The sequence below is a fragment of the Macaca mulatta genome, chromosome 4, assembly GCF_049350105.2.
Source record: "Macaca mulatta isolate MMU2019108-1 chromosome 4, T2T-MMU8v2.0, whole genome shotgun sequence".
NCBI classification, from domain to species: domain Eukaryota; kingdom Metazoa; phylum Chordata; class Mammalia; order Primates; family Cercopithecidae; genus Macaca; species Macaca mulatta.
In genome coordinates this window covers 37,696,308-37,757,255 of record NC_133409.1, presented here as the reverse complement: position 1 = coordinate 37,757,255, position 60,948 = coordinate 37,696,308, and the positions used below count along the sequence as shown (strand labels likewise).

At 39.5% G+C, this 60,948-nt stretch overlaps 2 protein-coding genes and 1 pseudogene across 2 annotated transcripts; 2 read left to right on the top strand and 1 right to left on the bottom strand.

The window, feature by feature from the left end:
- Window positions 1–822: 822 nt before the first annotated feature.
- VNN3 (vanin 3) lies at window positions 823–12,857 on the top strand. Its single transcript, XM_015137429.3, is given in 9 exon segments — window positions 823–1,035; window positions 1,132–1,262; window positions 6,847–7,039; window positions 8,760–9,054; window positions 10,830–11,079; window positions 11,081–11,219; window positions 11,879–12,035; window positions 12,038–12,051; window positions 12,729–12,857. Coding segments are annotated over 9 exon segments (1,521 nt in total).
- An 8,634-nt stretch (window positions 12,858–21,491) lies between these two features.
- On the top strand, window positions 21,492–55,868 carry VNN1 (vanin 1). The gene is made up of 7 exons (XM_001102153.5): window positions 21,492–21,938; window positions 23,924–24,054; window positions 42,217–42,409; window positions 43,091–43,382; window positions 43,818–44,179; window positions 52,188–52,358; window positions 53,383–55,868. Exons 1-7 carry the CDS (start codon window positions 21,729–21,731, stop codon window positions 53,563–53,565), a joined length of 1,542 nt encoding a protein of 513 aa, XP_001102153.3. The 5' UTR covers window positions 21,492–21,728; the 3' UTR covers window positions 53,566–55,868.
- Window positions 36,650–37,791, bottom strand: LOC114677491 (cyclin-G1 pseudogene; annotated as a pseudogene).
- Window positions 55,869–60,948: the final 5,080 nt, after the last annotated feature.

The following is a 60,948-nucleotide window of genomic DNA, read 5'->3' as shown; positions in this document are numbered from 1 at the left end:
TTTGGGAGTACTCTAGGGGGAGTTGGAACTTAGACAGATGGAGAACAAGGGCCTTTCAAATGGAAATGGCCATATAAATATATAAGTAGAGTGCTCAACAAATTGTTGCTATGATGACTACCTTCTGGAACAGTCCAATATTGGCCCTTTTAATAGAAATATTGGCTTACCAGGAAAACCTTTTTTTTTTTTTTTTTTTTTTTTTTGAGACGGAGTCTCGCGCTGTCGCCCAGGCTGGAGTGCAGTGGCCGGATCTCAGCTCAATGCAAGCTCCGCCTCCCGGGTTCACGCCATTCTCCTGCCTCAGCCTCCCGAGTAGCTGGGACTACAGGCGCCAGCCACCTCGCCCGGCTAGTTTTTTGTATTTTTTAGTAGAGACGGGGTTTCACCGTGTTAGCCAGGATGGTCTCGATCTCCTGACCTCGTGATCCGCCCGTCTCGGCCTCCCAAAGTGCTGGGATTACAGGCTTGAGCCACCGCGCCCGGCCGAAAACCTTTTTTTATTAAAAAAAAAAAAAAACCAAAAAGACTTCAACTGCCAGTGTGTTTTGGACTGGGGTGAATTCATCTGGTTGGCTCACTCTTTTAGTGTTCAGTTCACTCTGAACAATGTCAACAACTGCACTGTACACTTGGGTCAATCCGATTATGTCCTGGCTCTCATTTTTCTTGCACAGCATCCTTTCTCAATGCTGTGTTGTGTAATGTATGTGTAAGAAAATATAAACAGTCAATGTTGGAAGGGATTTAATGTAGTTTTTCCAGTGAAACAAAACTTTTAAGAATCTGAGTTTGTTTTTCAAAGATCACTAAATTTTAGTTATGATTAGATCATATTTTCCAAAATGTGTGGCAGTTGTTGCCCTCCTTGCCCTGAGTGTTGGTGTGCTGGACACTTTTAGTGCTGCAGTATATGAGTATACAGTGATAATACCAAACAGAACAGAAACACCTGTTTCAAAAGAAGAAGGTTTGCTCCTGATGAACAAGAACATAGATGTTTTGGAGAAAGCAGTTAAGCTGGCAGCGAAGCAGGTATTACCCTTTTATACTTGTAAAGGAGACTTGCAGTTTGATAAAAGAGTATTTGGAATTCATGAGAAACTTTTTTGCCCCACTTGTTTTGAGCAGGGTGCACATATCATTGTGACCCCAGAAGATGGAATCTATGGTTGGGTCTTCACCAGGGAGAGCATTTACCCCTATTTGGAGGATATACCAGACCCTGGAGTGAACTGGATTCCATGTAGAGAACCCTGGAGGTGATGTCATATAATTAATTTCTAAACAAAACTTGTGACGTTGTAAAACACCAACAGTAAACTCACTGAACTTGACTGGTACTTGTGTTGATAAATAGTCAATCTGTGGCATAGGATGTAGATGCTTCCTTTTTTTTTCTGTAATTTCAACTTTTATTTTAGATTGAGGGAGTACATGTGCAGGTTTGTTACATGGGTAAATTGCATGACGCTGAGGATTGGAGTACGATGATCGTGCCACCCAGCATAGTATCCAATAGAAAGGTTTTCAGTCCTTGCCTTCCTCCCTCTGTCCCCGCTCTATTAGTTCCCAGTGTCTATTGTTCCCATCTTTATGGTCATGAGTTCCCAATGCTTAGCTCCCACTTATAAGTGAGAACATGCAGTATTTGGTTTTCTGCTTCTGTGTTAACTCGCTGAGGATAATGTCCTTTGTTGATGCAAAAGACATGATTTTGTTCTTTCTTGGGCACCTAGGTTAATTCCATATCTTTGCTGTTGTGAAAAGTGCTGCGATGAACATACAAGTGCATCAGTCTTTTTGGTAGCATGATTTCCTTTCCTTTCGGCATATACCTAGTAATGGGATTGTGAGTCAAATGGCCACTCTGTTTTAAGTTCTCTGAGAAATCTCCAAACTGCTTTCCACAATGGCTGAACTAATTTACATTTCCACCAGCAGTGTATAAGCATTCCCTTTTCTCCATAGCATCTTTTATTATTTGACTTTTTGTTAATAGTCATTCTGACTGGCATGAGAGATATCTCATTGTAGTTTTGCTTGGCATTTCTCTGATGATAAGTGTTGAGTGTTTGTTCATGTGTTCATCAGCCGCTTGTATGTCCTTTTTTGAGAAGTGTCTGTTCATGTCTTTTGCCTACTTTTCAATCGAGTTATTTGTTTTGTTTTTGCTTATTGATTTAAGTTCCTTATGGATTCTGGATATTAGACCTTTGTTAGATGCCTAGTTTGCAAATGTTTTCTCCCATTCTGTAGGTTGTCTATTACTCTGTTGATAGTTGGCTTTTGCTGTACAGAATGCTTTAGTTAAATTAGGTCCTATGTGTAAATTTTTGTTTTTGTTGCAATTGCTTTTGAGGACTTAGTCATAAATTATTTTCCAAGGTTGATGTCTAGAATGGTGTTTCTTAGATTTCTTCTAGGATTCTTATAGTTTGAGGTGATAAATTTAAATCTTTCATCCATTTTGAGTTAATTTTTGTATATGGTGAAAGATAGGGGTCCAGTTTCAATCTTCTGCATGTGGCTAGCCAGATATTCCAGCACCTTTTGTTGAATAAGGAGTCCTTTCCCCATGCTTACTTTTGTGAACTTTGTTTGAGCTACAGATGGTTGTAGGTATGCAGCTTTGTTTCTAGGTTCTCTATTCTGTTCTATGGTCTGTGTGTCTGTTTTTCTAACAGTACCATGTTGTTTTGGTTACTTTAGCCTTGGGTAATGTGATGCCTCAGGCTTTGTTCTTTTTGCTTACTAGCACTTTGGGAGGCTGAGGTGGGCGGATCACTTGAGATCAGGAGTTTGAGACCAGCCTGGACAACATGGTAAAACCCCATCTCTACTAAAATACAAAAATTAGCCGGGTGTGGTGGTGTTTGCCTGTAATCCCAGCTACTCGGGAGGCTGAGGCAGGAGAATTGCTTGAATGACAGAGTGAGACTCTCTCAAAAAAAAAAAAAAAAAAAAAAAACCCAGAAAAGAAATAGTGTTGAATCTGCAGATACTGCTTACATTTCATAATGTATATCATCTGGCATATCTCCTGTTTGGTAAGTGACTTGAGATACTGATGACTGGTTGGTTATTTGTTGCAATTGTCTTTCAAGAACAGTAGGTGTGAGGCCGGGCGCGGTGGCTCACGACTGTAATCCCAACACTTTGGGAGGCTGAGATGGGCAGATCACGAGGTCGGGAGATGGAGACCATCCTGGCTAACACGGTGAAACCCTGTCTCTACTAAAAATACAAAAACATTAGATGGGCGTAGTGGTGGGCGCCTGTAGTCCCAGCTACTTGGGAGGCTGAGGCAGGAGAATGGCGTGAACCCCGGAGGCAGAGGCAGGAGAATGTCGTGAACCCAGGAGGCAGAGCTTGCAGTGAGCCGAGATCGTGCCACTGCACTACAGCCTGGGCGATGGAGCGAGACTCCATCTCCAAAAAAAAGAAAAGAAAAGAAAAGAAAAGAAAAGAAAAGAAAAGTGGCTGTTACCAGGCGTGGTGGCTCAAACTTGTAATCCCATCACTGTGGGAAGCCAAAGCAAGAGGATTGCTTGAAGCCAGAACTTTGAGATCAGCCTGCGCAGCAAAGCCAGATCCTGTATCTGCAAATAAAAATAAAAATTAAAAAATTACCCAGGTGTGGTGGCACACACCTATAATCCCAGCTACTCCAGAGGCTGAGGCAGGAGGATCACTGGAGCCCAGGAGTTTGAGGCTGCAGTGAGCTATGATTGCATCACTGCACTCCAGCCTGGGTGACAGTAAGACCTTGTCTTAAAACAAATAGTAGGTATAGGCCAGGTGCGGTGGCTTACGCCTGTAACCCCAGCACTTTGGGAAGTGGAGTCAGACAAATCACCTGAGGCCAGGAGTTCAAGACCAGCCTGGCCAACATGAGGAAACCCCGTCTCTACTAAAAAATACAAACATTAGCCGGGTGTGGTTGTGCATGCCTATAATCCCAGCTACTTGGGAGGCTGAGGCAGGAGAATTGCTTGAACCCAGGAGGCAGAGGTTACAGTGAGCCGAGATCATGCCACTGCACTCCAGCCTGGGTGACAGAATGAGACTCGGTCTCAAAAAAAAAAAAAAATATATATATATATATATATATAGAGAGAGAGAGAGAGAGAGAGAGAGAGTAGGTATACACACAATTGTTATAGTAAATGTGTTTAACTGGGTTTGAACAAAGTGAAAGAGTTGTAATATCTAGAACCTGTGTCCCAAATACAAGTAAGTTGGTTCATCCACAGACACCTGCCTTCTTCATAGGAAGAGTAAAAAGATGAATGAGCCTGTTTCCAAAGAGCTTTGCTATCACTATCATTTACAATGCAATCAATATGGCAAATGGAAATTGTACAGGACTTCTGCAACCACATTTTACGACCACCTAGCTGAGTGATGTAACCTAAATGCCTAACATTTCCATTTCTTTATCTGTAAAACAGGGATAATAGAGTCCTTGTCTTAATTCTCTTACAGAGTAGACAAGAGTAATGAAGTAATACACATGGAATTTGTACATTGTAATGCACTGTCCAAGGCTAGCTGTTACTATTCCTTTTTTTAGCAGAAGGGACTGAGTCTGAACTTCTTTGTGTTCTTGTCCTTTGAGAAACTTTAGTAATTATTAGTAGATGTAATTTAAGCATAACTTTCTTAAAGAAAATATGCATAATTAATATGATATTTATGAAATAGATTATTTTAGTTGTATTAATGGTTTAAAATAGATTAAGATTATTTCTTTAAATAGCAAAATTGATGGGTTAAGAAGTTATTTAACTTGCTAATTTTAAATTTGCATGCACCTGTTTAGAACTACATCTATTGTGCAAAAAGAGAAACTTCTTTGATAATTTTACCTATGTAAAATTAAGTGAAAAGTCATGCTTAATGGTACAACATTCAGGCTCAGCTATGTGAGTCAAGCCTCACTCTGGGATTTTTACCTTTGGAAAAATATTCTCTAAACATTGCGTGCTCTGTGTTTACAGAAACCATGTCACTGTGACTCAACATCTACTTGCTTATGAGGCATTTCCCAGAACAAGAAGGAATGAATCATTATTTGCTGCAATTCATGAGACTTACACTAAAATGTACTGTATTTGACTGGGCTAATGAAACTGACTTTTCCAGGGGAAAGAGACCCATAATTCTGATAATTAGCTATAGACAAATTATTTTAGGTGGGGAAAGTAAGTGACTGATGAAATTTCAACATTATGAACTCTTACACCTACTTATTCAAATGACAACCTTTCAGTTTTGTGTTACAAAAAGGAGAAATCCAGTATTTAATATAATGATAATATCGGAAAAGAAAGTCAGTTTTCTCCCTAGTGATATTTATCCCTAAAGAGAATAATAGAGAGTCATGCGGTCATCCTTGCGTGTTTAAATATTTAGAATGCTGACATGTCAAAGAGTTCCATGGGCTTTTTTCATGAGTAACTAGTGGGAAATATTAAATAACTCAAATTATTTAGTCAAGAAAAGAAAAATTAAACAAAGGACACGATAAACTTATTAAAGGTTTTAATGAATGTGAATATTAGTAATATTTCTCTGTTTTTTTTTTTAGAAGAAAATAAAACAAAAAGGTCTAAACCAGTAGGCCATTAAAGTGTCCTTTTTATTCAAAGGTTAGTTTAACCTCAATTGCAGAAGGGCTGTGAGATCACAGAGAGACATGGAATGGCCTCTAATCATACAATCCATAATAGCAATGTTCATTTACTGAGCACTTACTTGGTTCCAAGAACTGTACTTGGTGTACTATACACATTATTGCATTCAATTTATGCAGTTGGCATTACTATTTGCATTGCAAATATGTGAAAAAAGGAAGGCTTTTGATCTCATAACTGGTCATTAGATTGGCCGTAATTAAAACAGCTATGTCCTTTAAGCTGTGCTAACGGAATGGACTCTAAGGGCTTAGATGCACCATATTATAATAAGATTTTAGTGACTAGCAAATCCATTTATTTGACAGAGTGAGCTGGTTGCTAAACCTTTTTTTATCATATTTTCTGCTAAAATCTGCCTCTCTTTAACTTCCTTTCATTGTTTTCGTGCACTCTATGCTATGTTCACACATATGACCCATCTCCTATAAATTAAGCCTTTCAAATATTTGAAGCCAGCTATCACCATGCCACATTCCCTTCTTATATCAAGGATAAATATCTTTAATATGGATGGACTTGGTAAAACAATTTCATGTCTGTACTTATCTCAGGATTTCTCATGTGGATCCACTAAGGCAGAAAGGAAGCTATTATGTTACATTTGACAGATGAGGAAACTGAGCCAGCACAGTGAAGTGCTTTTTATTTTTTATTTTAATTTTTAACATTTCCACTACTTAATGCTATATTTGTTTTCTATAGAAGACAATCTGGAGGGTACAAACTATTTACTGTCACCTGGCATTTCTGTTTCCAACCACATCTCGTATCAGCAAACTTGTACAAATTATGGCTTGGATTATAGAAAAGGTCCTCTCCATTTGCAGAGTCTGCTAAATTTCAAGCGCTTCATTTATCTTCCTGGGAGCACTTCATAAAAGAATGTGCTGCTTCTTTTCATCCTCCTCTTCCTCTTCCATCTTTTCTTTCCTTCAGTCTTTTACTGTAATCTGGAGTTTGGCATAGTAAATTAGGTTAGCTTTCAGGAAGATAAACACTATGTCACATGAGAGTTTTAAAATATTTTCTGTTGCTTCTTGACCTAGAGCTGTTGTGTTATGGGTAATGGGCAAATAAAGTATCACTTTGGTATTTCAGAAATCACTAAAATATAGTAAGTTTGAGGAAATGTCTATTGAATTAGATTTGGCAACACACCAGTGCAACAAAGACTCAGCTGCCTGGCCAAGGACAACTCTATCTATGTTGTGGCTAATATTGGGGACATGAAGCCATGCAATGCCAGTGACCCTCAGTGTCCCCCTGATGGCTGTTACCAATACAACACTGATGTGATGTTTGATTCTTAGGGAAAACTGGTGGCACGCTACCATAAGGTGAGAATCACTTGTGCCTTAGCTCAACTTGTTACTTCTTTTGTGTGCTTGTGGTATGTATGTGTGTCTGCTTGTTGAATGCTGGGAAGAGAACTGTTGTAGATGCATCTTATAATTATTACATCATAGTTGAAAAGGAGATTTAATTCAGTTCCATATAAAGTTCTGGGTTTCCATTTATCATTAAACAGAATATGGTAGAGTATTTAAATGGATGTGACAATAACCACACAAAGCTTTTAATGTTCTCTGAAAAAGAAGTAAAAATTCTGTTTCATTCATGATTTAATATCAGGTTCATTTTTTAGCCCAATTTGTTAGCATTTCATACTAAGCTACCATATATTCCATTAGGACTTTTTTGGTTGCAATGAAAACAAAACCTCAACTGAAAATGGCTTTAACAATACGGACAATTTCTTGCTTATGCACATGTAAAAATTGTAGCATAGAAAGGATAGATCTCATTTCAGTGCGGTCTGACACTCAGAGGCTCCAAAATTATCGTCCATCCCTCTAGCTCTCCTAGCCCTTTGTTACAGCTTCTTTCTTGGGGCAACTCTCCTTTTAGAAGCCACATTGCTGGAGCAACACGCAGTTCACATCTTTATCAACAAAATCTACAGGAAGGGTATATTTCTCCCTCCTAGAACCCTGCAAAGGCTTTATCACTCCTTGATTCAATTAGTTGACATGCCTTTCCTGAGCCAACCACCAAAGGATGAAGGATGACTGCCACATGGGAGAAGAATGGAGGAGCAAGAGGCCTCCAGGGACCACAGAGATGGGAAGTAGCTCTCCCCAGAGCACACGCATGCATACAACAGGCCAAACAAAAACCTGAGCAAAACATAAGCTGTACTCCTGAGCCCAGGTTAAGTGGAGTTTTGGAAAAAGAACCAGGCTGAAAAATAAAATAAAGTTACTAATGGCTTACTAATTAATAATATGTAACAATTGCATTGTCTAAATTAATTTTCAATGGACTTCACTTCACTTCTAAAAACCTGGCAGTATCATTGGGACACATGACAAAGTTTGTTTTATTAACATGGTAGTGCTGTTGAAATTTAAAGAATACAGTGGAAAACAATCTGAGAAGTGTAGGATTCAAGATTTCAACCTGTGATTTTAAGATAGAAATTTTCACATTTTAAATATCATTTGTACATGTACATTGGTTGTAAAAAAGATAAAGTTTTTTGATTAATGTCACAGTAAGAAAATTTATAGATGGTGGTATAGTGGGCATGATTTTTACAAATGTATGAGTAACAGTTTTATTTTGTTGTTGTTGTTGTTGGAAATGGAATCTCGCTCTGTTGCACAGGCTGGAGTGCAGCGGCGTGATCTCGGCTCACTGCAACCTCTGCCTCCTGGATTCAGGGGCTCCTCCTGCCTCAGCCTCCGAGTAACTGGGATTACAGGCGCATGCCATTATGCCTGGTTAAATTTTTTTGATATTTGTAGTATAGACAGGGTTTCACCACACTGGCCAGGCTGGTCTCGAACTCCTGACCTCAAGTGATCCGCCCACCTCAGCCTCCTAAAGTGCTGGGATTACAGGCGTAAGCCACCACACCTGGCCTATGTGTAACAGTTTTAAACCTGCAAGTCAACATACATGGGAGGAAAGATTTAATGGGGAAAGACTTAATTGATCACATCTATTTGGCAGTTTTCTTATTAATTTTCTTCTTCTTTGCTTTTTTATTAACAGTACAACCTTTTTGCACCTGAAATTCAATTCGATTTCCCCAAGGATTCAGAACTTGTGACTTTTGACACTCCCTTTGGGAAGTCTGGCATTTTTACTTGCTTTGACACTTTTTCTCATGACCCAGCTGTGGTGGTGGTGGTGGATGAGTTTCAAGTTGACAGCATTCTCTACCCCATAGCATGGTACAACGTGCTGCCCCTCCTCTCGGCTGTTCCCTTCCATTCAGCATGTGCCAAGGCCATGGGAGTCAATCTACTTGCTGCAAATACCCACAACACCAGCATGCACATGACAGGTAACTCATGCGGGCATGTGCCAAGTGGGAGTGACAGTCTTAAAAAGGCTTCATTGATTTTCAAGCCACACACTTTTGTTTAATAACTTTATTACCAATTTTAAGATCACAAAATTAATAACAGCATTTGTTTCTACTTAAGGAAACTTCATTGTCCTTGTGAATAAAGGAGGCAAACATTATTATCTCAATTTTACTTGAAAGGAAATTGGGGCTGGAGGAAGTCACATAAAAAAATCAAAGCCAGTTCTAAGAAATTTCCTAGCCAATGTGCATTAGTAATATCGAAATAAATCTTGTTGTTTAAAGTAAACAGATAACCTACAGAGCAGAAGAAAATATTTGCAAACTATGCATTCCATAGAGATCTAATATCCAGAATCCATAAGGAACTTAAACAAATCAACAAACAGAAAACAAACTATCCCATTAAAAAATGGACAAAGGACGTGAACAGGCACTTCTCAAAAGAAGATATACACGTGGCCAGCAAGCATGTAAAAATGTTCAACATCACTAATCATTAGAGAAATGCAAATCAAAACCACAATGAGATACCACCTCACTCCAGTCAGAATGGCTATGATTAAAAAAATAAAAGACAAACAGATGCTGGCAAGGTTGTGAAGAAAAGGGAACGCTTGTACACTGCTGGTGAAAATGTAAATTAGTTCAGCCACAGTGTAAAGCAGTTTGGAGATTTCTCAGAGAACTTAAAACAGAACTGCCATTCGACCCAGCAATCCCATTAATAGATATATACCTAAAGGAATATAAAACATTCTACCATAAAGACACATGCACTTGTATGTTAATTGCAGCACTTTTTGCAATAGCAATAACATGGAATCCACCTAGGTGCTCATCAACAGTGAAGTGGATAAGGAAAATGTGATACATATACACCATGGAATACTACATAGCCATGAAAAAGAATGAAATAATGTTCTATGCAACAAGATGGATGCAACTGGAGGTCATTATCCTCAGCCAGTTAACACAGGAACGGAAAATCAAATACCACATGTTCTCACTTAAGAGTTGAAGTTAAACATTGAGTACACATGAACACAAAGAGGGAAACAATAGACACCAGGGCTTAGTTGACAACTAAGTTGACAATTACCAGGAGGGTAGGAGGAGGGTGATGATTGAAAAACTACCTATTGGATATTATGCTCACTACCTGGGTGACAAAATCATTTACACACCAAACCCCAGCAACATGCAATTTACCCATGTAACAAACCTTCACATATTTCCCTTCTATACTAAAACGAAAATTGGAAAAAAAAAATACAAATAAATACAAATATTTCAGGCATTAAAAAAAAAAAACTTGTCGAAGTGATAAAAATCACTTTTAACTTAATCAGGTTTTTAGAGTTTCTCCTTTATAATATCCATGTTCAAAGTAATGCAGGCTTCCTTCTTAACTGCTTTGTTATTTGTTGAATAACAAATCCCAAACACAAATAAACTAAATCGTCAGTGGAGAGATAAAATTATTCTTCACATTGGGGGATTTTCTAGTTTGTTGCTAAGTTGGCTTAAAACTATGCCCTCCATGTCAAATGATAATTTCAGTGCAAGTAGTACCTTATGGAGGACACACAGTCAAATTGGAACTTAGGCCAATGTAACAACTAACTCCTTATCTATCTTAAAAATATGCTTTAATAACTTTGTATTTAATTCCACATGGGAATATTCTATTAGTTGGTTACCATAACAAATCTGAAACCAATGTTTGTGTTTCTGTATGTTGCTTGTAGGGAGTGGAATCTACACCCCAGAAGCAGTCAAGGTGTACCACTATGACATGGAAACAGAGAGTGGTCAGCTGTTGCTATCAGACCTGAAGTCTCAGCCTCGCCGTGAGCCCACCTACCCTGAAGCTGTTGACTGGCATGCATATGCCAGCAGTGTCAAACCGTTTTCCTCTGAGCAGTCAGATTTTCTGGGGATGATTTATTTTGATGAGTTTACCTTCACTGAGCTTAAGAGAAATCCAGGAAATTACAGTTTGCCAGAAAGATCTGCGTTGTCACTTAACTTACAAGATGTCTAAAAAGCGAGCAGATGAGGTCTATGCCCTAGGTGCTTTTGATGGACTGCACACAGTAGAAGGCCAATATTACTTACAGCTAGAACTGCTTAAATATGTTAGAGTGGTCTCATTATTAGTTTTTATTCTAAGTCATCATTGCCTTTCTTTGAAAATTGGGCTGGATTTAGCTAATTTTATAATTAGTAATGTTATCACTGAATTTTGTCCCCAGAACACATTATTTGTTCAGTCTTAGCAAGAACAGAATTAGTTGTTTTAGTTGCAAGGCAAAAACATAAAGCAAATTGGTTATCAGCACGCCAGGTTCAGGTTTCAAAAGCTGCAACTTCTGTGTGTTCTCTTTTTCCATCAGTTTACTTTAGAGCAGTGTTTTTCAAATTGTCTTCAACTAAATCCAGAGAAAGAAGGATAATTTATATCATCACCCAGTGTAGCCAAGTAGATGTGTGACTGAATAAAAAAAAGATATTCAATTGAAGTAGCTTATGAAATAATTTAAAATAGGGTTATAAATAGCTATTATTATGTGCAATGGACTCTGATTTTTAAAATTCTATTTGACTTCAGTATAAAAAGTGCTAATCCTGACCCACTAAATTGATTTTAGGATTCACTAATAAGTTGTTACCTGCAGTTGGAAAAATACTTCTTATGAGGCAATTTAAATATTCCTTTATAGTTTGAAATTGCATTATTTAGCTGAGAAACTATTTGCAAGGTTTCTGACTCCTTCTCTTTTCTTTTCTTCCATAGATATGCACATTACTGAAGTGTCAAACCACTGACCTGGAAACGTATGGAGAAGCTGTGGGGTCAGCTTTTACCAGGTTTGAGGACTTCTCTCTCAGTGGCACATTCGGAATGCATTATGTTTTCCCACAGATCATTCTAAGTGGGAGTCAGCTTGCCCCTGAAGACATTATGAGGTAGGAGGTATGCAGGATGATGAATTTCTTCGAACAGAGCAGATGGGTAGAGCAGCATAAAGAAAATCTTTGCAATAATGAGAGTATAGCAATACCGTGGTTCACATTCCACAAGAAACACTTTAAAGACGTGGGAACTATGATATGGAATACAAGTTGTGGTTTTAGATTGCCATTAGGCTGTGATGGAGAATGTGGGGTTCATTTTTTTTAACAAAAATGTGATGTTGATATTCAAGGCAACAGTAAATTCACAGAGAAGCTAAAACAAAAATATTGATTGCTGATAATGGCAATAATGTTGTCATTTGCATGGTGTAGAAGGTGCAAATTAAATACATTAAATAATGCATCTACAACTTCTTTTCTGGGTATGCTATTTTGAGAAGTTGTTATAATTATACTAATAACTAATATTTTGGATAGTGTTTCATGAGTTTGAAGAACATATTTTTATACATGATCTTATTTGACCACCTGTGCAACAAATTTGTTTGCTGTACTTTAAGCAAAGCCCCTCTACTTTCAGACTTGAAACATGAACCTGGGTCTTCCAACACAAATCCTGTGTGATTTTTACCATTCTACACTGCTTTAGGAGTGATCTTGCCAGAGAAGGGATCTAGGCTGTAACCTAAACTCTGCACTGAAGTTAATCCTTTGTTTTCTTTGACCAGATTTCAAGAGATGGACGCTTGAGGAGCCAAAGTGGAGCCCCTTTGCCTGTCTTAGTTATGGCCCTGTATGGAAGAGTGTTAGAGAAGGACCCTCCATGCTTAGGGCAGGGACCTGGGAAGTTCCAGTGATCTCCTTTAGCAGAGCCTTTTTAGGATCAGCCTGGCTAAGGGAGGAAGAAATAAAATCGATCCGTTAGTGTCTGTTTAGAAGAGATGGCATGAACTTACGGAAACAAATAGAATAAACCTAAGCAGATTTGAAAAGCAACAAGTGTGTGTGCAAATTTCACATTTTACGTATTTGGTATAGCACAGGTTCATTCGTGGGAGCTGCATTCATCCTCCACGTATGTGAGTTTAAGTATATGTAAGTATGTATATGTATAGTGGAGCATATATTTAAATGGGAAGAGGGCCTAGAAAAATCCTTTTGCAGTAACTGCACTAAGGTATGCAAGTGTTGTTTTCATCATAAGATGGTTAATTTTATGTGTTGATTTGACTGGGTTGTGAGATGCCCAGATAGCTGGTTAACCATTGTTTCTGGGTGTGTCTGTGAGGGTGTTTCAAGGAAGAGAACAGCATTTGAATTGGTAAACTGAGTAAAGCAGACAGTCCTCCCCAATGTGGATAGGCGTCATCCAGTCCCTTGAGGGCCTGAAGAGAAAAACAAGAAGGAAGAGGTTTGAATTCTTTTTCTGCCAGACTACCTGAGATGGATAGAGATCTTCTCCTGCCTTCATGTGCTCCTGGTTCTCAGGCCTTCAGGCCTGGATTGGAATTGACACCATCAACTCTCTAGCTCTCAGGCCTTCGAACGACAGCCCTGGCTTTCCTGCATCTCCAGCTTGCAAATGGCAGACCAGACGGCGGGATTTCTCAGCCTTCATAACTGTCTGAGCCAATACCTTATCATAAATCTCTTTCTCTCTCTCTCCTGTTGGTTCTGTTTCTCTGGAGAACCCTGACTAATACTCTTCATTTGTAAATAACAGGATGAACTTTGAATACACAGAGGGTATTTGATTCTAGCCAATTAAGATACAGGAAGTTAAAGAATAAGGACATCTTTTAAAGTAACTATGAACAACTTTTTAGCTAGTATTGTCCCTTTAGTCATGACTTATTTGACTCTTGCATTCTATTTACATGGAAAATGGATACTTAAAATGGCTTTTTTTTTTTTTTTTTTTTGAGACGGAGTCTCACTCTGTTGCCCAGGCTGGAGTGCATGCAGTGGCACGATCTCGGCTCACTGCAACCTCCACCTCCCTGTGTAGGGAAAAGAAAGAGAGATCAGACTGTTACTGTGTCTGTGTAGAAAAGGAAGACATAAGAAACTCCATTTGATCTGTCCCCTGAACAATTGTTTTGCCTTGAGATGCTGTTAATCTGTAACTTTAGCCCCAACCTTGTGCTCACAGAAACATGCGTTGTATGGAATCAAGATTTAAAGGATCTAGGGCTGTGCAGGATGTGCCTTGTTAATAATATCTTTACAGGCAGTATGCAGGGCAAAAGTCATCGCCATTCTCCATTCTCGATTAACCAGGGGCACAATGCACTGTGGAAAGCCGCAGGGACCTCTACCCAGGAAAGCCGGGTATTGTCCAAGGTTTCTCCCCACTGAGATAGCCTGAGATATGGCCTCGTGGGATGGAAAAGACCCGACTGTCCCCCAGCCAGACACCCGTGAAGGGTATGTGCTGAGGAGGATTAGTAGAAGAGGAAGGCCTCTTGTAGTTGAGATAAGAGGAAGGCCTCTGTCTCCTGCATGCCCCTGGGAATGGAATGTCTCAGTATAAAACCCGATTGTACATTTGTTCTATTCTGAGATAGGAGAAAACCGCCCTGTGGCTGGAGGCGAGACATGCTGGTGGCAACGCTGCTCTGTTACTCTTTATTACACTCTGGCCTACGTGCACATCCAGGCATAGTACCTTCCCTTGAACTGATTTGTGACACAGTTTCCTTTGCTCACATGTTTTCTTGCTGACCTTCTCCCCACTATCACCCTGTTCTCCTGCCGCATTCCCCTTGCTGAGATAGTGAAAATAGTAATCAATAAATACTGGAGGAACTCAGAGATCAGTACCGGTGCAGGTCCTCCGTATGCTGAGCGCCGGTTCCCTGGGCCCAGTGTTCTTTCTCTATACTTTATCTCTGTGTCTTATTTCTTTTCTCAGTCTCTTGTCCCACCTGACAGGAAATACCCACAGGTGTGGAAGGGCTGGCCCTCTTCATCCCTGGTTCAAGTGATTCTCCTGCCTCAGCCTCCTAAGTAGCTGGGACTTCAGGCACACGCCCCCACACCTGGCTAATTTTTTATATTTTTGGTATAGACAGGGTTTCATCATGTTGGCCAGGCTGGTCTTGAACTCCTGACCTCAAGTGATTTGCTCTCCTTGGCCTCCCAAAGTGCCAAAATTACAGGTGTGAGCCACAGGGCCAGCTAAAATGGAAATTAAAAAAAAAAAAAAAAACTATGTCGGCCGGGTGTGGTGGCTCACACCTGTAATCCCAGCACTTTGGGAAGCTGAGGTGGACAGATCACCTGAGGTCAGGAGTTTGAGACCAGCCTGGCTGACATGGAAAAACCCCGTCTCTACTAAAAATACAAAAATTAGCTCATCGTGGTGGTGCGTGCCTGTAATCCCAGCTACTCGAGAGGCTGAGACAGGAGAATCACTTGAATCTGGGAAGTGGAGGTTGCAGTGAGCTGAGACCACATCTTTGCAGTCCAGCCTGGGGCAAGAAAAGCAAAACTCCTTCTCAATAAATAAATAAAATAAAATAAAATAAAATAAAATAAAATAAGTTATGTCATTCAGATCACATCTCATTTCCTTCTGAAATTATTCTGTTCTAAAATCTACCCAATCTTGGTTGAGCCCCTCTCAGTGCTCAGGCATTTATTGCAGGCTGTGCCAGGCTGGGAGCTTCCTAGACAGGACCACCGTGTCACCTTTTCCCCAGATACCTCTGGCCCACTGTCCTGGCTCTCTTAGTCATTTTTCTGGTTGGTCACTGATTAACTCTGGAAAGAGACATACTGAAGAGCAGCTGGGTTCTCTGGGTTATGTAGGAGACACCTCTTACGTCCACAGAATGTTTGGCAAATGCATTCCTGAACTCTTCCTAAGTGTTTATTTCTACCTGCTGTAATGCAGTCCAGGACCAGGAAGTCAGAGATATTCTGGGCAGCAGAAAACACACTCCGTTTCCCCCTCCCATCTTTCCTTGATTCTCCCTTCAGGGACTATCGCTCTCAGATCTTAGGTTTGTGCCCCAGATTCCTTTGTGTGCAGGAGGTGGCCATCTTCCCTCTTTATTGCCTCACGTTGGTTCCTTCTAGACTTCTTTCTTCTCTTTCCTAAGCCAGTTGTCTGGAGGCTGCATTACGCGCTCTGGTTGCCCCAGTTTCCTCGGCACCTCTCACCTCATGCATTTTTATGTAAGCTGACTCCTGCCCCCCTCTCTTTATTAAAAGGAACTTTAAAATCCAATCTCGGGGCAGGCTACCGTAACTCACACCTGTAATCTCAGCACTTTGGAAGGCCAAGGCAAGCAGATGGCTTGAGCCAAGGAGTTTGAGACCAGCCTGGACAATATGGCAAAACCCTGTCTCTACAAACAATAACAACAACAACAACAAATTAGCCGAGTATGCTGGTATGTCCCTATGGTGCCAGCTACTGGAGAGGCTGGGGTGGGAGGATCACTGGAGCCCAGGAGGTAGAGGCTGCAGTGAGCCAAGATTGTACCACTGCACTCCAGCCTAGGCAACAGAGTGAGAACTTGTCTGAAAAAAAAAAAGGCAAATCTCGTGGTCAGTTTTCAGCTCTTACTAAGCCTATACTTCTTGGAGTAATTTTCCCCCCACATTTTAATACCTTTTGCTTTTTATTTTCTTTGATCTTTTTGTCTCTTCTCCCTCCCCCAACCACACTTATTTTGTTTGTCATTGATAAAAACGATCGCTCTGCTAGACTCAGCTCTCACAGCTGTATCTTCCTCATCTGAAATCTTTCTACGGAGAGTGAAGCCACTCTTATGGCTTGACTTAATATTTCTGATACAGCAGAGTATAACTCACTGGTAAGCAAACAAATTTTTTCTTTCATGAGAGCAAGTTCAAGCTACATCATCATGTTTATAGGCTACATTAACAATGCAAAAATAGTTTTATTAAGTCCTATGCAACAATATGTATTCTTGTAACATTAACAACTTGTGATATTATAGTTCCCGGCTTATAAATCCCATATCCTTTGTTAGGGTTTTTTTGTTTGTTTGTTTGTTTGTTTTTTTAACATTAGGGGGTTTTAGGCCTCAGGAGCAGGCCTGATGAAACAGCATCTCCCTCTCTGACATTCCCCTGTCCTCCCTAAGGCAGGACTACAATCTGATTGTGGCTCAAAAGACCCTCATTTCAGAGAGGGTCCCACCCCATACCCTAGAGGAAGAAATGCTACAAAGAGATGTCAAGACAAACCTGAACAGACAAACTCTACTGGGTTTCCCCACTCAAACTGTTAGTATGGGATCATATCCTTTTTGTCCAATCGCATTTCTACACGGTTGTCAATCGTGACTATGTAATGAAGCTTCCATAAAAACCCAAAAGGACAGAGTGCAGAGTTTCCTTACAGCTGAACACGTGGAGGTTCCTGGAGGGTGGCATATCTAGGGGTGCGTGGAAGGCTCTCCAGTCTTTCCCCCATACCTCGCTCTCTGCACCTCTTCATTTGTATCCTTTGTAATATCCTTTACAATAAGCCACTAAAGGTAAGTGTTTCCGCGAGTTCTGTGAACCACTCTAGCAAATTAATTGAACCCAAAAAAAGGGGTCATGGAAACCCCAACCCAGAGCCATTTGGTCGGAAGATCTGGAGGCCCAGACTTGTTACTGGTGGGAAGGAGGGGGCGGTTTTGTGGGACTGAGCCCTTAGTATGCGGGATCTGATGCTATCTTTGGATAAATAGTGTTTGGATTGAACTGGAAGATAGCCAGCTGATGTCTGCTACAGTCAATTACTTGCTTTCTAGTGGGGAGAAATCCCCACCTACTTGGGGGTAACCAGTCTTTTGTGTTAATTGTTGAGGTGTGAGAGCAGAGGAAAAACGAATAGTTTTTCCTAAATATCAACAAAAGAATTGACATCGTGTTGTAGATACTAAATATGAAAATATGTGCATATATTTTGAGTGGCAATGCAGAGGCCGACTGCCAATCAATCTTTTATCGGACACATGTATGTGGACACACTTTTACACGCTGTGCACATGGCTTTTCAGAGTTCACCGGGTGAAGTGCCAGAGGCCGTGCTCACTCCACTCAGTCCTTGCTCTCTTCTCCTTTTCCCTTGTTTCTGATTCTCTCTGCATAAGCTGGGCAGGACTTTCTTCTGAGTTCCTCTGGGGGTCTGCTGCCTGGGTTGGGGTGATCACTGCTCTGCTAGCAAAATCCAGAACACTGTGGGTCTTGCTCTGTTCTGGACGGTGCGATGTTATGTTTTCCTTGCAAAAGGCAATCTGCTCCATCTATGCAAATTTGGTTGAAGGAGTCTGGAGGTACCAATTAGGGCTTTTGTCTACACTCAAAGTCGTTTCCTTGGAGACAATTCTCCCAGTTTCTACTCTGTGTGAGCAGAAGGGCTGCATTTGGGGACCTTGGCAGGCTGTAGCAGCAGGGTTAAGGATCCAGAGAACCACCCTAGGAGTTGTAGTAGAGGCTGTTGGTGCCTCCCAGGTCCATGTCCTGCTGATGATACTCTACTGCAAGAACTGCACTGTTTCTATTTCTATTTATTTTTCTCTCTTTTTTTTTTTTTCTTTGAGATGGAGTCTCACTCTGTCACCAAGCTGCAGTGCAATGGCACGATCTCGGCTCAAGACAAACTCCACCTCCCGGGTTCAAGCAATTCTCCTGTCTCAGCCTCCCGAGTAGCTGGGATTACAGGCGCCCCCCACCCCACTCCCTCCATGCCCAGCTAATTTTTGTATTTTTAGTAGAGACGGGGTTTCTCCATGTTGGTCAGGCTTGTCTCAAACTCCTGACCTTCGGTGATCCGCCCGCCTCAGCCTCCCAAAGTGCTGGGATTATAGGCGTGAGCCACCACACCTGGCCGAACTGCAGTATTTCATCTGAAGATTTGCTCTCAGCTAGTATATGCTAGGTAGGCCAGAAAGGCTAGATTCATGTGGCAGTGACATGCTGGAGGAGGGACAGGGTTATTGGTCCCATGATTCAGTCTCAGTCTTTTAGTGAGCCTGTACCCCTGGGTTTATGAACTTCACTTGGCTTTTTTCTTCTGCCATTAGTTGGCATAAAAACAAGACAGAGCTGAGATTTTCCCTTTCCCCATGTTAAAGATTAGAGTGGCTGGGGTTGGAGTTTTTCCTTCCCCTAGGTAGGTTAGGCTCTGGTAAAATACTTTACTTTGAGGGCAGGCTTTTATTTAGAAGAACAGACCAGAACTCTCAAGGTTGTCCACCCTGAGCCTCCAGCAATTCGTCAATTACAGTTCAAGTGACCCCATGGTACTGGCGCCAGCCATAGAGGACTCTGCTCCCAGTACACTCTTACCCTCTGTGTTTGCCTGTCTCTTCAATTTTGAGGACCGCAGTTTGTCCTGTGATCTCAGTTCTCTGATGCATCTTAGAAAAGTTGTTGATTTTCATTTGTTTAGCTTTTTTCTTGTTGTGAGCATGGGAAAAATGACTGCCAAGCTCTTTATGAGTTGGACTAGAAACTCCATGGGAGGTTCAATATTTTTAATCTAAGAAGGGCAAATAAGTAATTTTTTAACTTCTTGGCAACTCATCTCAGTTTTAACTTTTATTTCAGTGCTTCCTTTTATAAATTGTTACATAATAATGACATCTGTTTGTGAAATATGTGGTATTCCCACCCACCTGGGCATGAAAAGGCCCTAAGAGGTCAGCAAGCAGTCAGAGAAGCTGGTGTTTACCGGAGACTCAGGAGGACCAGCCAAACACAACCGCTGGGTTACCTTGGCAATTGCAGAATAAATGCATTATAGTTACTAAAGTAAAAAATTAGATATGCATGTTTGCATATTGAATTATAAAAATACCATTCAAAGACAAACAGATCTAAAAATAAAATGGAAAAACATAAACACTAATTCTGTAAATATTACCCTTAATGCACAACTGAAACAAAATTTGCCAACTTAGTATCAAAATCTACGAACAGTTTTTCTATTTGATATAATTTCCCTCTCCTCGCTCTGGATCTCCCTCCCCAGCTCCCAGTATTTTATTTTATTGTTTTTGCTCTCATTCTTCGTACACTTCTGTTGCCTCTGTGATAAGCAGCTTCAAAGTTGGTTCCTAATGTTTTATTGGATAGAATAGAGCAAAAGTGATGAAGTGTTGCTTCCCCGATTACATTACGAAGCATCCGTGGCTTCCTTCTCAAGTGGGTTCACTTGCTCTCTGGGAATCTCTCCTCTAAGGGAATCCAGATACCATACTGCTGGCTGCCCTGTGGTGAGGCTTGCATCACTAGGAACTCATGTCTCTGGGTAGCAGCCAATGAGGACCTGAGCTCTGCCGTCAGCCACATGAGGGAACTTGGAGCTTGGAAGTGAATCCTCCTGGAGTCAAGCCTTGGTGTAACTAGCCTTGGCGGCTGCTTGACTGCAGCCTTGTGAAAGAGACTTTGGGCCAGAGGCACCAGCTAAACTGCCCCTGGATTCCTGACCCACGGAAAGTGGGAGATAATGTATGTTTGCTTTTTGAAGTTGCTGAATTTGGGGATAATTTGTTATATAGCAATAGAAAATGTGTAACTCTTTTGTATTCCTCTTTGTCCTGGCTTCCCCATTTTGAGGAAACAAAAGCAAATCCAAGTGTAGAGCTGAAATATTCACATGAAAATAATAATAAAAGTTTTAAAATTATTTGAACGTCTATGTGCTGACATTCCAAAATATATGAATTCCAAAAATTTATAAGTTGAAGTCCTAACTGCCAGTATCTTAGAATGTAATCTTTTTTGGAAACAGGGTCATTTCAGATCTAGTTAATTAAGATGAAGTTATACTGGAGTACAGTGGGCACTAAATCTAATGGGTCCTATGACTCAGTCTCAGTCTTTTAGTGGCCTGTAGCCCTGGGTTTATGACCTTCACTTGACTTTTTTTTTCTGCCCTTAGTTGGTATAAAAACAAAGGAGGTGGATCACCTGAGGTCAGGAGTTTGAGACCAGCCTGCCCAACATGGCAAAACCCTATCTCAACTAAAAATACAAAAAATTAGCTGGGCATAGTGGCAGGCACCTGTAATCTCAGCTACTTGGGAGGCTGAGGCAGGAGAATCGCATGAACCCGAGAGGTGGAGGCTGCAGTGAGCTGAGATTGTGCCACTGCACTGCAGCTTGGGTGACAAGAGTGAAACTCTGTCTCAAAACAACAACAACAAAAAACAACCAACAACAACAACAACGATAAAAGAAGCTAGAGCTGGGATTTTCCTTTTCCTCATGTTAAAGATGAGAGTGGTGTCCTCACAAAAAGGGAAAACTTGGACACAGACACACACATGGGGAGAATATCATATGAAGAGACACAGGGAGAAGGCAGCCATCTATGGGTCAAGGAGAGAGGCCTGGAACACATCCTTCCCTCACCGCCCTCGGGAGGAACCAACTCTGCTGACACCTTCCTCTGGGACTTCCTCTAGCCTCCAGAACCGCGAAACAATAAATTTTTTTATATTTTACACCACCCAGTTTATTGTATTTTGTCAGGCAGCACTAGCGAAATAATGTACACACAGTTCTTGATTTACTCTTCACAAATTACTGCAATAAGGGAGGGTCCTTTGTTAACTAACCATGCTGTGAAATCATAGAGTTTTCTTAATCAACTTCCATAGTTTATTTTTAAGGTACTAACTCTGGACACCACGTGTCTTCTCTCTATAAATACCAGGACATGCTCTGTTTTTCAGCAGTCATTGGACTTCAGCATGACTACTCAGTTGCCGGCTTGTGTGGCAGTTTTGCTTTTCTATGTCTCAAGAACCAGCTGCCAGGACACTTTCACTGCAGCTGTTTATGAACATGCAGTGATATTGCCCAATGTCACCCTAACACCAGCGTCTCGTGAGGAGGCTTTGGCATTAATGAATCGTAATCTGGACATTTTGGAAGGAGCGATCACATCAGCAGCACAGCAGGTACCATCTCTCCACTGTACTGGATTCTATGAGAAAGGAGGGGTCCTAGGAGACAGGGCCAGTGTCAGGGTCCTTTATACTATTAGATGACATATGTATCAGAGTAGCCAAGAACCTTTATTTTACAGTTAGAATTCTAGTTTCCTCTCAAAATTAGAGCAAGGGCACTACCCTAACAGTAAGAACAATGTTAAGAAAAGAACAATTTGCTCATTATCAAGAAGCAGCAGACCTTTGAGGAACTGGCCATAAATTCAACAACTTTGTTCCCTTTTTCTGGTACAGATGGAGGATGGAGGATAAATGGATCAGGGACCAGGTGCTATTTTTAGAGTATTAGTGGCCTTCATGTACTCATGTGCTATTAAGGGTTTGCAGGTTTTGGAATAAATTTATAATCTGAAAACAAACAAGTTTTCAATTCCTTGCCAGCATGCATTATATACTTCATACTTCATTCTAATTACAAGATAAAAGTATATGTAATGCATTGTGAGTCCTTAAGTTGAGTGAAGGTTTCAGTTTCAAGTTAATCATACAGTATAAATTGTGGTTTATATGAATATTATTTTAAAAGCCATTAATCGATTAGGTGTAGACCAGGGATATATGAAGTGTGATAAAAGTCATGGATAAATGTGTATTACATATATCCATAAATACGTATTCTTTTGTGTTGTTGTTGAGACAGGGTTTCACTCTGTCACCCAGGATGGAGTGTAGTGGTGTGATCACGGCTCACTGCAGCCTTGACTTCTCGGGCTCAGGTGATTCTCCCACTATAGCCTCCAGAGTAGCTGGGACCACAGGTGCGTGCCACCGTGCCCAGCTAAGTTTTGTATTTTTTGTAGAGATGGCATTTTGCCATGTTGCCCAGGCTGGACTTGAACTCCTGACCTCAGGTGATCCACCCGCCTTGGGCTCCCATAGTGCTGGGATTACAGGCATGAGCTACTGTGCCTGCCCTATATTCTTATATATACTAATATTTAAAAGGTTATCAGGAGTTCTGATGTTCTTTTTCACCCTTAGTCCAACTATTTCCTTAAAGATCACAGAGCTTTTTAAGGTGACTCTCTAATCAGAAGGTGCCCAGGTTAGCTCAGGCAGTACTTGCAGGCATGGCACAGTTCAAGTAACCAGTTTGTGCCTCCTCTTTTTCTGAGAAGCAGGAATCATGTTTGCAGGGGAAGGCTGGGGCACAGGAGGAAACAAACAGACCATTTATTAGTCAGTCCTGACACAGGCACAATTATCAGCCAAAGTTCAAGGAGAGGCTTGGTTCCAGGACAAGCTAGGTTTATAGTTAACAACTGCCATAGGAAACAACAATGGCAGGATTAGAAAATTAAAATGCTTGACTAAGTCGGGCGCGGCGGCTCATGCCTGTGATTCCAGCACTTTGGGAGGCTAAGGCGGGCGGATCACCTGAGGTCGGGAGTTCAAGACCAGCCTGATCAATATGGAGAAACCCCATCTCTGCTAAAAATACAAAAATTAGCCAGGCGTGGTGGCAGGTGCCTGTGATCCTAGCTACTCATGAGGCTGAGGCAGGAGAATCGCTTGAACCCGGGAGGTGGAGGTTGCGGTGAGCCGAGATAGTGCCATTGCACTCCAGCCTGGGCAACAAGAGCAAAACTCCATCTCAAAAAAGAAAAGAGAGAGAGAGAGAGAGAGAGAAAATGCGCCACTAGAAGCCCAAACCTCACCATTATGTAACATATCCATGTAACAAACCCGCATATGTACCCTCTGAATCTAAAATTAGAAATAAAGAAAAGAAAAGAAAAATGAAAAGAAACAACACTGCACTGAAAAAAAAAGGAAATTAAAAACCTTTGGAAAAGAAAATAAATTATAAAAATATAGAAAACAAAATAAGATTTAAGGGGCGTGGGGGGAAGCCCAAATGGTTGTTACTCTGCCACTCAGTTCCTCAGCTCCTTTTGCAAGTCCCCCTTTTGATTAAGGTGCATTTTTAACAGGGTGCGCATATTATTGTGACTCCAGAAGATGGTATTTATGGCTGGAACTTCACCAGGGACTCTCTCTATCCATACCTGGAGGACATCCCAGACCCTGAAGTAAACTGGATCCCCTGTAATAATCCTAACAGGTAAAGAAACAACTTGTGAAAAATTCACTAGTGAATATCACCTTGATTTACCGGGGAAAACTTTGTTGATGATCATTGCATAGATCCACGATCAACTCTTAAGTTTCAGTATAGCTTATTTTTCATCTACTATGAGTATATTTACTGGGAGAGTAAATATGAATTATGAAGTCACAGAAATCAGAGCTAGAAGGTAGCTTAGAAATCATCACATGTGGGCCGGATGCGGTGGCTCACGCCTGTAAATCCAGCACTTTGGGAGACCGAGGCTGGTGGATCACGAGGTCAGGAGATCGAGACCATGCTGGCTAACATGGTGAAACCCTGTCTCTACTAAAAAAATACAAAAATTATCCGGGTGTGGTGGTGGGTGCCTGTAGTCCCAGCTATTCTGGAGGCTGAGGCAGGAGAATGGCTTGAACCCAGGAGGTGGAGCTTGCAGTGAGCCGAGATCGAGCCACCTCACTGCAGCCTGGGCGACAGAGCGGGACTCAGTCTCAAAAAAAATAATAATAAAATAAAGAAAATAAAGAAATAATCACATTCAATGTGAACATCTCTGGTCTCTGACTCCTCACCAGTGAACAGAAAAATATTTCCCTGTGTGGGTCTGTGATTTGAAAACTATATGAGTAAATGGCAAAATAGAGTCACATCGGTTTAAGATTAACAGTTTTCTTTTCTCATTGATAAGATAGCTGGTGAGATTAATGTAGTAAAGTCCTTAAAGTGTAAGCTGATTGTAACCTAAGAGGTGATATGTCAGGATTGTAAGTGGTTTAAGTCAGGTCTAGACTAAAGAGATATTAAGTATGATGAAAGCAGCACTATTAATTTTAATGTAAGGAAACCAACATCTTATACACCTAAGAAAATCATGTCGGTTCACATACTTCTTTCTGAATACACAAGGCTAAAATTGTTTTAGGAATTCCTCTTTTGGAACTATTCTCAAAACCACACAATGCCAGTTAGAATGGTGATCATTAAAAAGTCAGGAAACAACAGATGCTGGAGAGGATGTGGAGAAAGAGGAACGCTTTTACACTGTTGGTGGGAGTATAAATTGATTCAACCATTGTGGAAGACAGTGTGGTGATTCCTTAAGGATCTAGAACCACAAATACCATTTGACTCAGCAATCCCATTACTGGGTATATACCAAAGGATCATAAATCATTCTACTATAAAGACACATGCACATGTATGTTTACTGCGGCACTATTCACAATAGCAAAGACTTGGAACCAACCCAAATGCCCATCAATGGTAGACTGGATAAAGAAAACGTGGCACATAACACCATGGAACACTATGCAGCCATATAGAAGAATGAGTTCATGTGCTTTGCAGGGACATGGATGAAGCTGGAAACCATCATTCTCAGCAAACTAACACAGGAACAGAAAACCAAACACTGCATGTTCTCACTCATAGGTGGGAGTTGAACAATGAGAACACATGGACACAGGGAGGGGAACATCACACACCAGGGCCTATCAGGGTGTGGGGGGCTAAGGGAGGGATAACATTAGGAGAAATACCTAATGTAGATGATGGGTTAGTGGGTGCAGCAAACCACCATGGCACATATATACCTATGTAACAAACCTGCACGTTCTGCACATGTATCTCAGAACTTAAAGTATAATAATAATAATAATAATAATAGAAAAAAACCACAGAAACTGGCTGGGTGCGATGGCTCATGCCTGTAAGTCTAGTACTTTGGGAGGCCGAGGTGGGAGGATCACCTGAGGTCAGGAGTTCGAGACCAGCCTGGCCAATTTGGCAAAACCCCATCACTACTAAAAATACAAAAATTAGTGGGGCGCAGTGGTGGGCACCTATAATCTCAGCTACTTGGGAGGCTGAGGCAGGGAGAACTGCTTGAACCTGGGAGGCAGAGGTTGCAGTAAGCCAAGATAGTGGCACTGCACTCCAGCCTGGGTGACAGAGCTAGACTCTGTCTTAAACAAACAAACAAACCAACCCACAAAAACTACTTACAGAGACACCTTGATTTTGATAAGATGGATTTTGACAAATTCCAGTGTTATATATCATAATCTTGTACTCTATTCTTTTTTTTTTTTTTTTTTTTTTTTGAGACGAAGTCTCGCTCTGTCGCCCAGGCTGGAGTGCAGTGGCCGGATCTCAGCTCACTGCAAGCTCTGCCTCCCGGGTTCACGCCACTCTCCTGCCTCAGCCTTCCGAGTAGCTGGGACTACAGGCGCCCGCCACCTTGCCCGGCTAGTTTTTTGTATTTTTTTTAGTAAAGACGGGGTTTCACCGTGTTAGCCAGGATGGTCTCGATCTCCTGACCTCGTGATCCTCCCGTCTTGGCCTCCTAAAGTGCTGGGATTACAGGCTTGAGCCACCACGCCCAGCATACTCTATTCTTATTTAATTGTATCATAATTATTTATTATTTAATCATGTCATATGTCAGTGCTTTAGTTTCTAGAAGGCAAGCACTCTATTATTACTTCCACTATGAACTGAATTGACTTATTTCCAAATGGCCTTTCCCTACAACCTCATCTCCAAGGGCCTCCTGAACATCCCCACAAGGATGTCCCATTCACTTCATTTCAAGGAACCCAGTCGCCCCTTTATGTTTTCCATCAACTAATGATGTCTGAATTTCTTGCCTCCTAAATTCTCTCACTCTCTCCACTTTTTTTTTTTTTTTTTTTTTTCCGAGAGAGAGACTCTGTGTCACCCAGGCTGGAGTGCAGTGGCATGATCTCAGCTCACTGCAACCTCTATCCCCCAGGTCCAAGCAATTCTCATGCCTCAGCCTCCTGAGGATGACAAGTGTGAGCCACAACGCCCAGCTAGTTTTTCGTATTTTCAGTAGAGACAGGTTTCACCATGTTGGCCAGGCTGGTCTTGAACCCCCGGCCTCAAGTGATCCACCTGCTCGGCCTCCCAAAGTGCTGGGATTACAGGTATGAGCCATCACACCCAGCTGCCTTAATTTATTAACTCTGCAATTTTTTTTGACTACCTATTATGTCTAGACACTGTTCTTGGCAATGAAGTGAACAAAACAGATTAAAAATTCCTGTCCTCTTGAAATTTATATTCTAGTGTGGGGAGGTAATACATTTTTTTAAAAAGATAATTATCTATCTATCATATATCTATCTATCTTTATATAGATATCTTTCATCTGTCTACCTATCTACGATATGAGGTGGAAGTAAATGTTATGGAAAAAATAAGTGGGGAAGGTGAATAGGGTGGCAAGCATGGGGCTGAAATTTTTAAAAGGTCATCAGAGGGCATCGCAGTGAGATTTCAGTGAAGACCTGAAAGAAATGAGGCGACAGATCATATGAGTACCCAAGAAAAGTGCATTCCAGGCTGAGGGAATTCTAAATTCCAGGATCCTGTGGTGAGAGTATGTGTCTAACCTATGGAACAGAAAAAGGGTTAGTGTGGTTACAGTGATGTGACAGAAGAGGAGAAAAGCAGGAAATAGAGGCAGAAGGGCAGGAGGATTGCAATGTAGAGAATAGATTCCAGGGTATAGGTCACCAAAGAAGCAGAGGACAGTTAAAAAGCTGTTATGATAATTTTGGCAGAGAGATGATGGTGTCTGAGATCAAGAGACGGTAGACGTTTAGGTATTGAGAAGTGGACAGATTCCGAATAAAGTCTGAAAGTAGCACTGGCAGGTTTTGCTGAAAGACTGGATGTAGGATGTGAGAGAAAGGGAGGACTCAATATCCTTCCCTGCTCTCATAGAATCATATCTCATCCTATTGAGTATGTTTGAAGTATGCACAGAGTCGATTGCTTCCTCTTCTCATAGACACCAAACTTTTGGGACCACATCACCTCTTAGACTGAGTGTTAAAGGAACAGGCTGTCATCACTCTTCTTTTTTATTTAATTAATTTATTTAGCATTTATATGTCATATCATTCCAGAAGGATTTGAAGTTTCTAATTATATCTAATATAATTAAAAATAGGATAGTTTAGTCTTAACAACAAACTAGAAACCATATGAATAGAGGAAGCAGTTGTTATGAGGCATCATGGTTAAGAGCTGCTCATTACAATTGGACATTAAGTATAGTTCTAAGAGTTTCTGAGCAGTTAAGAGAAGTACAATTTTGTTCAGACATTTTCATTGCATCATAGAAGAAAGTTTGCATATTTCTTCAGTGACAAACTATGTCTAATAACCTAATTTAAAGATGAATTTACTTATTCAACTTTTTTTTGTTAATTATTTTATTCTTAACTTTCATGGGTACGTAGTAGATGTATATATTTACAGGGTACACGAGATGTTTTGATGTTTGTACACAGGCATGCAATGGTAATAATCACATCATGAAGAATGGGGTTTCCATCCCCTCTAGCATTTATCCTTTGTATTACTAACCATTCAATTATACTCTTCTAGGTCTTTTAAAATGTACAATTATTATTGATTATAGTCACCCTGTTGTGCTATCGAATACTAGACCTTATTCATTCATTTTATCTATTTTTTTTGTACCCATTAATCTCACTTTCTCCCCCACCCCTCCCCTAACTACCCTTCCCAGCCTCTGGTAACCATCTTTCTATTCTCTATCTCTATGGGTTCAATTGTTTGATTTTTAGATCCCACAAATAAGTGAGAACATGTGATGTTTGTCTTTCTGTGCCTAACTTATGTTATTTCACATAACCTAATTATCTCCAGTTCCATTCATATTGTTGCAAATAACTGAATCTCATTCTTTTTGTGGCTGCATAGTACTTTATTCTGTGCATGTACCACATGGTTGTTTCCAAATTTTGGCTATGTGAACAGAGTTGCAATGAACATGAAAGTGTAGATATCTTTTCTATATACTGATTTCCTTTTTGAGGGGCATATACCCAGCAGTGGGATTGCTGGATCATATGGTAGCTCCATTTTTAGTGTTTTGAGAAACCTCCAAACTGTTCTCCACAGTGACCGTACTAATTTACATTCCCACTAACAGCATACGAAGATTCCCTTTTCTCCACATCCTCACCAGCAATTTTAACCGGTGCGAGATGATATAATTGTAGTTTTGATTTGCTTTTTTACTTTCTTATTTTTTTTTTTTTTTTTTTTTGCAACAGAGCCTCACTCTTGCCACCCATGCTGGAGTGCAATTGGTGCGATCTCAGCTCACTGCAACCTCTGCCTCCTGGGTTCAAGTGATTCTTCTGCCTCAGCCTCCTGAGTAGCTGGGATTACAGGCGCCCGCCACTACACCCAGCTAATTTTTGTATTTTGAATAGAGACGAGGCTCCACCATGTTGGCCAGACTGGTCTCGAACTCTGAACTCAGGTGATCCGCCCGCCTAGGCCTCCCAGAGTGCTGGGATTACAGGCGTGAGCCACCGTGCCCTTGTTGATTTGCATTTTTCTGATGATCAGTGATGTTGAACACCTTTTCATATGCCTGTTTGCCGTTTGTATAACTTCTTTTGAGAAAAGTCTATTCAAATCGTTTGCCCATTTTTTAATTTGATTATTTGATTTTTTTCCTATAGAGTTGTTTTAGCTTCTTATATATTCCGGTTATTAATCCCTTGTCAGATGGGTAGTTTGCAAATATTTTATCCCATTCTGTGGGTTGTCTCTTAACTTTCTTGATAGTTTCCCCTGCTATGCAGAGACTTTTTACCTTCATGTGATTCCATTTGTCCATTTTTACTTTAGTTACCTGTGCCTGTGAGGTATTACTCAAGAAATCTTTGTTCAGACCAATGTCCTGGAGAGTTTCCCCAAAGTTTTCTTTTAGTAGTTTCATAGTTTGAGGTCAAATATTTAAATCTATAATTCATTTTTATTTATATGGTGAAGAGATAGGGGTCTACTTTCATTCTTCTGCCTGTGGATATCCAGTTTTCCCAGCACCATTTATTGAAGAGACTGTCCTTTTCCCAATATATGCTCTTGGCATCGTTGTTGAAAATGAGTTCACTATAGATGTTTAGATTTATTTATGGGTTCTCTATTCTGTTTCATTGGTCTATGTGTCCGTTTTTATGCCAGTACCATGCTGTTTTGGTTACTAGAGCTCTGTAGTATAATTTAAAGTCAGGTAATGTGATTTCTCCAGTTTTTTTCTTTTCGCTCAGGATGGCTTTGGCTATTCTGGATCTTCTGTGGTTCCACATAAATTTTAGAATTCCTTTTCTATTTCTGTGAAGAATGTCATTAGTATTTTGATGGCGATTGCACTGAATCTGTACAATGCTTTGGATAATATGGGCATTTTAACAATATTGATTCTTCCAATCCATGAACATGGAATATCTTTCCATGTTTTGTGTCCCCTTCAATTTCTTACATCAATGCTTTACATACTTCATTTTAGAGAGCTTTCACTTCTTTGGGTAAGTTAATTCTTAGGTATTGTATTTTATTGATAGCTATTATAAATGCTATTCCTTTCTTGATTTCTTTTTCAGATTGCTTGCTCTTGGCACATAGAAATGCTACTGATTTTTGTATGTTGATTTTGTTGTCTGCAACTTTACTGAATTTGTTTACCAGTTCTATTAGTTTTTTGGTGGAGTCTTTAGGTTTTTCCAAGTATAGGATAATAGCATCTGCAAACAAAAATAATTTTACTTCTTTCCTTCCAATTTGGATGTCTTTTATTTCCTTCTCTTGTCTGATTACTTTAGTGAGGACATCTACTACTACGTTGAATAATAGTGGTGAAAAGGGACATCCTTGTCTGTTCCAGATCTTAGAGGAAAGCTTTCAGTTTTTCCTCATTCAGTATGATACTAGCCATGGGTTTGTCATAAATGGCTATTATTGTGTTGAAGTATGTTCCTTCTATACCCAGTTATTGAGGGTTTTTATTATGAAGGAATGATGAATTTTATCAAATATTTTTTCAGTGTCAATTGAAATGATCATACGGTTTTTGTTCTTCATTCTGTTGATATGATGCATCACATCAACTGATTTGTGTATGTTGAGCCATCCTTGCACCCTTGGGATAAATCCGACTTGGTCATGATGAATAATTTTTTAATGTGTTTTTGCATTTGATTTGCTAGTATTTTGTTGAGGATCTTTGCATCAATGTTCATCAATAATTTTGGGCTGTAGTTTTCTTTTTTATGTGTCTTTGGTTTTGGTGTCAGGGCAATACTAGCCTCATTAAATGAGTTTGGAAGTATTCCCTTCTCTAATTTTTGGAATAGTTTGAATAGGATTGGGATTAGTTCTTTAACTGTTTGGTAAAATTCAACACCGAAGCCATTAAGTCCTGGGCTTTTCTTTGCCGGGAGAACTTTTATTACAGTTTCAATCTTATTATTTGTTATTGGTCTATTCAGGTTTTGGATTTCTTCATGGTTCAATCTTGGGAGGTTGTATGTGTCTAGGAATTTATTCATGTCTTCTAGGTTTTCCAATTTATTGGTATATAGTTGCTCATAGTAATCTCTAATGATCTTGAGAATTTCTGCAGTATTGGTTATAATGTCTAACTTTTCAACTCTGAGTTTATTTATCTTCTCTCTTTTTTCTTAATCTCACTAAAAGTCAATTTTGTTTATCTTTTCAAAAAACCAACTTTTTGTTTCACTGTTCTTTTGTATTTTTTTATTTCAATTTCATTTATTTCTGTTCTGATGTTTATTATTTTTCTTCTACTAATTTCAGATTTGGTTTGCTCTTCTTTTTATAGTTTTTAAATGCATCATTATGCTGTTTATTTGAAGGTTTTCTTCTTTGTTAATGTAGGTACTTATATCCACAAACTTTCCTCTTAGACTGATTTTGCTGTATCCTGTAGGTTTTGGTATGTTGCATTTCCATTTCCATTAGTTTCAATACAATTTTTAACGCTCTTCTTAATTTCTTCATTAACCCACTGGTAATTCAGGAGCACATTCTTTAATTTCCATATGTTTGTATAGTTTTCAAAATTCCTTTTGCTATCGATTTCTAGTATTATTTCATTGTGGTTAGAGAAGATACTTGATATGATCTCAATTTTTTAAAAATGTTTTAAGATTTGCTTTGTGACCGAGCATATGGTCTCTTCTTGAGAATGATCCATGTGTGGAGAAAATGTTTATTCTGTAGCCATTGGATGAAATTTTCTGTAACTATCTATTAGGTCAGTTGGTCTATAATGCAGATTAAGTCCAATGTTTCTTTATTGTTTTTCCCTCCAGATGATCTGTCCAGTGTTGAAAGTGGGATGTTGAAATCTCCAGCTATTGTTGCATTGGGGTCTATCACTCTCTTTAGCTCTAATAATATTTCCTTTATATATCTATGTGCTCAAGTGTTAGGTGCATATGTATTTACAATTGTTGTATCTTCTGACTGAATTGACCTCTTTATCATTATATAATTAATTTCTTTGTCTCTTTTTATGGTTTTTGTCCTAAAAACTATTCTGTCTGATAAAAATGTAGCCACTCCTGCTCCTTTGGTTTTCCACTTGCATGGAATATCTTTTGCTATCCCTTTATTTTCAGTCTATGCGTGTCTTTATAAGTGAAGTGTGTTTCTTGTACACAACAGGTCATTGCCTTTTATTTGTTTTTAATCCATTCAGCCACTCTATGTCTTTTGATTGGAGAGTTTAGTCCATTTACATTTAATGTTTTATTGTTAAGTAAGGAAATACTCCTGACATTTTGTTTTTTGTTTTCTGGTTGTTTTGTGGTATTGTCTTCCTTGCTTCCTTCCTGTCTTCCTTTTTGTGAAGGTGTTTTTTCTCTGATGGTATGTTTTAATTTTTGCTTTTTATTTTTTGTGTCTCTGTTGTAGGTTTTTTGATTTGATGTTATCATGCAGTTTGCAAATAACAACTTATAATTCTTATTTTAAACTGATGACAACTTAACATTGATCGCATAAACAAGCAAAAACTAATAAAAGCTCCATACTTTAACTTCATCCCCCATACTTTTTAATTTTTAAAATTTCTATTTATATCTTATTATGCTATCTATGCCTTAAAAAGCTTTTCTCGTTATTATTTTTGATTGGTTCATATTTTAGTTTTTCTACTCAAGATATGAGAAGTTTACGTCACAATTATAGGTTATAATACTCCATGTTTGCCTATGTACTTACTATTACCAGTGAGTTTTGTACCTTCAGATGCTTTCGTATTGGTTATTGACGCTCTTTTCTTTCAGTTTGAAGAAATTTCTTTAGCATTTCTTATAGGAAACGGCAGTGGGTTCTTTTCTGGCCCACAGTGGGTCTAGAAATGCCACCCAGGAACTAAGTCTTGGAATTGAGAACTTTAGGATTCTGCTTGGTGCTTTATGTTACTGTGGCTAAGTTGGTATCCAATTTGTAAGACAAAGTCCTTTTACTCTTCCCTCTCCTTTCGTGAAGCAGGAGTCTCACCCCATGGCCACCACAGCTGGGAAGGTGCTAGGTCACACCTGAAGCCAGCATGGTACTTGGACTCACCCAAGGCTTGTAGTGAGTACTGCCTGGCTATCACTGATGTTTATTCAAGGCCCAAGGACTCTTTAGTTAGCAGGTGATGAATCTTGCCAGGACTAGGACCTTCCATTCAAGGCAGAAAGTTCCCTTATAGCCCAGTGTATGTCTAGAAATGTCATCAGGGAGCTAGGACCTGGGTTGGGGGCTTCAGTACTCTGTTTGGTGCTTTATTTTACTGTGGGTGAGCTGTTATCCAAGTTGCAAGACAAAGTCCTTTCTATGCTCCTCTCTTCTTGTTTAAGGTAGAGAGATGGAGTTTCTCTCTCAAAGCTGTGAGCTGTGCTGCCTGGAATTGGAGGAGGGGTGATGCAAGCACTCCTTTGACCACTCCAGCTGGTGTCTCACTAGGTTATGGCACTCCAAGGCTACTGGTTCGGAGCTCAGTACAGCACTAGGACTTGCCTAGGAATTGTAGTCCTTGTGGCTTAAATCAGTGGTCCCCAACATTTTTGGCACCAGGGACTGGTTTTGTGGAAGACAATTTTTTAATGGGCAGGGTGGAGGATGGTTTCTGGGTAAAACTGTTCCATCTCAGATCGTCAGACATTAGTTAAATTCTCATAAGGAGCATACAACCTAGATTCCTCAGATGCACAGTTCGCAACAGGCTTCCACTCCTATGAGAATCTAATGCTGCAACTGATCTGACAGGAGGCGGAGCTCAGGCAGTAATGCCACTCACCTCCTGCTGTGCAGCCGGTTTCTAACAGGCCACCGACTGGTACTGCTGTGCAGCCCAATTCCTAATAGGTCACAGTCTGTGGCTTACGGATTGGGAACCCCTGGCCTAGACTGCCTTTCGAGTTTATTTAGAACCCCAGAGAACTTTAACCCACACTGGTGATGCTTGGTGGAACTCAGGTTCTGACTGCTGGGAAGGACAATTCCCCTCTGGCTAGAGCTGTTCTAAATGTGCCCTCTGTGGGCACTGGCTGAATTCTGTGCCATGTTGCTTTCTGCTGTTACACGGCATCACTGACTTCCAGTGCAAAGTCCCACAATCACTGTACTTTCCTTCTCCCAAGGGCACAAATTTTCCCTCCACACCATGTGGTGACCTGGAGGATGGGGGAGAGTGGTGTTGGCAATTAAAGACTTTCTTTCCTACCTTCTTCAGTGCCTCTTGTCTTGATATGATTTTAAAGCAAAGTATTGTGATTACTCTTCTGATTTTTGGTTCTTATGAAGGTGCTTTCTCGTGTGGATGGTTGTTCAGTTTGGTGATCCTGCAGGAAGACAATCGCTGGAAGGTTCTATTTGGCCATCTTGCTCTGCTTCCTCCTCATCCTTTATTTCTTTCTCTTGCCGATTGCTCTGGCTAGGACTTCCAGTACAATGTCAAATAGAAGTGGTGAAGGTGGGCTTCCTTGTCTTGTTACAGTTCTTAGAACAAAGGCTTTCAGCTTTTCCCCATTCCCTAGGATGTTAGCTGTGGGTGGTGACATAAATGCCATATATAGCCTTTATTATGGTGAGGTACGTTCCTTCTGTATAATAAAGTGCACATCTCTGAATTATGTATTACTTGCATGGTGGGTGCCAAGAAACTATTTATACTGCCTAGAATATTAACCTTTATTATGCCTAAAGAGTTCGTTAGTCAAATGTTGGTTTTGATGTAGACCTCATAATTTAAAATTCAACATTTAAATTAAATAGTTTAGCATTTTTTAATACCACCTAAATACAATATATTGATATAATCTAGAAAGTTAGATCAATGTTAGAAATGAAGTTTCACGGTGTACCTTTCCAGACTTATCATTAGCATTTCATATTTTTACTTTTAGCTTCGATTTGAATGTTTCACAGATGAATTTAAATCTATACATGGTTACACCATAGCATAATATTAATAGGCAGTTCCCCTAAATTTGGGAACATCGCCTTAATGTAGTTGTGATGTTTTGAGGCTTCATAGTTTAAGCCCATTATGCTATTATGGAGTCTATAGAGCAGAGTTATGGGGAAAGGCTTCAGAGAAGAGCTTTTTGTTGCTACTATAACCTTATTTACAGAAACAACAAAAAACCCAAACTTATTTGAAGTCTGCTTAAATATTACTGTTAAATGTGAAGTATTTATATCTAAGATTCATAATCATATGAATGTCAACATTTAGTTTTGAGTAGAAAAAGATAAATCATTACTGTGGGTTAAGAAATTTAAATGGCGATGCGTGAGGGAGCTCGTAGCATGTCCATTCCACCCTTTCCATCTCCACCCTCCCCAGAGTTTCTTCCCCAGGGTGCCCTGCTTGTTGCTTTATTTTGGTATCTCCAAGATGGTTGGAGATACCTGTCCGGCCTCTGGTGTTCTGCGTGGGGTCTTGTCTTCTTCCCATTCCACTCAGGCTCAACTCCAGACTGGAACATGGTTTGGGAAGCAGTGGGGATAGCCAAGATGGTTGTCAGTGGGTGGCCCAGCAGTTCCTATCCCAGGAGTGGCCACAGACCAGGAGTAGTGGTGGCTGTGCATGTGGCCAGCCTGCTGCCATTGTCTCATCCTTGTCAGGGCCCTCTCTTTCACCTTACAGCATCTGAGGGGCACAGAGAGGGTTGGGGCCGACAATGCCCCTGCAAATTTTTTTAAAATAAAATTTAGATGACAAGTATATATCATATATGCAGTGACCAAGCATATAACTACTTTACAGTCATCTAACTGCTGTAGCAATGATATGTAACTACAGTGTCAAAACACCCTGACAGTTTTCGGAAACCCAAAGTGGAGACCATCTGCCATATCTTACTTTTTCTTTAGGTACAATACCCACATTCATATTCATTTTGCTTACACATGAATAGTTTCAAATCTGTTCACATATGGTTTAAAGTTTTTGTCCCTATTGTCTTAACTCAGGCTTGTGTAACTTAAAATGAGCCTGAGTGTGGGTCTACATACAGCAAGATGTGCAATAAAAACACAATTTTAGTGCTACTTTCAAAATTCATGCTATTAAGAAGGATGCTGTTTTCAAAGCTGAAAAGATCATGAAATGGCTGACTTACATATCAGAGGTTGGATAATTCCTTACTATTGAGGTGTTATAGTTTCTATGTAGTAAATGTCTTCAAATATTAACTGAAAGATCAGTGAAGTATTTTCTCCTTTGTAATTCCAACTTCATTTTGTTTATTCTGAAGATAATTAATATTTTAATTGCAAAAGAAATTATAGCATTGGAAAATTTTCTCTATATGGAGAATAACAATGAACTAAATTTACCAATTAGGGAACCATTTCAGGAATTGTTGGTCAGTGAATTTTTCTGCAGTAACTATGTTTCAGTTGCAATGCAGTATGCCCAGAAACAATCCATTTCAACTTCCGAATGTTTGATTTGGAAAACTTGTTTGATGAGTATTCAGTTAAACACTTGGATACAAGCCCTTTCCAGAAGGTCACATCTCTACCATTTATCTTGGAATGTTTCTGAAGACATTCTACTCATTTTATTAACTCTACATACTTCTGCTTTTGGATCTCCAATATGATTATAGACAATATCAACACAGAAGGCTTTGATTTAGACTCTAAAGGTTAGAGCTTTTGATCTTGACATGCCCTAAGTTGGGCTTCCAGTCAAAATTGAGGTCACTTCTCCTTTCAAATGGCAAGTTCTCTTGAATGAGTGCATAGTGGAGTTGCAGAAATTGAAAGGCAGTAGCAGCTTTCACTTTACATTACACCTTCTCCAATACAATCTTTTCCATTCTCATCAAGTCTGAAACTGTGAACCTTTATTCACCTATTTGGAATACATCCGTTGCCAATGGGACATTCCCTTCCTCTTCTATTGATTTTACAGCCAAATAGAAGCAGCTCAGTCCAACACATCCAAGGTGCTTGGACTGTACTTTCATTTAACACAGGAATCTGTCCAGTAAATTCACAGAGAAAATGCCTTTATGTTAAAGTCAAAGAACTGAGTTAGACTAGCATCTTGTACTTCAAAGTCCTGTAGCCTTGCAATCATTCTGAGGCTATTGTCTATCATGTGCAAATTCAATTGTCTCAAGCCACAGATCTTTAACTGACATCCAGACTTCTGTTCCAACAGGGCATTCAGCTGGTGTAGCAGTTTCTGAGAGTCAGGTGTCAGTACCTCTATCATCTTGATAGTGACTGGGGCTCAGTGGTAACCACCCTTCTTGGGCCTGCCCTCATCTCACCTCACGAAATCCAATCTCAGAGGCCTAGGAAATAAAGCAAAGGGAGAGGCCCAGGGAGCGGGAGCCTTCCTGGGTGAATGTCTCTGCACAGCCACCAAGATCATATTGCCCTCATCAGGGTCAGCTTGGAGCTGAAGGGCTGAAAAGGCATTTTGATATTTGATTGCGTATGATTTCATACTGTTATTTCAGAGTTTTGTGTGCACATATTGTTTCTTCAGTAAGTCTAATGCTTTATAAGCATAGTAACCACATCTGACATTTCCATGTCTCGCACATTGTGTGCTTGGACAGCTCTGCCTGGAATATTCTTCCCCCGGTTGCCCACATGTCTAATATAGTGCTTTGTGTTGTGTCAAAACCTAATGCATATTTGTTGAATATTTAACACGTGCTGATTTTAGGTTAGTAAATGTCTTTTCGATAATTGATGATTTTTGTTATACCTAGAGATTGAACACTTTGAAAGCAGCCTTAGAAAATGCATTTCAATTATTCTTTTTCACCCCCTCCTTCTGTGCCCAGGACAAAACTCTGCATGGATTAAGAACTTGGTAAATATTACAGATGAAGCAACAGGCAGATTTCAGGCACACATAAGCAAATTGAATTTTTAAACCCTCAATCAGGACATGTGGTTTAATTTTGGAGCATTTTATGTATATGCCAAACAGCCTGAGAAATGTAGCTTGAATTGAAATATATTAGAATACATGAAGACGAATGGAGACAGTAGGAAAATATGTTTGTCATCAGAACTGTTTCAGAAATCCAAAACACCAACCTACCTATTCCACCACTTCAGGTGATCCAAAAAGACTGGGAGTAAACATGTTTCGAGTGGTTCAATGTGTTGTAATTTATATCTATGCATTTCAGATATTAATTGAAACAAAGGTGGGTTAAACTATTGAATGGTTGTTCTGTCTTATAAACACATTTAAATAATACTTTTCTACATGTATTATTATATCCTTTTCTGATCTTTTTCAAGGATCTATTTTATAGATGATTGCTATGGTCTTCCTTATATTAATTATACAAATTTGTTTGTAGATCTAATAACCAAGATTTGATGGCACCAAATTTTTCTTCATATAACAGTTATCTCAGCCTTCTCAGCTATGCTTCAATAACCTGGTGTAAACCATTTACCATTTCAGAGTTTTGCAATAGAGGATAAATATAGCAATATGTTATATATTATTTTCAAAATTGTATTTTAATTGCTTTACTGGGACAATTATTGGTAACTTTGAAAAAGAGTTAAAAAAATCAGACATTAACAAATGCTCCAGGATTTCCATAGTTTCATACTAGCTGGTACTGCCCTAGCCAATCCTTGTTACCTCTTATTTGAATTATGGCAACAGCTTCCTAATGAGTCCCTTGCATTTAGTCTCTCATTGTTCTAGTACATTCTATATTGCGTGTTCCATTTATCTTTATGAAGAAAATTTTGACCAAGTTGTTTTTGTCTTCAAAGGTTTTAATAGTACCTATTTGTTACTAAATTTGGAACAAATCTTAGCCTCTTGTGCAAAGCTCAATATCCATCCTTCCTTCCTTTGTCCCTCTCTCCCTCCCTCCCTTCCTTCTTTCTTTCTTTCTTTTTTTTTTTTTTTTGAGACAGCGTGTAGCTCTGTCACCCAGGCTGGAGTGCAGTGGCTCCAGCTAGGCTCACTGCAAGCTCCTCCTCCCAAGTTCATTTAGGTCATTCTCCTGCCTCAGCCTCCCGAGTAGGTGGGACTACAGGTACCCTTCACCACGCCCGGCTAATTTTTTGTATTTTTAGTAGAGATGGGGTTTTACCATGTTAGCCAGGACGGTCTCGATCTCCTGACCTCATGATCCACCTGCCTCAGCCTCGCAAAGTGGCTAGGAGCCACCACGCCCCCTCCTCCCCTTCCCTCTCTCTTTCCTTTCTTCTAAAATCTGGTAATATCTTCATTTCTCCCTCACTTTTGAAGGACAGTTCTGCTGGATAGAGCATTCTTGATTGTCAGATTTTTTTGTTCTTTCAGTACTTTAAATATATCAGCTCAATGCTTTCTGGTCTCCAAAGTTACTGATGAGAAATCTGCTGATAATCTTATTGGGGATCCCTTGTATGCATGAGTCACTTCTGTCTTGCTGCTTTCAAGATTCTTATTTTGTCTTTGGCTTTCTACAATTTGATTATAGTGTGTCTTAGTGTGGGTCTCTTCGAATTCATTCTCTCAGAGTCTGTTGAGCTTCTTGGATCTTTTTATTCATATCTTTCTTCAAATGTGGAAAGTTTTCAGCCATTATTTCTTCAAATAATCTCTCTTCTCCTTCTGAGACTCCCACAATGCATGTGTTGAACACTTGATGGTGTTCCTAAGGCTCTATTCAATTTTCTTTACTGTTTTTTGTTGTTGTTCTGCAGACTGAATAATTTCAACTGTCCTGTCTTCCAGTTTGCTGTTTCTTTTTTCTACATGCCTGAATTGGTCTTTGAATCCTCCTATAAAATATTCATTTCAGTTATTGTAATTTTCAGCTCCAGATTTTTTAGGTTTTCTATCTTTTTATTGATATTTCTACTTTGTTTTGGTTTTTGATTTTCTCCACATCTTCCTTTATTTTCTTGAGCATCTGTAAAACCATTGTTTTAAAGTCTGTGTTTAGTAGGTCTGTCATGCAGTCTTTTTCAGGGATGATTTTAGTTGGTTTATTTTCCCTCTCCTTTGAGTGAGCCATATTTTCCTGTTTCTTTGTGTGATTTGTGATTTTTCTGTTTGATAACTAGACATTTGAGTCTTATCACATGGTTACACTGGGAACCAGATTCTCTGGGTTTGCTATGTTTGTTTTATTGTTGTAGGATGTTTGTGTTGAGTATCAGCTTGAGATGTAAATTTAAGGTCTTCTTAGGCCTTTTATGAGCCTGTGCCTTTCCCTGGGCATGTATGGCAACTTTCTAAATTTTCCTGTATATTTAATTGCTTTTATGTATCTTTTTCCTTAAATGTCTCACTACCCAAAGGAGAAAAAGAGAAAAATAAATAAGGCACTGGCTCTTTAAATCTCCTGGAAGCCACTTCAGCCAGAGAGAGGGCCTGCAAAAATGGTGTGTGTATGTGTGTGTGTATACACAACAATAGCTGCTTGCCTTTGTGTTTGTACCTCCATGATCAGAAGCAGCAATTAGTGATCAGAACACAGATCTCATATATTTGAAAGACAAGGTCATTATTGTCCACCCTGTTCCCATATGCTGCCTGCAAGCTGCTTTAGGAACACAGACATGGCAGCCTGTCACAGGGACAGGGGATGAGGAATTGGTAACCACTATTGAGCTGAGAGTTAAAATGAACTGAAATTAACTGTAAGTTACCTTCCAAGCATTCCTCTGGAAGTTGCAAGCACTAGAGCTCCAAAATAGCAATATCAGACAGATTTCAACCGTGCAATTGTTATCTAGGTGGGGGAGAAAAATTCCCTGCTCTGCTATCTTCCTAGGATCCGCCTACCTCTAAATTAAATTTTTTTGAGATGGAGTCTCCCTCTTGTTGCCTAGGATGGAGTACAATGGCGTGATCTCTGCTCACCACAACCTCCGCCTCCCAAGATCAAGCGATTCTCCCGCCTCAGCCTCTCGAGTAGCTGGGATTATAGGCACGCACCCAGCTAATTTTGTATTTTTAGTAGAGACGGAGTTTCTCCATGTTGGTCAGGCTGGTCTCGAACTCCTGACCTCAGGCGATCCACCCACCTTGGCCTCCCAAAGTGTTGGGATTACTGGCATGAGCTACCACACCTGGCCCCCGCAAAGTTGTTTTTTTTTTTTTTTTTTTGAGACAGTGTTCAGGGTTTTGCTCTGTTGCCCATGTTGGAATGCAGTGAAACTTACTGTAGCCTCAAACTCCCAAGTTCAAGCAGTCCTCCCACCTCAGCCTCCCAAATATCTGAGACTACAGGCACACACCACTATGCCTGGCAATTTTTTTTTTTTTTCACTTTTTGTAGAGAGACGCTCTTGCTTTGTTGCCCAGGCTGGTCTCAAACTCCTAGGCTCAAGCAATCCTTCCTCCTTCTACTCCTAAAGTGCTGGAATTATAGGCATGAGCAACCACACCCACCCCAAAATATTTTTTAATGCCTCTCTTCTGTTAGACATAAGTTTAGTAAACAAGATATGTAAGTCTTTGACCCATGATATCTACAGGATGCTGCAGACATTATAAGACGAACACATGAGTGAAAATATGATTACAGATTACGATAAATGCTATGAAGAAAAAATATGTGATCTGGTATCTTATCCTACAGTAGATAGCTACAACCAATTTTACTCAAGCATGGGATTCCTCTGAACTCCTTTCTTGTCTTAATCCTTCTCTTCTAATTATTGTTATTTAGAATTTATTTTTGCATATATCAAATAATAAGTTTCGGCAACTATCATTCAGGATTTTCTTAAAAGCTAAGATTGATTTACAAAGATTTTCTTCCTCCAATAAACATATATCAGATTTGGCCAAACCCCAGTACAAGAAAGACTCAGCTGCTTGGCCAAGAACAACTCTATCTACGTTGTGGCAAATATTGGGGACAAGAAGCCATGCAATACCAGTGATCCTCAGTGTCCCCCTGATGGCCGTTACCAATACAACACTGATGTGGTATTTGATTCTCAAGGAAAACTGGTGGCACGCTACCATAAGGTAAAATTAATTTGCAAATAATCCAATTAGTTAATATCTAAGGAAATAAAGCGGGCAAGGAGAAAAATACGTTATTGATAATGATAAGCATACTTTAGAAATCAAGTAGAGGCAAAGCATAGAAAGTAATGATAAAGTGTGGAAAGCTCCTATAAAGAGGCTTAAGGGGTTCCGTGTGCATGTAAGAACACAGGAGTGTGTTTTTAGGAGTGTGTGGGAGTCAGAAAGTGCTACATGCATTATGCTGCACAATGTTGCCTTTTGGACTTTGTTTTTTTAAAGACATACCCTGGCAATGGGTCTAGGCTAGAACGAAAAACTGCTTACCACATAAACTCTGTCTTGAGGAGAATGGAGCAAACAAAGTTCCTTGCCAAGGAAAACAGTTAAGTATACTTGGCAAACAGAAGTAATGTATTTTACTCCCATGTCTTATAAGACTCCAAAGGGTCTTTATAGATAAAGATACCCATGTACACATCTGTAATGTGGAGACTGAACCAAAGGCTCAGTTTAGCTGGAATGGCCTCTGGTTCTCTAAAGCAAACTCTTTTCCCATGAAAACAGTGATCATAGATTAAATTGGTACTAAGATGTGAGCTTGCACTTTTTCCAACACTGTGATGTCCAGATCAACTTCCTAAAAGAATTTTTTTTCTCTTTCCCTTCTGTTTATTGCAGCAAAACCTTTTCATGGGTGAAGAGCAATTCAATGTTCCCAAGGAGCCTGAGATCGTGACTTTCAATACCAGCTTTGGAAGTTTTGGCATTTTCACATGCTTTGATATACTCTTCCATGATCCTGCTGTTACCTTGGTGAAAGATTTCCACGTGGACACCATACTATTCCCAACAGCTTGGATGAATGTTTTGCCACATTTGTCAGCTGTTGAATTCCATTCAGCTTGGGCTATGGGCATGAGGGTCAATTTCCTTGCATCCAACATACATTACCCCTCAAAGAATATGACAGGTAATGTGTGATCTTAAAGATATGCAGGCTGATGTAATCAGAAAAAAAAAAAAAAACCATGTTTTTCTAGCTAATGCATACTCCTTAATACAATGTTTTCCAGCTCTTAATTTTTGAACATCTAGTTGTTAATATGCTATAGAATCAATCTCAGTCTAAATTGTTTTGTAGATTTATTTGGTTTTATTTATCTTGATTTTTTTTCCAAAATATATGACTTCTTACATACATCTCTCCTTTCTTGGCTTCTTGGTGTCATACTTTAACTGATTTCCTCTCACTTCTCTGTCTTTATCAGCATGTTTTACTGAAATTAATAAAACATATAACTTAGAGAGAGTAAAATGTGAATATGAGTTTAAAATAGTAATAACAATCATGAAATCCCTTTTTACTTTCCCATTTCAAATGATATTTTCAATTTATTACTTCCAGGAAGTGGCATCTATGCACCCAGTTCTTCAAGAGCATTTCATTACGATATGAAGACAGAAGAGGGAAAACTCCTCCTCTCACAACTGGAATCCCACCCATCCCACTCTGTAGTTGTGAATTGGACTTCCTATGCCAGCAGTATAGAACCGCTCTCGCCAGGAAACCAGGAATTTAAGGGCACTGTCTTTTTCGATGAATTCACTTTCGTGAAGCTCGCAAAAGTTGCAGGAAATTACACAGTTTGTCAGAAAGCTCTCTGCTGTCATCTAAGCTACAAGATGTCTGACAACCTAGCAGATGAAGTGTATGCCCTGGGGGCATTTGATGGACTGCACACTGTGGAAGGGCGCTATTATCTACAGGTAATATTTTGATGTCAGAAGAGTTACTGGATAAAATAAAGACACTCAGTTAAATATACATTTTAGATAAATAATGAATGATTTTTTAGTATACGCATATCCCGCTTTTGGTGATTTATGCATCCTAAAACTTTTGTTGTTTACCTGAAATTAAACTTGAGCTGGGAAGCCTATAAATATAGGCTAAATTTATTTGCTACATCTTTTTTTTTTTTTTTTTTGAGACAGAGTCTCACTCTGTTGCCCAAGCTGGAGTGCAGTGGCACACAATTCTCATGACTCAGCCTCCCAAGTAGCTGGGACTATAGGCAAGCGCCACCATGCCTGGCTAATTTTTTTTTTTTGTATTTTAGTAGAGACTGGGTTTCACCATATTGGCCAGGGTGGTCTTGAACTCCCTGAGCTCAGGCGATCCGCCCACCTTAGCCTCCCAAAGTATTGAGACTACAGGGATGAGCCACCAAGCCTGGCCTATTTGCTAAATCTTGAAATCTTAGATGTCAGTTAGATGTCAGTTCGATTTTAAGCTGATTGGGGAAAGGCAGAACATTTACTTGCAGTAGCAGTATTAAAAATAAATATTTAAATTACAGATAATTATAACAGTTCATTGAAAACCTGTTTTATTTCCTCCTGAACAAATTAAACCATTTTCCCTATATGTTCACAAATGCCTATCTTGCTTTATAAAGAGTTTGACGCTAAGTGTATCCTGGACATGAATGGAGTTGACCACCAAGATTGTTCAATGGAATGATTTATTGCTGCAAAGATCCAATCTCTCACGCTCACAAGTGGCCTCCATGGTCCTCTAATTCTACTCTTCTCTTCCTTGGTCTGGCCCTCATCTTATCTCACTTAACAGAGCTTCCTGTTGACAGTCTGACAATCTCAGCTCCATCCAGTCAGTTCCCTACACTGTCGTTACAGAAATCACAAAAAGCTGTTTTTGATTATAATACTGTCTGGCTTAAAATTCTTCACTGACTTCTAATTGACAAATCAAATTTCTTAACATGAAAGATACACGAAGTCTAGATGTGTGGTCCCTTCCTATTCTCCATCCTCTAATTTCACTTCTACTTACATATATCCTGGTCTTTTGCAATATTGAGATATTTTCCTATTTCCTATTTGCTAGCACCTGCAGAACCTCGAGGTGTTTGCACAGATTGTTTGGTCCTTTATCCATGGCAAGCCCCACCTACTCATTTTCATAGCACTTTTCAGGTGTTATCTTCACCAAGGAGCCTGCCTGGATATTTCCCAAGGAGCTACTCCTACCTCCCCAGCTGAGTTAAGTACCTCCTTTGTGTGCTCCTAGAACACCATATGCTTAGCTTTATCAAAGACATACTATGTCATAGTATTCACATACTTATTTGAGACTGAGAACCCTTTGAGTGCTGAAATTATGCCAACTGCACAGTATTTTGTTTGCTCTATGATAACTACTCTATCAATACTTGTTCATTTTAGCAAGTGAAGGCCTACTATATGCCAGGTATTTATTTAGTGTTAATGATATGAAGATAAATAAGCATAGATTCTCCTCTTGAGGAATTAGTAATGGAGAAAGACATTTGAACAGATAATTTCAGCATAGGTTGGCATGTGATAGTCCGTAGAATGCACATTTTGCTGCAGGAGTACTAAAGAGCTCCACTTAGATTAATTTGGGAATGCAGGGAAGTTTCTGGAGCTGATGCTATTATCCAGGTGAAAAAGAGGAGGAGGGAATTCTTTGTGGTGTGAAGAGCATGAACAAGGGTGTGGATGCAGGCAGGAGCAGGGTCTGCAGGGAAAATCAAGCAGATCAGTGCTACTAAGGCATAGCTTGAGAAGCTGGGGTTGGTGGGAAATAAGCCTGGGGGCAACATCCTGTCCTGCAGGATCTTACCGAGCACACTTAAGTTTCAGCCTTTATTCTGCGGGTGATGGTCAGCTGGTGGAAGTGGTCCAGTGAGGGAATGATGTGGTCAGATCTGCCTTTGAGTGTATCATTTTTACTACTCTGTAGATGATGGAACAAAGACCCCAAAGACTAGATTATTAAAATAGTCTTATTAAGGGTCTGGACCAAGATTGTGTTTGTCGGAATAAAAGCAAATCATGGAGTCTAGAAATATTTAGAAAACGGAACTCAGTGGCTAATTTGATGTGGAACAGGAAAGCAGAATGAAGAGTCCGGAATGTGGCAGGTTTCTGGCAAGAATGGCTGGGTGGGTGAGATGCCTCTGACAGATTAGGAGGCAAGAGAGGAGCAGACTGGTTGATAGTGGGTAGAGGCTGAGTTCAGTTATAGATACGGTGGTTTTGAAGTCGTTATGAGACATTCAGCTGGACATAGCCAGTTGGCTGTTGAATACTTTGGTGTGATGCTTAATGGAGGTACTAGAATTAGAAATATTGTTTCGAGAATCAGCAAGATACAAGGGGCGATTAAGCACGCAAGAGTGAATGACACTGCAAAGGAGACTGTACTGACAATAAAGAACTATTGACAAGGTAGAACCTTTAGGAGCTTCAGTATTTGGGGCAGGAAAGGACAGAGGACAAGAAACCTGCAAATACAATTGAGAAATAAAAGATAATTTAAAAAGAGAACATCTGGTAGATGCAAGGAAGTAGAGACTCTTGGAAGAAGGAAATCGGGAGGTGTATTAATGCAATACGTTGACCATTATTAGCATTTTTGAGTATAATTTTGGCAGAATTTTCTGAGCTCGTAATGATAGGATGATGGGCAGATTATATTGGGTTGAAAAGTCAAAGGGAAGTGAATGCATTTTTTTCCCCAAGAAGTCTTATCTGAGACAAGAAGAAGAGAAGCAAGACAAGGGCTTAACAGAGACTCATGGTCAGGAGAAATGTGTGTGTGTGTGTGTGTGTGTGTGTGTATATGTTTCTCAACAAATGAGAGAGCCTTGATTGCCTTTGTAGGTCTAGGAGAAAGAGCTACAAAAGAAAAAATATATAAAATATGAGAGGAATCAGGCCAGGTGCGATGGCCTGTAATCCCAGCACTTTGGGAGGTCAAGGCGGGCAGATCACCTGAGATCAGGAGTTTGTGACCAGCCTGTCCAACATGGTGAAACCCTGTCTCTACTAAAAATACAAAAATTAGCCAGGCATGGTGGCAGGCACCTGCAATCCCAGCTACTTGGGAGGTCGAGGCGGGAGAATTGCTTGATCCTGGGAGACGGAGGTTGCAGTGAGCTGATATTGTGCCACTGCACTCCAGCCTAGGCAAAAGAGTGAGACTCTGTCTCAAAATAAAATAAAATAAAATAAAATATAGGAGGAATCAATACTCCTACTCAGTGTTCCAAGGTGCTGGAGGAAAGGGGGAAAAATAGTATCATGAACACAGGTACAAAATGTCTAACAAGTGGAAATTAAATGAATTATATGGTATATTATGGTATATTATATGGTATATTATATGGTATATTAACATATGTAGCCTTATATATGTGACATACATGTGGTATTATATTGCTATATAAATTTTTATAATTGAAGTATAAATTGTGATGTATTATTTTTAAGTTTAAAAAGGTTGGTCACAAAACAAGAGGGTAATAATCTCTTAGCTTTTCTTCCCTCCTTTTCCTTCCTGCCTCCTCTACGTTTTCCTACCTTTTTGCCTCCCCCAGAGTCTCGGCTCTTCCTAAAGAGAGTTGTGGGAAGTTCTTTCTTAGTGTTGTGAGGTAGGTTAGCTTTGTCAAGTGAAACCAAGCTTTCTGTTTATCTTGCTAGACGGTGATATTCCATTTAAATGATTGGTACCAGTTATGTTTTGGAATCTTTCTATTTAAAGATAATAATACGTATTACTTGATATTACCAGCAGAATCTGGGAAAATACCCAGAATCAAGCATATTAATATATCTATTGGAAAACTTGGGACTATTCACCTTAAATAGCTTGAATAAAAATGTTATAGCCTTATGTTAATTCAAGTTAGGTCTTAAGGCCAATGTGCCAGTGGGTTACAAAAATCCTTTATTTTCAGAGGATTTTGGATTTTGGTATTGAAGATAAGGAATTTTGGTATAATATTATATTTATAATTTTTCATAGTCTAACTGTGATGATACATTATGCTTGAAAAATCTTGATTATCACCAAAAGCCACCTCCAATCCAAGTGAAGAGAAACAAAGAGAGGTAAAAGTGAAATAAACCCCTATCTTGCTACACAGATTTTCTAAGCATTCTATAGTGAATATGCATAATTTTGTTTATATCAATATGTCATTGCAAACTTATTGCTTTTATATTTTTTCTTTGTTTTTCCTAAAGTTATTAATTGCCTTATTTTTTAAAATTTAGTTAATTTTCTTTGACTTTTTGTTTTTTGTTTTTTTGGTTTTTTTTTGAGGCGGAGTCTTGCTCTGTTGCCCAGGCTGGAGTGCGGTGGCGCGATCTCGGCTCACTGCAAGCTCCGCCTCCCGGGTTCCCGCCATTCTCCTGCCTCAGCCTCCCGAGTAGCTGGGACTACAGGCGCCGCCACCACGCCCGGCTAATTTTTTTGTATTTTTAGTGGAGACGGGGTTTCATTGTGTTAGCCAGGATGGTCTCGATCTCCTGACCTCGTGATCCGCCCGTCTCGGCCTCCCAAAGTGCTGGGATTACAGGCTTGAGCCACCGCGCCCGGCCTGACTTTTTGTTAAAACCCCATATCTTCCAACGGCATCTCAGAATAATTTTCCCACAATATCATTTTCATAAGATTATCTAGAGCTAAAAATAATAACCTTTCTCTGCACTGGTTTCCCTCTAGTCCTTCTGCACAGCTGTCATATAGAGATTTCCTTAACTGTCATCCTAGGAATGCTCTCTTAGCTATTTCCTTGCTTTGGGTTCTCTGTTTTTCTCCTTCTACCTTTATCTGTTCCTTTCTTCTGTTGGAGTCAACACTGTCTAGTTACATTGCTCTAATCTGAACTGGCTGCTCTCCATGCCTTGTACATGATAGGAGTCATCCTGGAATCTCCCTTTATCCTCGTGGTGAAGATTTTCTTTTTTTACCACTTCCCGGTGTGGATTTCCTGTTTTCTGTTCCCCATCTTCCTTGTTTGGGGCTTGTGCCCTCTTTGTTGTTGTTAACAGTTTCTGGAAAGAGAGTGATTGTGATGCAAGATTTTTGAGACTTACCAGTCTGAAAGTGCCTTTCCTCTTAAATTTAGTTAAGTATTTCCCTGGGCATGGAATTCAAAGGTGGTTATAACTTTTCTTCAGGATTGTGAATGTATTATATCCTCACATCTTATGTTGCTATTGAGAATTCTGAAGTTCTTCTGATTCTTGATTCTCTGTATGTGTATTCCTCATTCTGCACCTTCCCCAGAATGCATGCAGAGTTTCTTCCTTTCCATTTTCTTTTTCTCTTTTTCTGAAACTCTTATTATTGGGATCTTTTGCCTCTTGGATTGGTGCTCTAATTTTCCGACATTTTCTCTGCTATTTTTTACTACTTTATTTTTTCCCTCTACTTTCTGAGAGATTTCCTCCTCTTGATCTTCCAAATCATGTACTGAATCTTTTATTTTTGTTAACATGTTCGTAATTTCCAAGAACTCTTTTTTCTTGTCTTCTGAGTTTTACTTTTTCTTCAACACTTGTTTTTTTGTGCATATATTATTTCTTCTTCTCTCTCTGAGGCTATTTAGAAAACTTTTTATTGAATCTCTTTCCCCCTGCTTCCTTTAAGTTGCTTTTATCTGCTTTTTTATTTGCTTTTTCATGCAATAAGTTTTTCTCACATATCTGGTAACTCTTGGGGATTATCAAAAACTCATAGAAAATTCTGAGCATGTGAGTAACACTTGCCAATTTTGAGCTTCATGATAGAATGACCTAGCTGGACCTTTTGCTGGGGGGAAAATTTAAGGTAAGTGTCTTTAGAGACTTCCTCTTGGGATGGTCATGTCTCGCAGTTTTCAAGATTCTTCTAATTTCCTTCTTGAATCAGTTGTCTAGTTTAGGAAATAAAAATACAGGATCTCCAGGTAAATTTGAAGTTCAGATAAGCTTTTTTTTTTTTTTTTTTTTTTTTTTGGTTGAGATAGTCTCTCTCTGTTGCCAAGGCTGGAATGCAATGGCATGATCTCCACTCACTGCAACCTCTGCCTTCTGGGTTCAAACAATTCTCCTGCCTCAACCTCCCAAGCAGCTGGGATTAGAGGTGCATGCCACCACACCCAGTTAATTTTTTATATGTCTGGTACAGATGGGGTTTCACCATGTTGGCCAGGCTGGTCTCGAACTCTTGAACTCAAGTGATCCACCTGCCTCGGCCTCCCAAAGTGCTGGGATTACAGGCGGGAGTCACTGCTCGCAGCCCAGATAAACATCTTTTTTTTTTTTTTTTTAAAGTGTAAGAATGTCTCATTCAATATTTAAGACATACTTATACTAAAAAATTATTTGTTGTGTATCTGAACTTCAAATTTAACTGGGAGTCTTGCCCTGTGTTTTGCCTGGCAACCCTATTCCTGAAAGATAAATCCCTGCTGGCAGCATTAGGGAGCCAAGTGGGGAAAATGGCCTTGCAAGGTGTGGGTGGGGGTTGAGGGGGAACGTTTTCAACATTCAGTATTATTTATTCAGGTAATTCCCTTCAACTGTGTCTCTTAAACTTTCATCTAAAGAACATCCACTTTACACCCTCTGGAAATACTGTCAGTTATTTACTGGAGTAGGGGAGGATCAGTTACCAAATTTTTTGGAGGACTCAGTATGCAAGGCATCCTTCACAACTTTCTGCTCATTTTTTTTTCCTTTGACTGCCACAACTTTACTCCTAGCTCTAGGTACAGAGCGGTCCCAGTGATTAAATCTTTGAGTACTTTGCAGTGTAGATAGGGTTGATTCTTGGCTCTTTCTACTGTTAGTTTAGGTCTTGGCTTTCTTAGGTCTGCTAAATCAGTTACTACTTTTTCTATCAACATCCTAGTTTTTAAAACTGTGCTGTGGTCTATCCTATTTTCCTATCTTTGTGGGCTAAAAAATTAGTGTTCTTTTTGAAGGATTGTAGAAAATAAAATTGAAGCATGTGTTCATTCTACCTTTACCTGAAAGTTACTTCTATCCCATCTTAATACACTTGCACTGAAGTGATTACTTTCCACCTGCAAAGTAGAAACAATGAGACCAGTTAGTGGCTACTGCTTTAGTCAAGCAAGAAATGAAGGTAACTTGGAATATGCCGTACAGATGAATATGGATTTCCTTTTGGAAACTTTTCATCTGCATGGTGAGATGACTCACATACTTAGATTTTATATTCAATGGCTACATATTATAGTGGAAAAAAAACTTAATGGAGAAGTGTTTCAGTTCTTGCACAGATATAGAGGATATGACTTTTCCAGATTACAGGGGTTGCCTCTAGGTCAACGCTGGGGTTCATTACAACTCTGAAGTTCTTTTATTGTGTGAAACAGGCAAAAAGATAAGATTTACACAGGTGCCTAAATTAAACTTTTAAACACATTTTAAATTCTTGATAATTAAAATCATTAGTAACTTGAGAATATTGAAGATATAATTGTTCATGGCTATAGGCCAAGGATCTGATTGCTTTTATGTGGCTAATCTTTTTGACAGTGAATTGCAGGAGGCACTGGGGCTTAAAGTCCTTTATTTTTATTATTAGTTGTATTAATTATTCCATAATAAGCTGGATGACTCTAATGAAGAAGTAACATTATTTTACCAAATAAAGTGGCATAGGCATTTTTCCAGATTAAGAGAGTATTTCAGTTGACTTTCTCATTTTTTTTAAGAGCATCTAGCATTTTATTTAATTATTTAATTCTATTTTTATCTTTAAAATTTACCCTAGCTTTATTGTCATTAACGAATGAAAATTATATATCTTTACAGTATATGATGTGATATTTTGATATGTGTATACACCATGAAATGATTAAATCAAGCAAATTAACAAATCCCACATGACTTTCTTATGACTTACTGGTTTTCATGACTTCCCTAGATTTGTACCTTGTTGAAGTGTAAAACGACTAATTTAAAAACTTGCGGTGACTCAGTTGAAACAGCTTCTACCAGGTTTGAAATGTTCTCCCTCAGTGGCACTTTCGGAACCCAGTATGTCTTTCCTGAGGTGTTGCTGAGTGAAAATCAGCTTGCACCTGGAGAATTTCAGGTAAGAATCTTTGAATATTGCCAATTAGTTTCACATAAGAGGAAGCACTTTTTGATATAAAAACCTGCTCAAGTGCTTACAAATATCATAAAAATTTCCATTTGGAAAGTGCCAGATTGTCCTTGGGGATCATGAAGGACATTGAGCAGGCTGCTTTCTTGACTGGGAATTCTTAACATAGTAATTAGTGTGTCTTTGAGAATAAAAAGATATATATCTTATTTTGGGGATTATAGGGAGTTTAAGGTCTTCCACATAGAAAGAAGATTCAACGAGAGTAGTTTCAGAACCAGTCCCACTGGAGCCCATTAGGATACTGGGAAATGACGGCCTAGGGAAGTTGAAAGGAGTCCCTCTCATCGAGTGAGTCAAGGCTCTGTGTGACGGTAGAAGGAAAAGAGACAAAGAAAAGCTGAAAAAGAGAGAATTCGACAGTGGCTGATGTTGGCAAAAAAGCAAAAACTTTTTAAAGTTCAGAAAGAATCCCTTGTTGCACATGTGCTCTGCCCAGCCACATTCTTCCGCTGACTTCCTGCAAGTTCTCCTCTCACTTCCCGTCCTTGGTAGAAACCACTGCTGGGGTGAGGGAGGACAACAGAATGATGAGGTGGTTGTAGTGAGCAAGAGACAGGAGATGACAGATGCTCAGTTCAAACCCCTCTTAGTCAATTGCTTCAGGCCATTGTGAGGAGCAATTGTGGGGAGCATTTATTTTGTCTGAGAGGACTAGGTTTCTCTTCTGTATACTGCCAAATCCACTGGTTTGTGTTTATTAACTCTTACGGCGCCTCCACAGGTAAGTAAAGCAGAAGATATTGATTACAGGCATCTCAATAATAAATGAATCAGTGCCAGTTTCATAGCTCCAATTTTTCTCGTACTCGGCAACATTTCAAATTTTTCTGATGCAATAGAATTTGGCCAGCATTTTTGTTTCTTCATTCTGTTATAGTAAATTTTTAAAGTGAGTTATGGGATTGTATAACTTGAATGTAGCCTTTGCCTACTTTTTTGTTTTAATCAGGTGTCAACTGATGGACGCTTGTTTAGTCTGAAGCCAACATCCGGACCTGTCTTAACAGTAACTCTGTTTGGGAGGTTGTATGAGAAAGACTGGGCATCAAATGCTTCATCAGGTCTCAAAGCACAAGCAAGAAGAATAATGCTAATAGTTATAGCACCTATTGTATACTCATTAATTTGGTAGAATATTGACATTTTCTGTTTTTTACTTGGGATAATTTAAAAAATGATGGATAAGAAAAGAAAGATTGTTCTGGGTTAATATTGTTCTCTAGTATAAGTGAATTACTGATTTCTCTTTATTTAGACAAACACACACACACACACACCAGATAATATAAGCTTAATAAATTATCTGTTAATGTAGATTTTATAAAAAACTGTATTTGAACATTGGTCTTTCTTGGAAGTGAGCTAATTATATCAAATAAATATTACAAATCTTTTATGCAGAAGAAATAAAAACCGGGTAAAAAACATATCAGAACTATCATAAAATTTACTTATAAGAAGGCTGCTCTTGTTACCACTTTTATTATAATACGTATCACTTATTCAGCTCTGTTGAAAATTTCCAAAGATTTTATTTGTTTGCTATTTTAGTTTTTCACCTAATCAATGCATTTTGATTCTCTTGTGGTTTGAATAATGTCTCTCAAAAATTTATATGTTGAAGTACCTCAGAATGTGATTGTATTTGGAGACAGGGTCTTTAAAGAGGTAATATAAGGTCATTAGGATGGACCCTAATTCAATATGACTGGTGTTCATAAAAGAAGAGGTGAGTAGGGCACAACAGGCTCAAAGGGAGACCATATGAAGACACAAAGGAAAAACAACTCTTTACAAGCTAAGGAGAGAGGCCCTCAGAATAAACCAACCCTGCTAACACCTTGACCTTGGATTTCCAGCCTCCAAAACTGTGAGAAATACATTTCTGTTGTTTAAGTCACCCAGTTCATGGTACTTTGTTAGGCAGCCCTGGCAAATGAATCAAAGACAATTCCTGTTCCTCTCTCCACCACTACTGTTTTCTACCATAATCTGAAGCTTCAACAAAAGGCTTACCTGGTAAGAATATTCAGCTGGTCTGGGTCCCCAAGACTCCAACAGACACTCTTAGAGAAGGATTGCTGATGGATTGATAGTGAAACCATTAGAACATTGAATTCCTCTGGAATTAGAAAATGAGAGAATCCCATTTTAAGAAATTAGGTATTTAATCTAGCATTATGTGTTCTATTTTAGTAACAGCAGAATCTCTTGACATTACACAATTCAGTGAAACAAAGAACATCATTTAAGCCAAAACATCTCGCAAAGTGACTAATAGAATCTGAGCACTAATATCATAGTACTGTGATGATGGACAATTACATAGCACCAATAGCAGCCATGCACTGTGCAAAGCATGCCTTTCTGCACAGGAGAGCAAGGCACTTGCAGCAGTGATCTATGCCAGCAAAACATCATTTTGAGACAAACATTTTTGTGGCAGATGTTCTTCCTAAAAAGTACTATATCATCCAAGAAATATTTGAGTAAAATCCCTTGTGCTTTTGGGTGACATTAACTGACATTTGCTTTTTTTCAAGACCTAATAGAAAATAAGAAAACCCATAATGTATTTAGAAACAGGAATCCACAGAGCAAGTCTCCATACTCTCATATAATTTCAATGTAAAACAGAAAACATATTGATGTGTTGGTGATAGGCTTGAATTATTAAAAACTTCAAAAGAATTCTAAATGTTTCTTTTCTGCTCAACATTGACAACTGTGGTAGGTCTCCCTTGTGGTGTAATGAATTGCCCCCAAACTAATATCTTAAAACAACAAAGATTTATTACCTTATAGAGTTTCTGAGGGTCAGGATCCGGGACTGGCTTAGTGGAGTTGTTCTGAATTAGGGCCTTTGTAAAGTTGTAGTTAACTTGTCCCCAGGGCTGCCATCATCTCAAGGCTTGGGTAGGGCTGGAAAAAATCTGTTTCTAAGCTCACTCACGGTTGTTGTCAGGCCTCCATTCTGTAGGATGCTAGAAAAACTTTCATAAAATGTCATCTGGCTTCTCCTAGAGCAATGATACTGAGAGAGAAAGCACATGAGAGAAAGAACGAGGGAACTTGGATGTAAGCCACAGTCTTTGAAAACCTAATCACAGAAGTGACATCTCTTCTTTCACACGATATTGGTCACATGGACCAACAATGGCACAATGTGGACAGAATAAACAGAGTTGAGAATATCAGGAGGTGGGGCTTCATGGGGGCCATTCTGGATGCTATCACAGTGAATATATGTATTTATATTTACATATGTATATATTGCAATGTAATTTTAAAAATAGGATTGTTTTCCTTTTCTTTTTGCTGTATGTGATATGTATTTCAAAATACACTCCCAATAGTCATATCTATTAGAAAAGTACTACACTAAAAAACTTTCTATATGTTGTATAATTAAATTAAATAATGTAATAATCTCTACTTTTGGTCAATAGTAAATTTAACTGTTTGCCTTAACTACAGTTTGTGGTAAAACCATCTCCTTTTAATATATACAAAGGACTTTTTTTTTTTTTTTTTTTTTTTTTTTGAGACAGAGTTTCACTCTTGTTGCCCAGGCTGGAATGCAATGGCACGATCTCAGCTCACTGCAACCTCCATCTCCTGGGTTCAAGCGATTCTCCTGCCCGAGCCTCCTGAGTAGCTGGGATTACAGGCTGGGATTACAGGCGTGCTCCACCATGCCTGGCTAATTTTGTATTTTTAGTAGAGATGGGTTTCTCCATGTTGGTCAGGCTGGTCTCGAAATCTGATCTCAGGTGATCTGCCTGTCTAGGCCTCCCAAGGTGCTGGGATTACAGGCGTGACCCACCATGCTCAGCCCATGGGACTTTTGCATTCATTTTTCCGAAGCTTACTTTGTAGGGGAACATACATTAAAAAGTAACATAAAATAAACAGCAAAAGTTCCAGAATTATTAATTCATGAAGTGCAACCACTAGGAAAAAGGGTCTTAAAAACATTACCCTCTTTACCTAATTGATTCTTTGAAGAAACCAATATTCTTTTTCCTAATAATCTATTTTATATACAATATACATCAAAAGTATATAAATACATATGTATATAACAAAAGTGAAAGAAACTGACTCTTAATCACAATGTTCTGAATATCAAGAGGAACACTAAAAAAGTCAACTAGAAAATCAAGTCAACGTCAAAAGCTGTTCTGAAACACATCACTTTGATTTTATACTGAAAGCTGATACCTCGAATTTCCTCTGCTTCGCTGTCCTGTGGTTGTACTGGGCGTGTTCCAAATGTGTCACTTTTATTTTTATTTTTTATTAAAAAAAATAATTTCAATGGTTATTTTAGATTCAGGGGGTACATGTGCAGGTTTGTTACATGGGTATATTAGGTAATGCTGAGGTTTGGGGTACAAATGTCACCCAGGTGATAAGCATAACACCCAATAGGTAGTTTTCAGCCCTTTCCCTCTCCCTGTTTCCCAGCTGTAGTAGCCCCCAGTGTCTGTTGTTGCCATCTTTATGTATACCAAATGTTTAGCTTCCCTTTGAAAGTGAGAATATGCAGTATTTGGTTTTCTGTTCCTGCCTTAACTCGCTTAGGATAATGACCTCCAGCTACATCCATGTTGCTGCAAAATACATGATTTTGTTCTTTTTTATGGCTGTGTAGTATTCTATGGTGTATATGTACCATATTTTCTTTATCTAACCCATCACTGATGGGCTACTATGTTGATTCCATGTCTTTGCTATTGTGAATAGTGCTATCATGAACATACGAGCGCACATGTCTTTTAACAATTTCTTCTCCTTTGGGTATATAGTTAGTAATGCAGTTGCTGGATCAGATGGTAGTTCTGTTTTGAATTCTTTGAGAAATCTCCAAACTGCTTTCCACAGTGGCTGAACTAATTTACATTCCCACCAACAGTACAGAGCTCCCTTTTCTCCACAGCCCCAACAGCAGCTGTTATTTTTGACTTTTTAAATAATAGCTATTCTGACTGGTATGAGATGGTATCTCATTGTGGTTTTGATTTGCATTTCTCTGATAATGAGTAATGTTGAGCATTTGTTCATATCTTTCTTGACTACTTGCATGTCTTCTTTTGAGAAGGATCTGTTCATGTCCTTTGCTCATTTTTAATGGAGTTTTTTGTTGTTGTTGATTCAAGTTCCTTATACATTCTGGATATTAACCTTTATTAGATCTTTGGTCAGATGCAGTTTGCAGGTATTGTCTCCCATTCTGTAGGTTGTCTGTTTACTCTGTTGATAGTTTCTTTTGCTGTGCAGAAGCTCATTAGTTTAATTAGGTTCCACTTGTCAATTTTCTTTTTTGTTGCAATTGCTTTTAAGGTCTTAGCCATAAATTCTTTTCTAAAGCTGATGCCTAGAATGGCATTTCCTACATTTTCATCTAGATTCTTGCAGTTTCCAGGTCTTATGTTTAAATCTTTAATCCATCTTAACAAAATAACCTACAGATTAGTGCTATTTCTACCAAACTACCAAGGTTATTTTTCACAGAATTAGAAAAACTATTTTATAATTCATGTGAACCAGAAAAGAACCCCCAGAGCCAAAGCAAAATCGTAAGCAAAAAACAAAACAAAGACACAAAAACCAACAAAGGCAGCAGCATCACGTTATCCAACTTCAAACTACATTAAGTCCACAGTAACTAAAACATCATGGTACTGATACAAAAACAGACACACAGACCAATGGAACAGAATAGAGAACTCAGAAATAAAGCTGCACACTGATATAGTTTGTATATTTGTCCCCACCCAAATCTCACGTTGAATTGTAATACCCAATGCTGGAGGTGGGGGCCTGGTGGGAGGCATTTGGGTCATGGGGATGCAGCTTTCACAGCTTGGTACTTCTTGGCGATAGTGAGCTCTCACAAGATCTGGTCATTTAAAAGCGTGTGGCAGTCCACCTACTCTCCCTTGCTCCTGCTTTTGCCATGTGAAGCGCCTGCTCCTGCTTCGTCTTCTGTCATGAGTAAAATCTTCCCAAGCCCTCCCCAGAAGCAGATGCTGGCACTGTGCTTCCTGTGCAGTCTGCAGAACCATGAGCCAATAAAACCTCTTTTCATATAAATTACCCAGTCTCTGGCATTTCTTTATAGTAATGCCAAGAACAGTCTAATACACACACCTACAACCATAATTTTTGACCAAGTAGACAAAAATAAGCAATAGGGAAAGGATTCTCTATTCAGTAAATGGTGCTGGGATAACTGGCTAGCCATATGCAGAAGAATGAAACTGGACCCCTACCTTTCACCATAATTTTTGTTTTTGAAAAGATAGTAAAATTCTTAGATGAGGAGAGTATCCTACACTTATAATAATGCTTAGGCAGCATGCTCTAGTGTGCAATGGAATTATTGTTTACAGAAAATGCAAAAACAAATCTATGTTCTAATAATATTCTTACCTATTTGGGGTTTGTGTAATTTAAATGAAACCTAGTGGATAAAAATACTAAGTAAATATGGGACCTAGTAAATCTAAATATCTGTAGCACTTCAAATATGACGATAATGATAACCCAATCTTAAAATACGAGGAAAACACATATAAATTAATAGTGCTGTATTATAATGCTGTTACTGTGTATACAATTTTTATCACGGCAACTTGTAGATTAAACATAAACAAAAGCTGTACCCTTAAAAATTGAGATCTACTGTGTTTTCTTTCTTTCTTTCTTTCTTCCTTTCTTCCTTCCTTCCTTCCTTCCTTCCTTCCTTCCTTCCTTCCTTCCTTCCTTCCTTCCTTCCTTCCTTCCTTCCTTCCTTTCTTTCTTTCTTTCTTTCTTTCTTTCTTTCTTTCTTTCTTTCTTTCTTTTTTTTTTTTTGTGAGATGGAGTCTTGCTCTGTCTCCCAAGCTGGAGTGCAATGGCATGGTCTTGGCTCACTGCAACCTCCGCCTCTTGGGTTCAAACGAGTCTGCTGCCTCAGCCTCCTGAGTAGCTGGGCCTACAAGCGTGTGCCACCACACCCAGCTAATTTTTTGTATTTTTAGTAGAGATGGGGTTTCACCATGTTAGCCAGGATGGTCTCGATCTCCTGACTGTGATCTGCCTGCCTTGGCCTCCCAAAGTGTCGGGATTACAGGCATGAACCACCATGCCCAGCAGAGATCTACTATTTATCCAGAGTTCTTAGTGAATCCAAGGAGAGGGTCATGGAAAAGTAACAAGGTCTAACGTGTAACAATGATGAGAGGGAAGGAGTAAAGAAAAGGGGAGGGGAGAACTAATGAGAGTTCTCCATAATAAAATAAAAATCTGGCACTTTCAAATACTAAATATGAAGTTTCTTAAATTGGCAAGGCAGGGGAACATGTGCACACACAGATATACATGTACTGGTGGCCACACACACAGGCCAAAGCATGTTTGGGGAACCACATTTGGACACAGATGCAGACTAAAATGTGAGTCAGCTGTGTTTCTACTTCTAGAAAAGTGCTATGACAGAGGCTGGGAGCGGTGGCTCACACCTGTAATCCCAACACTTTGGGAGGCTGAGGTGGGCAGATCAAGAGGTCAGGAGATTGAGACCATCCTGGCTAACATGGTGAAAACCCGTCTCTACTAAAAATACAAAAAAATTAGCTGGGCGTGGTGGCGGGTGCCTGTAGTCCCATCTACTCAAGAGGCTGAGGCAGGAGACTGGTGTGAACCTGGGAGGCAGAGCTTGCAGTGTCACACTCCAGCCTGGGCGACAGAGCGAGACTCCATCTCAAAAAAAAAAAAAAAAAAAAAGAAAGAAAGAAAAGTGCTATGACAGAAAAGTTTGCTTGGGTGTGGTGCTATCAGACAGGAAACAAACTATATATCCCTTCAAAAGCCAGCCTTCAAAAATGCCCTCATATAGGGAAATGCATCTGGCTTGTGGTAGAGGGTTGACTTCTGCTCAACAGTGATGTCCAGGTGATAATCTCATTCTCCTCTAGCCTCCAAGCATCTCAGGAGTATCTGTCTGTTATAGTTTTTTTCTATTCATAGCTCAGTACAGTTGACCCTTGAGCAATGCAGGTTTGAACTGCACACATCCACTTATATGTAGATTTTTTCTTTTTTTTTCTTTTTTTTTTTTTTTTGAGACGGAGTCTCGCTCTGTCACCCAGGCTGGAGTGCAGTGGCCGGATCTCAGCTCACTGCAAGCTCCGCCTCCCGGGTTCACGCCATTCTCCGGCCTCAGCCTCCCAAGTAGCTGGGACTACAGGCGCCCGCCACCTCGCCCGGCTAGTTTTTTTTGTATTTCTTAATAGAGACGGGGTTTCACCGTGTTAGCCAGGATGGTCTCGATCTCCTGACCTCGTGATCCGCCCGTCTCGGCCTCCCAAAGTGCTGGGATTACAGCCTTGAGCCACCGCGCCCGGCCATGTAGATTTTTTCAATAAATATATTGAAAAATATTTTGGAGATCTGTGACAATTTGAAAAATCTTGCAGACAAACCCCATAGACTAGAAATATTGAAAAAATTAAGAAAAAGATAAGTC

Coding starts and splice junctions, on each gene's coding strand:
- VNN1 (XM_001102153.5), top strand. CDS start 21,729: ATGACTACTCAGTTGCCGGCTTGTGTGGCAGTTTTGCTTTTCTATGTC. Junction 42,410..43,090: donor TGGTGGCACGCTACCATAAG/GTAAAATTAATT, acceptor TGTTTATTGCAG/CAAAACCTTTTCATGGGTGA. Junction 52,359..53,382: donor TTGCACCTGGAGAATTTCAG/GTAAGAATCTTT, acceptor TGTTTTAATCAG/GTGTCAACTGATGGACGCTT.